Raw genomic sequence first — 71,476 nt, forward strand, 5'->3', positions numbered from 1 at the left:
TACTCGCGGAGCCACTCGCGTTCCCGCAGCCGCCGGTACCGGGAGAGGCACTCCGGCTCCACTCGGAGGTCCTACCGGTCCCGCAGCCGCTCCCGCGGCCGCTTGTATTACCGGAGTGCCTACGCCATCGCGCGAGGCCGCCGCTACTACGGCTTCGGCCGCACCGTCTACCCCGAGGAGCGCAGAAGCTGGAGGGGGCGATCCCGGAGCAGGTCGCGGAGCCCAACCCCCTTTCGCTTGAGCGAGAAAGGTGAGTCTTTGGAGAGGCCTTCGGGGAAAGAGGAAGGACCCCAGCGGGTTAATAGTTAAGACTCCGGTACGGTTGGCACCCAGTTTTAAAATGGATCGCTTTCTTTCCCCCTAGGGCTTAACACCGTGCGTTAAATGGCTCGGTGGAGGGCAGTTCTGGGTGGACCAGCTCTCAAAATGCTACTGATTTATTGACCAAGCTTTGATTATTGGTGGCTCAGACGGTAAAGCGTCTGTCTATAATGAGGGAGACCTGGGTTCGATCCCTGGGTCGGGAAGATCCCCTGGAGAAGGAAATGGCAATCCACTCCAGTACTATTGCCTGGAAAATCCCATGGACAGAGGAGCCTGGTAGGCTACAGTCCATGGGGTCGCAAAGAGTCAGACACGACTGAGCGACTTCACCTTTCCTTTCCTTTGATTATTGAGGGAAGCTTACTTTTCTAAACAAAAGAGGTAGAATTCTCTTTCCATAAATAGAAATATATTTTATACGTGGAGATACTGTTTAAATATCTTTATGTTACTAGTGTAAGAACACTTTGATTTTGAGTTTTTTTTGGAGAAATGATACCGGATAAACGAACATTTTGTGTTTCTTTTTGTAGATCGAATGGAGCTGTTAGAAATAGCCAAAGCCAATGCAGCAAAAGCATTAGGAACAGCCAACTTTGACTTGCCAGCTAGTCTCAGAAGTGTTCCTGTATCTAAAGAAAGAAACCAGGAAACAGCTGTACTGACTAATGGTGCAAAGTCTGAGGTAAGTATTTTGTTTATTTTAAAAATAATCTCAAAGTTCATCTCTAAACTTAAACTTAATATTAAAATAAAGAAGCTCTTCAGAAGACTACTACCAGAAAGAGCTGATTATCCATTTTTATTTCATTTACCCTAGACTGTTTCTTGGAATGGCTAGCTAATATAATTTAAATAACAGACCTGATAATATTAGATAGGGTCTTTCCCATGAAAGTGGGAGACTAATGACCTTTATTTTCAATTGCCATAATCCTGATTACTTCCGTAATTGTAGCTGGCACTTTGATGTCTTTGTAGTTACCAAGTTTTTCTAGCTAGTTTTTTATAGAGTATCTGTAATTCTCATTTGCAGGGTTATGTTCCCACAGATTCTGTACTCAACATACAGTATAGTTTATCTGCTTTATTTCTGTCTTATAGAAATCATGAATGTGGTCTCCAGACATTGATGAAGAAAGTCTGTTGGTAATTGATACATGCGCAAAAGCATCAGAGGTTAAACTAATTTGAAGTCTATGTTGACACTTGAAAGCTTAGTTTTTTGTTGGTAGATTCCGATGCATGCTAGAATTTGGGACAAGCACCATTTGGATAAGATACTAAAGACAATTTTTAAATGAAAGTGTACTTTGTAATGGCGGGGCATCTGATACAGATGTCCCTTTCATAATATATGCAATATATTCCAGATGTTTTGAGAGATTACAGAAGAAGAGGCCTGCTTCATTTGCAGATAAGTTTATTATAATTCTCCAGAAATGTGCAGCATAAAATGCATAGCTTTAAAAGTTTACAATAATGAGGAATTGATACACTCAGTTAACATAAGAACAATGGGTTATCTCCTATCATGCAGACTCAGATGTGGGTTTGCCTAAGCATTAGTGGTGGACAAATAAGAGTTGAGTTGATTTTTCAGGTGATTAGGTACCCAACTGGATGGGCAAATGCCTTAGTTCTTTTGCAACTAGGTATATTTTGGTATGATTTTATTTTCATAGTTACTTGAATTTAGATCAGAGGGATACATAACAGTACTGCTTTATGGAGAAAGGTGTCTTAAATCATTGAATCAATTTTATGGGAAAAACTTAACAAAAGTACTGTTATTTTAGGATGTTGATTGGTTAGATCAAACTTGATTTATGTCTCTACAAGTAAATTTATAATACAATTGGACAGCTTTTTATACCTACAAGGGTATCACTTCTCAAATTTACTTTCTTTTACCTGTCTAGCTATCAGACACGTTAACAGAAGATGGAACAAAAAATGCCAATGAAAAGTCTTATCAGCAAAAAAGCATCACTTTTAGCTCTAACGTAAGTATATCTAAGCATTGATCACTCAAAAACTAGACTTGGAATGTATTTCTGTCACTGCTGCGGCTGCTAAGTTGCTTCAGTCGTGTCCGAATCTGTGTGACCCCGTAGACGGCAGCCCACCAGGCTCCCCCATCCCTGGGATTCTCCAGGCAAGAACATATGAGGGCTACTAAGCCACTAAATAGAATTTTTAATACTTTTTTTTGTGTGTGGTCCTCACAAGTGACCAATAGGTTCCTACTCTAATATGCACATTCTCAGTTTCAGCGTTTTCCCCTTTTAACTGTTCCCTTTGTCCTTTTTGATTGTTGTAATATTTTAAAATCTCAGAATATCCTATGATTAGAATAATCAGCTAAAGGCTTAATAAAATTTCAAAACTATCTTAATATCTCCCTATTGCAGTATGCTTTGCACGTATCTGATTTCCCCTACTAGTGTCTTGGCTTAACAGTTTGATGGAATCAAGTTGCAAGTGAGGTCCATGGCTTTGCATTTGGTTGGTGTCTTTTATTTAATGTGATATTTTAAATATATAATATATGTGTTTGGGAAGCTGACTTAAGAATTTGTTTTCTTTCAGAATTCTGTAGCAAAGCCTATGCTTCAGAAATCAGCTAAAGCTATTGCTGAAGAGAATTCTTCAGGATACCCAAAAATAGATAAGAAGAAAAGTCCGTATGGACTATGGATACCTGTCTAAAAAAAGCCAACAGCTAAGGTTGCCTGAAATGCACTTTTTTTTTTGCAAGTTTGTGTTTCTAGCATTATTCCATTCTTGTGAACCATTTAGTGGTGGTTTTGCAATTACAAATGACAACACAAAAATATGTAAATACTTAATTTAAATAATGATTTAGATTTCTCTTACAGATGGGAGATAGCACAAATGGACCGCAGGTTACACACAGGTGGGATTCTTGTATATTTACACTTCTAGATGTTTTATATAATATGGATGTTATGTAGAAGTGAAATTTTTAAAAGCAAACAGTAATTGAACTGTTTGTGTTGTAAACATTTTGTTAATAAATTTGTTTTTATTATTTTAGTCTTTCTTGATTGTGTATATTTTACATAATGGGTTTTTATTTAATGAAGAAGAATGAGGTAGTATCTCCTTTAAAACCTTCCTGTTCCCAGATCCAAATCCATGGATTGATACCATAGGGCTCAGTGACCTCACCTGGGAGTTCGTGAGAAATGTTGAACCTCAAGTTTCTACCCCAGATCTGAATTAGAAATTGAATCACAACCGTGTTTCCCGTTGATGTAGATACTCATTAAAATCTGAAAAGTTTGGCCTTAAAGACTTAATATTAGCATAATGTTGTCCTGAACTGAGCATCAGGGCAGGAAACTCAGAGGTTGAAGTGGAGTTGCTCAGTGAGCTAGAAAACAGAGGCTTTAGTTGCATTTGTTTTTTTCTATCATGTTTTAATAAATATTCATTGATTTGAAATTCTTGAATGCTTCTTACTATAGCTGAGAAGGAACTTAACTAAGCATGTAAAAAAAATGAGTGTTACACTCAAGATCTGGACAGTTGGTTTAAACATTAGCTACAGACTTTTGTAATTTCTCCTGTTATTATAGTAGTGGATACCAGAACTAGAAAGATTTAAGCCATTTTTAGATGGTCTCTCCAAGCATTTGACTAATTGCATAAATGTTTGAATTTAAATTTAAATTAAAATTCAATTCAATTAAATTTAAATTTAAAAAGATAGTGGAGATCCTCAAGTGGGATGTAATACTGTATTAACTAAAGCTGTGCTATCCAGTATTTACGTGCACATCCCGTTAAGACAGCCACTAGCCCCGTGTGTGCTTTTGACTATTTTGGAAGTTGACTAGAATGACTGAGGAACTGAATTTTTTTGGTGATACAATGTATTAGGGAGTACTAGTTACATAATTACGGTAATAAAAGGTGTTTATCAGTTTCACAATCAATAGCCAGACAAAAAGTAAAAGATGATTACAATTGTAAGTCATAATGGGAACATGATGAACAATATAAAATAATTCATACAGTTTGAGGGAGTCAAAGTGATGAGATAAGTGAAAGTGCATACATGTGTTTTCATCCATCCGGCCAGTCTGGTTGGTTGATGTGTTTAATCCATTTACATTTAAGGTAATTATCGATATGTATGATCCAGTTACCAATTTCTTAATTGTTTTGGGTTTATTTTCTGTAGGTCTTTTTTATTTGTTTGTTTCCTGCCTAGAGAACTTCCTTTAGCATTTGTTATAAAGCTGTTTTAGTGGTTCTGAATTCTCTTTTGCTTGTCTGGAAAGCTGCTCCATCAAATCTGAATGAGAGTCTTGCCAGGTAGACGTATTCTTGGTTGTAGCTTCTACCCTTTCATCACTTGATAAATATATCTTGCCATTCCTTTTTGGCTTGTAGAGTGTCTGTAGAGAAATCAGCTGATAACCTGAGGAGTTCTCTTGTATGTTATTTGTTGTTTTTTGATACTTTATTAAAAACAATAAAGTTTTTAATACTTTATCTCTGTCATTAAGTTTTGTCCATTTGATTACTATGTCATGGTATTGGTATGCTCCTCCTCGGGTTTATCCTGCCTGGGACTGTTTGTGCTTCCTGGACTTGGTTGACTATTCCCTTTCCCTTGTTTGGGAAGTTTTCAGTTACTATATTTTTTTAGGTACTATCTCTCCTTCTGGGACCCCTATAATGCAAATGTTGGTGCATTTAATGTCCCAGAGGGTCTCTTAGGCTGTCTTCATTCTTTTTCATTCTTTTTTTCTATATTCTGTTCTGTGGCAGTGATTTCCACCATTCTGTCCTCCAGGTCATTTATCCGTTCTTCTGCCTCAGTTATTCTATTGATTCCTTCTAGCACATTATTCACTGTTTGTTCTTTAATTCTTTTTGGTCCTTGGTAAATGTTTTTGTTTTTTTTTTTTTTTGCATCTTCATTGTTTTCTCAAGATCCTGGGTCATTTTCAGTATCATTATTCTTTTTTTTTTTGGAAGGTTGCCTATCCACTTTATTTAATGGTTTTTCTTGGGTTTTATCTTGTCCCTTCCTCTGGGATATAACTGCTTTTTCATGCTGATTAACTTTGAATAATGTGGTTTTTGTTCTAGCTCTTGTGAAACTGTGGTTCTTCATGCTTCTGTCTGCCTGCTGAAGGAGGCTAAGAGGCTTGAGTAAGCTTCCTGATGAGAGGGACTGGCGTGGGAAAAAATGGTCTTAGTGTGGTGGGCAGGGCCTTCTTGCACAGTAAAGCTTTAATACAGTTATTGGTTGATGGGTGAGGTTGGACTTCCTCCCTGTTAGGGCTCTTTGGATTAATGGCGACCTCCAAGAGGGCTTATGCCAAGGGCTAACTTTCTGAACTGCTGCTGTCAGTACCCCTGTTCTTGTGGTGAGCCCCTGCTGACTCACATCTCTGCAGGACACCCTCCCAACCAAGGTGGTTTTGGTTCAGCTCTCCTTTTGGGTCACTGCTCCTTTTCTCTGGGTCTTGGTGCATGCAACATTTTGTTTGTGCCCTCCAAGATTGCAGTCTGTTTCCCAGTCCTGTGGAAATCCTGTAATCAAATCCCCTTCAAGGCCAGATTTCCTAGGGATTCCCAGTCCCTTTGTTGGATCCGCAGCCTGGAAAGTCTGAGGTGTGGTCCAGAACCTTCACAACAGTGGGAGAACTAATTCAGTATTACTGTTCTCCAGTTTGTGGGTCACCCACCTGGCAGGTATGGAGTTTATCGTGATTGCGCCCCTCCTACCATCTCGCTGTGGCTTCTTTGTCTTTGATATGGGGTATCTTTTTGGTGGGTACCACCATCCTCCTGTCAATGGTTGGTCAACAGCTAGTTGTGATTTTGATGCTCTTGCAGGAAGAGATGAGTGTACATCCTAGTCTGCCATCTTGAACTGGGAGCCTAGAACTGAATTTTAATTTATTGCAAAGTGCAGATAATAAATATTTCTGTGTAGAATATTGTATTGGATAAGAGCTGCTGTTAAATTTGACCCTATTAAAAATGTAAATGTGCAAAGACTTGGGTATATATGTCCCTGGACATCAAATTTGTTACTATCTTTTAGGTAGTCTTGGTCACATTCTCATCCTTTATGCCAGCAGCACTTGATGTGAACAAGGAATTTCCTGGGAGAAAGTTTTTCTGGGTGAAAAAAAATGTTTCTTTTCCACTTAGTTTAACAGTGGTTATTGGGAGGGTAATTTGCTTCTAATTCATGAGAGTTTAAATAGTAGGTTCATTTTTATTCTAAGGAGACCTGAGAATATCAATAGACTGGCGTAGTTACATCAAAGTACAAGAAAACAGGATTGGTTTTAGGGTTTGTAATTTTTTAAAAATGTGGATAACATGAACACCCAGTTAGTATAATTTGTTGGTATATCCTTAGCAAGGTTACAGAACTCCCCAAGGTATTCTTTGTAAGGGAAACTTTTGCAATGAACTGATGACAAAATGCTACGATACTTTTCACCTTCACTTAGCTGGTGACAGAAAGGCACCTGCTTTGATTGTGATTTGTGTTCAAATACAGCCTTTAATAGCTAAGTATACAAGTCATGTAACCTCTTTAACCAATCCTCCTATATAACAGATTAGCCAAATCTGTTACTATGGACGTGTGTCACTTCTGAGTTTCCTTCTGCAGTGATCTTACCTTTCAGCCTTGTTCAGTCGCTTAGTCTTGTCCGACCTTTTGCAACCCCGTGGGCTGCAGCATGCCAGGCTTCCCTGTCCTTCAGCATCTCCCAGAACTTGCTCAAACTCATGTTCATTGAGTCGGTGATGTCATCCAACCATCTGGTCCTCTGTTGTCCCCTTCTACCTTCAGTCTTTCCCAGCAGCAGGGTCTTTTCCAGTGAGTCAGTTCTTCACATTAGGTGGCCAGTATTGGAGCTTCAGCTTCAGCATCAGTGCTTCCAATGAATATTCAGAATTGATTTCCTGTAGGATTGACTGGTTTGATCTTGCAGTCCAAGAGACTCTGAAGTGTCCTCTCCAACACCACAGTTCAAAAGCATCAATTCTTCAGTGCTGAGCCTTTATGGTCCAACTCTCACATCCATACATGACTACTGGAAAAACCATAGCTTTGACTAGACAGACCTTTGTTGGCAAAGTAATGTCTCTGCTTTTTAGTATGCTGTCTAGGTTGGTCACAACTTTTCAAGGAGCAAGAGTCTTTTAATTAAATGGCTGCAGTCACCATCTGCAGTGATTTTGGAGCCTAGAAAAATAAAGTCAGCCACTGTTTCCATTGTTTCCCCACTTGTTTGCCATGAAGTGATGGGACTAGATGCCATGATCTTGTGCTGTGCTTAGTTGCTTCAGTCATGTCTTACTCTTTGTGACCTATGGACTGTAGCCCACCAGGCCCCTCTGTCCATGGGATTATTCAGGCAAGAATACTGGAGTGGGTTGCCATGCCCTTCTCCAGAGGATCTTCCCAACCCATGATCTTAGGTTTTTGAATGTTTTTTGAGTTTTAAGCCAGCTTTTTCACTCTTTCACCTTCATCAAGAGGCTCTTTAGTTCCTCTTTGCTGCCTAAGGATGGTGTCATTTGCATATCTGAGGTTACTGATATTTCTCCTGGAAATCTTGATTCCAACTTGTGCTTCATCCACCCTGGCATTTCACATGATGTACTATGCATATAAGTTAAACAGGGCAACAATATACAGCCTTGATGTAGTACTTGGCCAATTTTCAATCAGTCCATTGTTCCATGTTCAATTCTAACTGTTGATTCGTGACCTGCATACTGATTTCTCAGCAGGCAGGTAAGGTGGGAGTACCAGGGAATGGTATTGCCATCTCTTTAAGAATTTTCCACAGTTTGCTGTGATCCACACAGTCAAAGTCTTTGGCGTAGCCAATGAAACATAAATAGATCTTTGACTGGAATTCTTTTGCTGCTTCTATGATCCATTGGATGTTGGCCATTTGATCTCTGGTTCCTCTGCCTTTTCTAAATCCAGCTTGAACATCTCCAAGTTCACAGTTCACGTACTGATGAAGCCTAGCATGGAGAAAGATTCTAAGCGTTACTTTGCTAGCATGTGAAATGAGTGCAATTGTGTGGTAGTTTGAACAATCTTTGGCATTGCTTTTCTTTTGGTTTGGAATGAAAACTGACCTTTTCCAGTCCTGTGGCCACCGCTGAGTTTTCCAAATTTGCCGGCATATTGAGTACAGCACTTTTAACAGCATCATCTTTTAGGACCTGAAATAGCTGGAATTCCATCAGCTCCACTAGTTTTGTTCGTAGTGATGCTTCTTAAGGCCCACTTGCTTCACATTCCAGGATGTCTGGCTCTAGGTGAGTGATCACACCATCGTGGTTATCTGGGTCATGAAGATCTTTTTTATATAGTTCTGTGTATTCTGTGTATTGTTCACTTAGGAAGGCTTTCTTATCTCTCCTTGCTATTCTTTGGAACTCTGCATTCAGATGGATATATCTTTCCTTTTCTCCTTTGCCTTTAGGTTCTCTCTCTTCTCCACTATTTTTAAGGCCTCTTCAGACAACCATTTTGCCTTTTTACATTTCTTGGTGATGGTTTTGATCACCACCACCTGTACAATGTTATGAACCTCTGTCCCTAGTTCTTCAGGCACTCTATCAGATCTAATTTGTTAAATCTATTTGTCACTTCCACTATATAATCTAAGATTTGATTTAGGTCATACCTGAATGGTCTAGTGGTTTTTCCTACTTTCTTCAATTTAAGTCTGAATTTTGCAATAAAGAGTTCATGATCTGAGCTAAAGTCAGCTTTTGCAATAAAGAATTCATGATCTGAGCTAAAGTCAGCTCCTGGTCTTGTTTTTGCTGATTGTACAGAGCCTCTCCGTGTTTGACTGCAAAGAATATAATCAATCTGATTTCAGTATTGACCATCTGGTGGTATTCATGTGTACTTGTGTTGTTGGAGTAGTGTGTTTGCTATGACCAGTGTGTTCTCTTGGCAAAAACTCTGTTAGCCTTTGCCCTGCTTCATTTTGTACTCCAAGGCCAAACTTGCCTGTTAACTCCAGGTATCTCTTCCTACTTTTGCCTTCTAGTTCCCTATGATGAAAAGGACATCTTTTTTTGGTGTTAGTTCTAAAGGTCTTGTAGAAATTCTACTTCTTGTAGAAGGTCTTGTAGGTCTTCATAGAACTGTTCAGCTTCTTCGGCATTAGTGGTTGGGCCATAGACTTGGGTTACTGTGATATTGAATGGTTTGCTTTGGAAACGAACAAAGATCATTCTGTCGTTTTTGAGGTTGTACCCAAGTATTGCATTTTGGTCTCTTGTTGACTTTGAGGGCTACTCCATTTCTTTTAAGGGATTCTTGCCCACAGTAGTAGATACAGTGATCATCTGAATTAAATTTGCCCATTTCAGTCCATTTTAGTTCACGGATTGCTAAAATGTCAATATTCACTCTTGCCATTTCCTGTTTGACCGCTTCCAATTTACCTTGATTCATGGACTTAAAATTCCAGGTTCCTATGCAATATTGTTCTTTACAGCATCAGACTTGACTTCCACCACCAGACCCACCCACAACTGGGTATTGTTTTTGCTTTGGCTCAGCCTCCTCATTCCTCCTGGAGCTATTTCTCTGCTCTTCTCCAATAGCATATTGGGCACTTATGGACCTGGGGAGTTCATCTTTCAGTGTGATATCTTTTTACCTTTTCATACTGTTCATAGGGTTCTCAAGGCAAGAATACTGAAGTGGTTTGCCATTCCCTTCTCCAGTGGACCACATTTTGTCAGAACTCTCCACCATGACCCAAATATCTTGGCTTATTTTCTTTTTACTACCAAGTATGCTGAAAAGAGGGCTTTCCTGGTGGCTCAGATGATAAAGAATCTGCCTGTAATTCAGGAGACCTGGGTTGGATCCCTGGGTAGGGAAGATCCCCTGAAGAAGGATATGGCTAGCCACTCTAGTATTCTTGCCTGGAGAATTCTGTGGGCAAAAAAGCCTGGTGGGCTATAGTCCATGGGGTCAAGTCCAAGAGTTAGACACTACTGAGCGACTAATACTCCTAACTCCTAATGCTGAAAAGAATATACTTGCTCCATTTTTTCATAATCATCCCATGAAGTCCTGTCAGTCTTTAACTTGACCTTGTTTGGGTGTGGCCATGACTACCATGTTCAGTCTCTTCTAAGCTTTATAACAAAAGATAACTGCGTATTCCCAGACTGTCTTTATGTAAGTGGGATGCAGTTGCCTAGGTGTGATAAACCATGTCATGAACTGTGAACAAATAGCAAGCAGGTGCTGACAGTGAGAAATTGTACCAAGAGACTAGATTCAGTGCTGTCCAATATAAAGGAGAGCCTCAGTGAAAAAGATTAAAGAGGTCCATTCATTTTTTATCCCAGTATATTTAAAAATATTTCAACATTTAATGTAAAAAGAGGTGATTTCCTACCTTTTTTTGGTAAGGTGGTGTGATTCCGTGTGTATTTTACACTCAAAGCACACCTCAGTTTGCCCTAGCCACATTTCAACTGGTAGCTAGTCACATATGGTAGATGGCTACCGTGCTTATGAAAAGCACAGCCCTAGATGTTAGGTTCAGGTCTGTAATACTATTGTTTAGTCACTAAGTCACGTCCAACTCTTTTATGACCCCATGGACTGTATGTAGCCCACCAGGCTCCGTTGTCCATGGGATTTCCCAGGCAAGAATACTGGAGTAGGTTGCCATTTCCTTCTCCAGGGGATCTTGCCAACCCAGAGATGGAACCCATGTCACCTGCATTGGCAGGTGGGTTCTTGACCTCTGAGCCACGAGGAAAGCCCTCAGGTCTGTAATACTTTGCTTTTTTTTTTTTTCCCTAGAGAAGTCTAGCTTACTGAACTAACTACAGCATGCTGTCCTTTGGTTTTCTTTGCTGAAACATCAAGTTTACCTAGTGAAATAAAACTTGTTCTTATGAGGGCTCACTTTTCACTATTTCCTTATGGAGTCCTTTCTCAAATTTTTCTGTCATTCAGGCAGATTGCTATACATTTGTCTTTGACCTCTTCTATTGTCTGCAGTGGCTCTCTGTCCTTTGCTCACTGTTGGATTCTATCCTTGGCCTACTCCTTTAACCTCTGTTGCCAGTTTCCTCCATTCTGCCTTTAACTATCATCTACTAACAGGATTAGCAATTTTCTGAATTCCAGTTTGCAATGCTTGCCTCAGTACTTCAAAATGAACCTTTCCTATACTGAGCTTATTACAGTATTGCCTGTTTGAATTAGTGACTTTAATCATGCACCCAGTCACCTTCAAAGATCATACTGACATCTGATTTTTGGTTGGCTCTTAGGAGTGCTTTTCTCCTCTGTAGAAATCCTTTTTGTCTTTTAAACCCAGGTCAGTATCATGTCTATGAAACCTATTAATTTTTCCCTCACTTCCTTTTCCCTTAGTTGAAATGTATTAAATGTTTCTTTGAAAATACTGGAGAACAAAAAACTCATTTCATTACTATTGATAAGATTGGGCTGCATGGGTGTGCATTTGTGTCAAATTAAGTTAAAAAATTACTCTAAGTAAAATTACCACTCTGTTCCCATTCTCCAGAGGCAATCACTGTAAATAGTATGATATACATCCTAGATTTTTTTTTTATGCCTGGACAAACCCCTCTTTATATAGATAAGAGCATCTCTTCATTGTAGATCTATCTCATTCTTTAATTGTATGAATGTACCATAGTGTTACAATTTCCCTATTCACAGTACATTGAATATACCTTTATTAATAGCACTTATATAGCCATCTATATGTCCATCATTAGCTAAATCATATTTTCCTACTCGTTTATCTGTAAGCATTGCCCAATTTACTGATCTGAATCCTAGTTAATGTTTTTATTCACATGACATGGAATAAATAATCTTCACTTTCATGGGACACACAGTCTTCTGTCTTGTGTTTCCCGTGTGTGTATGTATAATTACTACTAAAATCAAATATCCTAAAACCAATTGGAATAAGGTTAGAATTCCAGTTAGCCTTAAAAAAATGGATTGTATTATATATATTGTAATAATTCTTTGACCAAGTATTTTAACTTACATTCTTCCAAGGAATATTTGCATTTTGAAGGATGGCATATTTACAAAATGCCATTGGAGAATCAGTCTCTTACTGTCCATACTTGCCCCATACATGTACCTGGGCCATGGAGTAGAATATGAGAGAGGCAAGAACTTGTTAACTGACTGCTCTGGGCGGATGAGGGGATGGGGAAAGTTAAGGTGAATTTCCAGTAGGAATTTCTATTGCCTTTCTTTCACTACCTACCATAGCTTACAAGAAGAATTAGTGCCAATTTAGCATCTGAAGTTCCCAAGTTGAACCCTGCTGCTGCTGCTAAGTCGCTTCAGTCATGTCCGACTCTGTGCGACCCCATGGACTGCAGCCTACCAGGCTCCTCTGTCCATGGGATTTTCCAGGCAAGAGTACTGGAGTGGGGTGCCATTGCCTTCTCCGAGTTGAACTCTAGGTCAAGTCAAACATGAGAAATTTCAAGTCATCATGATGATGATGACTTGGGTTTGTATCTAAGAATTTTAAGCCTAGCAGAGTACACACATTAAGTACACACCTAAAACAAATCCAAGACAAGATTTTTCTGAAACAAGTTAATAAATATGTAAGTATGAAAATACAGTCATTTGTAGGACACATCTTTACAAGTTATAAAAGGGTGTCCTGATTAACTGGTACAATTTGGCAGTCAAAACAGTTCCTGAAGGAGATTAGACAGCTGTTCCCTCTTTCTAAGTTAATTTCAGCTGTAGATTTCTCATAGAATCTTTCTGCCTTCTTGTTGAATTTAGCATTCCTTTCATTAATGTATAATGACATCTCCAGCTATATTTGTTTCATTTTTTAATTCTGTAGAAACCTATGCTAATGCTCAGTCACTTCAGTCGTGTCTGGCTCTGTGCGACCCCATAGATGGCAGCTCACCAGGGTCCCCCGTCCCTGGGATTCTCCAGGCAAGAACACTGGAGTAGGTTGCCATTTCCTTCTCCAATGCAGGAAAGTGAAAAGTGAAAGTGAAGTCGCTCAGTTGTGTCCGACTTTTAGCGACCCCATGGCCTGCACGCCTACCAGGCTCCTCTGTCCATGGGATTATCAAGGCGAAATCCAAAGCTGCTTGCTTTTTTGTTCTGAGTTAAGACTGAAAGCAATATATTTAGAAAAGTACCCTGCAAGGATATATGTCCAATGAGCATTGTTCTTGCAGTTTACTTTTTAAAGTTAACAGTACTATCAAATGTGAGAGAGGAGAGTAAAAAGTTGGCTAAAACCTCAACATTCAGAAAACTAAGATTATGGCATCTGGTCCCATCACTTCGCGGTAAATAGATGGGGAAACAGTGAAAACACTGGCAGACTTTATTTTTTTGGGCTCCAAAATCACTGCAGATGGTGACTGCAGCCATGAAATTAAAAGATGCTTACTCCTTGGAAGGAAATTTATGACCAACCTAGATAGCATATTAAAAAGCAGAGATGTTACTTTGCCAGCAAAGATCCGTTAGTCAAGGCTATGGTTTTTAGTAGTAGTCATGTATGGATGTGAGAGTTGGACTATAAGGAAAGCTGAGCGCCAAAGAATTGATGCTTTTGAACTGTGGTGTTGGAGAAGACTCTTGAGAGTCCCTTGGACTGCAAGGAGATCCAACCAGTTCATCCTAAAGGTGATCAGTCCTGAATATCATTGGAAGGACTGATGTTGAAGCTGAAACTCCAATACTTTGGCCACCTGATGCGAAGAACTGACTCATTGGGAAAGACCCTGATGCTGGGAAAGACTGAAGGCAAGAGAAGAAGGGGATGACAGAGGATGAGATGGTTGGATGGCATCATCGACTCAATGGACATGAGTTTGGTAAACTCCAGGTGTTGGTGATGGACAGGGAGGCCTGGCATGCTACAGTCCATGGGGGTCACAAAGAATCGGATATGACTGAGCGACTGAGCTAAACTGATGGTATAAAGAACAATATTGCACAGGAACCTGCAATTTTAGGTCCATGAATCACGGTAAATTGGAAGTGGTCAAACAGGAGATGGCAAGAGTGAACACTGACATTTTAGGAATCAGTGAACTAAAATGCACTGGAATGGCAAATTTAATTCAGATGACTATTGTATCTGCTATTGTGGGCAAGAATCCCTTAGAAGAAATGGAGTAGACCTCATAGTCAGCAAGAGTCTGAAATGCAGTACTTGAGTGCAATCTCAAAAATGACAGAATGATTTCTGTTTGTTTCCTAAACTAACCATTCAGTATCACAGTAATCCAAGTCTATGCCCCAATCAGTAATGCCAAAGAAGCTGAAGTTGAAGGATTCTATGAGGACCAAAAGACCTTCTAGAACTAACACCAAGAAAAGATGCCCTTTTCATCATCAGGGTTTCTCTGAGTTCAGTTGATAAAAAATTCTCCTGCAATGCAGGAGACTTGGATTTGATTCTTGGGTCATGAAGATCCACTGGAGAAGGGATAGGCTACCCACTCCAGTATTCTTGGGCTTCCCTGTGACTCAGCTCGTAAAGAAACTCCCTGCAAAGAGGTAGACCTGGGTTCGACCCCTGGTTTGGGAAGATCCCTTGGAGAAATGAAAGGCTACCCACCCCAGTATTCTGGCCTAGAGAATTCCATGGGTGCCATAGTCCATTGGGTTGCAAAGAGTCAGTCACGAATGAGGGACTTTCAACTTCACTTCAGCCCTCCCCACTTCAGGGAGCCAGGAAGTGTACCTGTTACTTGTCTTCACTTACCCCTTACGCAGCAAGATTTCCAATAATGCTTTGGTTGAATTCATCTGGCCTCTTACCACTTGCTATTGATTAAAAGAGTCCAAGAGCCCTGCCTGGTCTGTTACACTACCAGCCATATAGTAATTCATGTTTCTTCACAGGCTCACCAATAGTGTGTCATTGAACTTTGAGATTTTTGTCATATTTCCATCTCTAAAATAAAAACAGTCCACTGAGATTCTGATTAAATAACATTTACACTTTTTGGAGATACTTATTTGTGATAATACATTTTTCTTTTGTCTTCCAACCAGAAAATCCTTAATCACTTATTGAGATTTAAGTTTTTTAACTTAAAACTATTTTGTAGTTTTCCTCATGTTACTGTTTAAATCTTATACAGTATCTCTCTTTTAGCGGACTACTTTTTCATTTCCACATCTAATTAATGGTTGAAGAAAAAAAAATATTTTCATGCATTTCTCTTGTATCCAGCAACTTTGTTGTTGTTGTTGTGGCTAAGTCGTGTCCCCCTCTTTGCAAACCCATGGACTGCTGCACGCTAGGTTTCCCTGACCTCTTGTATCCAGCACCTTAGTGAAAGTGAAGTCGCTCAGTCGTGTCCGACTCTTCGCGACCCCATGGACTGCAGCCTACCAGGCTCCTCCGTCCATGGGATTTTCCAGGCAAGAGTAATGGAGTGCCATTTCCTTCTCCAGAACTTTAATCCAGCACTTTACTGAATTATATTAACTTTTTGGCACTATTATTAATTCTGGCGCAGTTTCCCCGTTGAGCATGTTGGAACGAACAGGATGGATGCGCCCTGCTCTCCTGCATCCCATCGATTTTCAACATCGTTGGGGGGAAACGAAAAATTAAACAGACTTGAAAAATCTCTTACATACATTGAAGAGAATGAAAATGGTGCCATACGACAGTACTAAGGGTCTACGCGAGACAAGGTAGTCAGGGGAAGACCTGCTTTGGAGGAAGTGACACAGTCTAAGGGCTGAAGGGAAAACACTTTCCGCTTAAGGGTGAGGTACACAGTTGAGGTAACTTTCCACAAGACTCCTCTAGCTTGGCTATGCTCCGCCACACGCCGGCTACCGAAACACTCCTGCCCCGCCGCGCCCCTGCCCCCGCCCCCTGCCCCCGCCCCCGCCCCGCCCCTCCCCTCCCCGCCCCGCCCCGCCCCCGCCCCCGCCCCCGCCCCCGCCCCCGCCCCGCCCCGCCCCGCCCCTTCCCCGCCCCGCCCCGCCCCGCCCCTTCCCCGCCCCGCCGCGCCCCTGCCCCCGCCCCGCCGCGCCCCTGCCTCCGCCCCGCCCCGCCGCGCCCCTGCCCCCGCTATGCCCCCTCCTCTACGGCCTTTTGCAGCTGCGCAATACTCTGCCCAATTGAAAATGTCTCACTGCCTAAAGGGGCAGGGATTGGCCCTAAATTCCTGAGGCTGACGGAAGAGGCGGGGTTTATAGTAGGCTATTATTATGTATTGACGCGACAGTCCAAAGGTCGGCGGAAGTGTTGGGTGTTGTTTCCGGAAGTGGGAAAGGAAAGCTTGAGATGGCGGCTGCGACTCTTACCGAGAAGGTACGTGCGGCTGGTTCTATCTAGGGTTCTTAGTTGGGGAGGGTTCTGAGGGCAGCAGGGGCGAGAAGTGGAGGAAGTGCTTGTGTGCCGGGTCAGGAAGGCGCAAATAATGTGGGGCCAGGATCGGCGATGAGCGCCTGGCCCAGCCCGCGGGGACTCACCTGGGCTGACCGGGAGAAGCCTAACCGGCCCTTACTCGGCCTCTCCTCCTCCGTATAGGTGCCGGTGGGTGGAGCAGAGGAGCAGCAGCCTCCCGCAGGAGCCGAGGAGCTGGCCTCCCAGAAGCGCGAACAGAGACTGCGCAAATTCCGGGAGCTGCACCTGAAGCGGGTGAGTTGTCTTGGAGGCCACCTGACACTTGTCACCTGGCCAGGCCCGTGCACATTTGTGGAGGGAAGAGGAAGGCTCACCTGTGCGTGTGACAGATCAGCAGAGCTGGATGAAAGTTCTGTCCCAGTGGTTCTCAACCTGGCAGCACATTGGAGTCACTTTTGGAAACGGACACACTTTCTCCAAACCTTTTTTCGAGTTTGGGGGGTCTCTCACTAACAGCCTCTCTGCAGTATGACCCCAGTAAGCTCTTCGAAACAGAGGGAACACATGCAAAGGAAAGGAATTCATATCAGGGATGAGTCCAGCAAACAGCTGGCTGCAGTTGGAGCCAAGAAACAAAAAAGCAGCTCTTGACTGTTTCAACTCAAAGGGTCCTGACTGATAGCTCGGCCATGGTTTCACAAAATCCTCACCCAGACTCAGACTACCACAGTGTGACAAATGCACAGCGATACAAACCACAGAAATGACCCCACAGCACCGTCTTCTGCTAAGACCAGTGGTAAATATAGCACTAGCCTCACTCCCTTACTCCTGCCTCCTGTATAAAAACTTAAGTATGTTCATAAAAACAATCAGAGTATGCCCTGACTTTCTGATCCTGCCTAAGCCAGAGCTTCCTGCAGTCACCCGATATAGACTCAAATTCTGTAAGTAGGTGTTAACCTTTTCACTGAAATGTCTCCAGTTCCCTGTGGTTTGCTGTTTCCTTCTGTGTAGCACATTCAGCTTTGACCACACGTGTGTTCTTGGTGTCTGGATGGCAGGAATGACAGGTTGAGAGAAGTCTGTTTCTTTACCCAGAAAAATTTGATACAGAATCAAACACACTTACCTATTTACTTGGAGGGAGTGTGTAAAGAACATGGGGTTGGATATTAAGAGACACATCTTCCTGGACTAACTGCCTCCAGCCTGTGACCCAACAAACATCTAACGTAAGGTGTCCCTGAGATAGTATACTTGTTTTGGTTTATGCAGTTAAATTTATTTTAAAACAGACTCTTCATACAGTAATTTAAATGGGGAGTGCCTTTCACTTGCCAGAAGGTAAACTGCTAAAATATCTAAAGAGCAGGAGTACTTGGGAGAGGTTAGAGATACTATCATAGGTTATTAAAGCGCAAGCCTCAAATTGAGGCTTCTTCCTTGAATTAGGATTAAAAGGGAATTGAAAGTAGAATATTTTTTTTTCATAATGTGAGACATTAACCTCCAGGCATCTGGAATAGCACACCAGTACAGCTCAACACATTTCTTGACTGTATACAAATGTAAGACCTTGCTTAAAATCCTTTGATGGTTCTCTTTCTTTTAGGATAAATGGAGTCCCTTGTTAATGTGTCTACTTGGCCTTGTTTAAAGTGGTGAAAATTTGTTTGGATTTATTTTTATGTTTCAGCCAACAACCTTTTTGTGTTTATGGTTTTAGAATGAAGCTCGTAAATTAAATCACCAGGAAGTTGTTGAAGAAGATAAAAGACTTAAGTTACCTGCAAATTGGGAAGCCAAAAAGGCTCGTTTGGAATGGGAACTACAGGAAGAAGAAAAGAAAAAGGTTAGGAACTGCTCTGCTGTCCTCATAAGTGGTCTGTTCTATCGTATTGAGATAGTAAAAAAAGCTCTTTATCAGCTGCAACACTTTGGGCAAGTAATTTAATCTCCCTGTGATTGTGTTTTCTCATCTGTAAAATGGGATCTGTAATAGTTACTTGAGTTAATTATGAATTAAATGAGTCAGTGCATTTGGAACATTTAAGAGAGGGTCTGACACTGGATAAATGTTGAATAATTATTATTTTGTAGATTGATGTACTCACTTCTTATATAGTAGCAGATAAGCAAATTTCTCCTTCACATAGTAATGGTTATTTTAAATGTATTGCTTTATATTCACTTAAAATAGTTCAAATAATTGCTTGTATCATAAGGGCAAGCATTAGCTTTTTTCCCTTTCATTTAGGAATGTGCAGCGAGAGGGGAAGACTATGAGAAAGTGAAGTTGCTAGAAATCAGTGCAGAAGATGCAGAAAGATGGGAGAGAAAAAAGAGGAGGAAAAACCCCGACCTGGGATTTTCGGGTAAGACTGAACTTTATTGAATAGGCCTCTGAGATAAGCATGCCTTCAGTGTTTCTGGTTTTAAGAAAGGATATGCCTCTTCATGGAATATTCTGTAATAGACTTATACTCCTAAGAAAAATACAAATACATCATATATGGCAGAAGTGAAAAAGGCTCTAGTTGAATCAGCTGGATTCCTTTATTCAGTGCTAAAATTAAAGCCTGTTGGTCAGGATCTTCAGGATACAGGCTATGCTAATAATTTTGATTTTTCTCTGAATAGTAATGAGCAAATAAGGTAATACATCGTTTCCAATTCTCATTTTACTTTTAGATTATGCTGCTGCTCAGCTTCGCCAGTATCATCGGCTGACCAAACAGATCAAACCAGACATGGAAACATATGAGAGACTGAGAGAAAAGCAGTAAGTTGACAGGATTAATGCAAGTCCTGTTTTCATCCTGAAGTGGTATTGATGTATTAAAACTTGTGTGTTTACATAAACATATATACATAAATACACACTGTAGTGCTTAGGTATGGATTAGCAATAGCTGGGTTTTGTTGTTGTTGTTGCTGTTTCTTGGCTGTGCTGGGTCTTTGTTGCATGTGGGCTTTCTCTAGTTACAGCAAGTGGGAGTTACTGTCCATTGAAGCTACTCTCCGTTGAGGTGTGTGGGCTTCTCGCTGCGGTGGCTTCTCCTGTGGATCGCAGGCTCTTGGTGCACCGGCTTCGTTAACTGCAGCACTCAGGCACAGCAGTTGCCCCACATGGGCCCTGGAGCATGTGGGCCTCAGCAGTTACGGGGCATGGGGTTAGTTGCTCTGTGGCATGTGGCATCTCCCTGGACCAGGGATCAAACCTGTGTCCCCTGCACTGGCAGGTAGATTTTTAACCACTGGGCCACCAGAGAAATGCTCAACAACTGTATAAGGATAGTTTCAGGTCTTGATGACACTGTTTACTGCTCGTCCACAGCAGTTAAGCTAACCACATGATTATCTTGCTAGCTGGGCATTCTGCAACTGGGTGTTGAGAGATTATCGTAGTTACTCATATTTTGCGACATAGAATGCTTTAGTGCCAGGATAGTTGAACTGCTGTAAAGGACCAGAGAGTGAATATTTTAGGCTTATAGGCTATCTGGGCTCTGTCACAACTACTCCACTCTGCCCTTGTCATGTGAAAGCAGCCATAGAGTAGTCCTAGACAGATGGGTGGACTGTGTCCCAGTAAAACTGTTTCTATAAACAAGAGGCTGGAATTTGCTGGCCTGCTGTAGTGGAAAGAGAACCTGAAGCTGGAAGCAAGTCCTTTAACCTCTGACCCTTGGCTCTTTCATCTGTAGAATGAAGGTGTTGAACTAAGTGATTTCTTAACTTTCATCCTTTACAATTCTGTATCCTCTTTTCTCTTTTTTTTTTAAAAAAGATGAGATAGGATCCCACAGTAAAGACATTTAGGTATTTTATCTCTCTTCATGAATGGTAGTTTAGCCTGAAAATGTGGAGCACTTGCAGTGTTACTCCAAGACCATGTTGCTGTCTTTTCAGTGGAGAAGAGTTTTTCCCAACGTCCAACAGTCTTCTTCATGGGACACATGTGCCTTCCACAGAGGAAATCGACAGGATGGTCCTAGACCTGGAAAAACAGTGAGTACTCCATACAGCAGCCATCTCATTAAATGTTTCGTGAAAAAATGGACATAACGTGCTTGGAATGAATTAAGATAGATGTTCTACTCGCTCATGTCTGACCTTGCATCTCTAGTGGTATTGGGGACAGAGAGCAAGTATGAATTGAATCCATTTGATTTGGAATGAAGATGTAAAATATTGATGGAATTGAGTTATTATAATTGAAAATTATAAATAAAATTATTCTCTTTAAAGAAATTATTCTTAATTCTACTTTAACAACCATGGCATTCTTTGATTTAAAGAAGTATAAATGTTCTAGTAAACTTATGTATTTGTGTTTCTTAATACTGATAGGGTTGTTTTTCCTGATATTGATCAGGCAGAGCAAAATGAATTTAATTTATAGGAGCTCATACACTTCAGTATTAAGATTAGTGTCTAGTACATACTATATACTCTGTTCATATTAGCTGTGGTTATTAATATAATTATATTTATTATAATTATTAATTAATAATATAATTACTGTTACAATCATTTCCTTTACTTCATGTATCCAGTTCCTGGCAGTGCATCATTGTTCTTTTAGAAGCATTCTGCAGATTTGTTTGTATTTACTGAATTTCATGGTTCATACCCAGGGATATGCTGTTAATTGGCAGTTTCAACTTCATCTTGATGAAAACTGGGCTTCCCCCTCCCCAAAGTGTGCTAGTTTAAGTGTACTGATTTTTTTTTTGTCATGTTTTATTAATACCAAAAAGGAAAGCAGTTGTGAAATTTATTTTCTTCTCCCAGAATTGAAAAACGAGACAAATACAGCCGGAGACGTCCTTATAATGATGATGCAGATATTGACTACATTAATGAAAGGAATGCTAAATTCAACAAGAAGGCAGAAAGATTCTATGGGAAATATACAGCTGAAATTAAGCAGAATTTGGAAAGAGGAACAGCCGTCTAATCCCATCAGGAACTGTTTAGAAGCTTGAGAATAGAGTGAAAATTTCTGCTAGCAAATTGAAGTTCTCTTCAGAGTTACACTGTAAACTAGAGCTCCGTTTGTGCCCTCCCACCCAGCATTTAAAAATAAATGTTTTTTCTTAAATGTATACTTCATGTATATTTCCACATTTTTTGTGCTTGGATATAAGATATATTTCTTGTAATGTACTTGTTTTGTAAAAATCTACTTTGTATAAATTCTATTATTTTTCTATGTATTTTAAGTGTGTATGACGAATCTTTGAAGCATTTTGGGTTTAAGGAATGCTGGTAGCGTATGTAAGTGTAGTCCTTGTTACTTTGAGTATTTCGATGAATTTGATAAAATCTAGAACTGGACTTGGGAACCATGCGGGGTTGTGGACTCCATAGCTAAGGATGGTGATGAGGAGACGACAGTGGCTGCTGGAGGGCAGGAGCAGCTGTCTCCATAGAGGGCTGCTTAGGACCAAGTTCAGGAAGTGGAATTGTCCTCCTGTAAACAGTGGCCAGATGTAGTTCCCTTTTGGAAAGGAGCTGTCTTGTGGATGAGAGTCCCTACTAAGCATTGTATCATTTAAAACACGTATCTGGGGACTTCCCTGGTGGTCCAGTGGTTAAGAGTCTGCCTTCCTGGGTTTAATCCCTGCTTGGGGAACTAAGATCCCACATTCTGAGTCACTTCAGTCATGTCTGACTCTTTGAGACCCTATGGACTGTAGCCTGTGAGTGTCCTACGTCCGTGGGATTTTCCAGGTGAAAACACTGGAGTGGGTTGCCCTTTCCTTTTCCAAGATCCCACAAGCCCATGCCCTGCAACTGGAGAAACCCATATGCCTCAGCAAAGACTCAGCACAGCCAATAAATAAAATGAGTATTTGTATTTATACATTTATATTTACGTAAATATACACACACGTGCTTCCATTGCAAACGTGGTCAGAATAGTACAATGAGTCCTACAATAATTCAGTGCCTGTCTTTAATAATTACCAACTTATGCCAATCTTTGTTTCATCTTCATTTCTATTCACTTTCTATAACTCTCATGTTATTTTGAAGCAAATACTAAATGTGTAATTTCATCTATAAATATTTCACTATCTGAAAGATTAAAAAAAGACTACAATGCTATTATCACAATAATAGTCCTATTTTAATAAAACTAAAGAGTAAAAGATCGGTATAATTTTTTCTGTGTGTTGATAAAAATGCTAAGTACCTAATTAGAACATTCCAAATTAAGAAAAACCTGAAACTCAAGAAAATTTCACAAAAACTTCAGCTTTAGTATTTATAATTAATAACCACTGATGCTTATTCCCTTTTAAAATTTATGTAGTACTTTCTATTTCTGCTCTTATTTTATCTTCTAGCGTTTAATCTCTGTGCAGTTAGGTCTGACCACAGCCTGGATGCTACCTCTGAAAATAAATATATGTATTTTTCTTAATATGTATATTTTTTATTGAAGTATAGTTGACTTATAATGTTTCAGATGCACAGCAAGATGATTGAGTTATACACATTTTTTGGAGATTATTTTCCAGTATAGGTTGGTTCAGTTCAGTCGCTCAGTTGTGTCCAACTCTTTGCAACCCCATGAATCACAGCATGCCAGGCCTCCCTGTCCGTCACCAACTCCCGGAGCTCACCCAAACTCATGTCCATCGAGTTGGTGATGCCATCCAGCCATCTCATCCTCTGTCCCCTTCTCCTCCTGCCCCCAACCCCGTTTTTCCAATGAATCAACTCTTTGCATGAGGTGGCCAAAGTATTGGAGTTTCAGCTTTAGCCATTAGTCCTTCCAAAGAACACCCAGGACTGATCTCCTTTAGAATGGACTGATTGGATCTCCTTGCAGGCCAAGGGACTCTCAAGAGTCTTCTCCAACACCACAGTTCAAAAGCATCAATTCTTCAGTGCTCGGCTTTCTTCACAGTCCAACTTTCACATCCATACATGACCACTGGAAACATTTTGGATTTTTGAGGCCCCCAAAATAAAGTCTGACACTGTTTCCACTGTTGCCCCATCTATTTCCCATGAAGTGATGGGACTGGATGCCATGATCTTCGTTTTCTGAATGTTGAGCTTTAAGCCAACTTTTTCATTCTCCTATTTCATCAAGAGGCTTTTTAGTTCCTCTTTGCTTTCTGCCATAAGGGTGGTCATCTGCATATCTGAGCTTATTTATATTTCTCCTGGCAATCTTGATTCCAGCTTGTGCTTCTTCCAGCCCAGCATTTCTCATGATGTACTCTGCACTTAAGTTAAATAAGCAGGGTGACAATATACAGCCTTGATGTACTCCTTTTCCTATTTGGAACCAGTCTGTTGTTCCATGTCCAGTTCTAACTGTTGCTTCCTAACCTGCATACAGATTTCTCAAGAGGCAGGTCAGGTGGTCTGGTATTCCCATCTCTTTCAGAATTTTCCACAGTTTATTGTGATCCACAGAGTCAAAGGCTTTGGCATAGTCAATAAAGCAGAAATAGATGTTTTTCTGGAACTCTCTTGCTTTTTCAATGATCCAGCGGATGTTGGCCATTTGATCTCTGGTTCCTCTGCCTTTTCTAAAACCAGCTTGAATCTCTGGAAGTTCACGGTTCATGGATTGCTGAAGCCTGGCTTGGAGAATTCTGAACATCAGTTTACCAGTGTGTGAGATGATAGGTTATTACAAGATACTATAATTCTTGTGCTAGACAGTAAACCTTTGTGATGTGTTGCCTATCTATTTTTTAAAATTACAAATCTAGCGTTCTATCCATACGAAGTCAAGTGGAATCAAAATGTCATAAATTTTTTAGGCAAAGATTGATAAATTTTCTAAGATACATATATTATTGATACGTATACAAAAGCTTTTCTACTGTGCTTGAGAAAGGCTTGAGAAAAAAACATCAAAAAAAAAAAAAAAAGATGGAGAAATTGGAAAACTAAATGAAATGGTAGCACTGAATATGAAATAGAAGAAACAAGCTAAAGTAAAAGATCATCACATAGTCCAGTTGTTTTTAAACATGACTGGTCATTAGAAACATCTGGAGCTCTGGAGGAAAAAGAAGCAATACCTGGGTATTTGTATTTTTCAAAAACAAATTTCAAGATAATTCTGATATGCACCTGGATTTTAAAAAGTGATTACAGGTTTTCCTATTAAATCATAGTTTTGGTGATACAGAGTTCTGTTTTTCTGTTGACCAATCATGATACAATGGTGTTAAACAGTTAATAGCTATATAATCACAATAGTGAAGAATTCCAGAAAAACATTTACCTCTGTTTCATCAACTACGCTAAAGCCTTTGACTGTGTGGATCATGACAAACTGTGGAAAGGTCTTGAAGAGATGGGAATACCAGACCATCTTACCTGTCTCCTGAGAAACCTGTATGCGGGTCAAGAAGCAACAGTTAGAACTGTTCTGTATGGAACAGCTGATTGGTTCACGATAGAGAAAGGAATATGGCAGGGCTGTCTGCTGTCACCCTGTTTGTTTAATCTGTACGCTGAGCACATCATGAGAAATGCCGGGCTGGATGAGTTACAAGCTGGACTCAAGATGGGGGAGAAACATCAACAATCTCAACATATGTGGATGATACCATTCTAATGGCAGAAAGTGAAGAGGAAGTGAAGAGCCTCTTGATGAGGGTGAAGCAGGAGAGTGAAAGAGCAGGCTTAAAACTCAATATTAAAAAATTAAGATCATGGCATCTGGCCCCATTACTTCATGGCAAATAGAAGGGGATAAGTTCAGAGTAGTGACAGATTTCCTCTTCTTGGGCTCTAAGATCACTGCAGATGGTGACTGCAGCCATGAAATCGGAAGATGATTGCCTCTTGGCAGGAAAGTGATGACAAATCTAGACAGTGTATTGAAAAGCTCAGACGTTACCCTGCTGACAAAGGTCCGTATAGTCAAGGCTGTGCTTTTCCCAGGGGTCATTTACGGTTGTGAGAGCTGGACCGTAAAGAAGGCAGAGTGCCGAAGAATTGAACTGTGGTGTTGGAGAAGACACCTGAAAGTCCCTTGGACAGCAAGGAGATCAAACCAATCAATCTCAAGGGAGATCAACCTTGAATACTCATTGGAAGGACTGATGCTGAAACTCCAGTATCTTGTTCATTTGAAAAGTCGACCCATTGGAAAAGTCCCTAATGCTGGGAAAGACCGAGGGCAGAAGGAGAAGAGGGCGTCAGAGGATGAGATGGCTGGATGGCATCACTGATGCAATGAACATGAACATGGGCAAACTTTGGGAGATGGTGAGGGACAGGGAGGCCTGGCATGCTGCAGTCCCTGGGGTCACAAAGTGTCTGACACGACTGGGTGACTGAGCAGCAACAACATGTCCCTTCATCTGGGACTCTGGGCCATAACTTTATGCTTTTTCATCATCACGTAATATGGTTTTGCTTTAGCTGCTGTGGGACTCTGGTTCTTGCTCTGTCTGCCCTCTGATGGAGGAGGCTAAGAGGCTTGAGTAAGCTTCCTGACGGGAGGGGCTGGTGATGGGAAAAACTGGGTGGGCAGGGCCTTGCTCAGTAACACTTTAATCCAATTATCTGCTGATGGGTGGGTTGCACTTCCTGGTAGTTTTTGTCCTGAGATGACCCAGCCCTGGGGACTACATGCTCTATGGTCGGGTTAATGGCGACCTCCAAGAGGGTTTACGCCAAGGCGGACCTTCCCAGCCCGATGCTGCCAGTGCCCCCATCCCTGTGGTGAGCCCCTGCCCACCCACGCCTCCACAGGAGACCCTCCAACACCAGCAGCTAGTTTTGGTTCAGTCTTCTGTTGGGTCGCTGCTCCTTTCCTCTGGGTCTTAGTGCATGCAAGGTTTTGCTCGTGCCTTCCAAGTCTGGAGTCTCTGTTTCCCCCAGGCCTGTGGAATTCCTGTAATCAAATCCCGCTGACCTTCCAGGCCAGATTCCCTGGGGATTCCCAGTCCCTTTGTCAGATCCCCAGGCTGGGAAGCCTTAGGTGTGGTCCAGAACCTTCACGACAGTGGAGAGCTTCTTTGGAATTATCGTTCTCCAGTTTGTGGGTCGCCTAACTGGCGGGTATGGGATTTGACTTTATGCTGATTGTGCCCCTCTTTGTCTTTGGATGTGGGGTGTCTTTTTTTGGTGGGTTCCAGCATCCTCCTGTTGATGGTGGTTCAACAGTTAGTTGTGATTTTGGTTCTCTGGCAGGAGATGAGTGCACATCCTTTTACTCCACTATCTTGAACAGGAAGCTCCTGAAAATAAATATATTTCATTTCCCATTTCCACTGCCTTAGTTCAGGTCTTTAATCCTGAGTATTGCAATAGCCTTAAACAAAAACACACATCAAAACACACTGTCACATGGAATCTGGCAAGGTGTTTACAAGAATATATGGGCCAGCAGGGTTTATTCTAAGAATGCAAGAGTAGCTTGAAGGCCTGTAAATTGCCTGTCCAATATCAATTCTCTTCATAACCAACCAAACCCTGATTTTTTGGGGTGAATTTGTGGTAAAATTTCCAGCTAAACATTTGTTTTCCCCTGACTGACCTGCTATTCCAGGTTGCTATAGCTCTGGCTAAGATGACACAATCTAATCTGAGAAATCTTTTGCTTTCCTCGTAAGGGAGCCACTCCCTGCTTCCCCCGTTCTTCTTCCTGCTTGGATCATACATGAGAGGGCTGGAGTTGTAACAGCAGCCTTTTTGTGCCATGAAGTAGCAAGCATGAGGACAGACTTAATGTGCCAAGGAGAGTGGAGCTTGCATTCCTGTTTGCAACACTGAGCAGCGGCGCCAGCCCTAGACACCTGCCTCTCATCTTCCTGTTACCTGCTGCTGAAGAAATGTGTGAACAATGCATGGTTCAATTTCAGGACAGATGTGAAATATACAAAAATCAGTAGTTTTTCTCCCCTCTAGAAATAAATACCTAGAAATGGAGTTGGGAGGAAATAGGTTACAATAGCAATAGCTATTAGTATCTGTATATACATATACATATATATTTATATATATTGGCCAAGCCTGAGGCATGGGATATTAATTCCCCGACCAGGAGTGAATCCATGCCCCCTGAATTGGGAACAAAGAGTCTTAACCATCAGACTACCAGGGAAGTCTAGCATATATTTGTTGTGGAGTCTGCTCCTGTGGGTGGGGTTGGACCAGCGGCTTGTGCGGGTTTCCTGGCTGGGGGAACTTGAGTCTGTGTTCTGGTGGATGGAGCTGGATCCTCTCTGGAGGGCAGTGCAGTGTCCAGAGGTGAGTTCTGGGTGTCCATGGGCTTTCCAGGTGACATGAGCGGTAAAGAGCCCACCTGCCAATGCAGGAGGCATAAGAGATGCAGGTGCAGTCCCTGGGTTGAGAGGATCCCCTGGAGAAGGGACTGGAAGCTCACTCCAGTATTCTTGCTTGGAGAATCCCATGGACAGAGGAGCCTGGTGGGCTGTGGTCCATAGGATTGCACAGAGTCGGACATGACTGAAGCGACTTAGCACACACGCACAGGTGGAAAAGCACACATATGGTGCTTTTCTACAAACAAAGAAAGCTTATGTGAAACTTATGGCTTCGAGCAGCCTGTCTTTTAATGTTCAGGGTTGTGTTCCTGTTTTGCTGGAGGATTAGCATGGAGTGTCTTGCACTGGAGCTTGCTGGCTCTTGGGTGGAGTTTGGTCTCAGTGTAGGTATAGATGTCCGTCAGCAGATGAGTGGATAAGGAAGTGTGCTACATATACATGATGGAATATTACTCAGATATAAAAAGGAATGTATTTGAGTCAGTTCTAATGAGGTGGATGAACCTGAAGCCTATTACACAGAGTGAAGTAAGTCGGAAAGAGACAAATACTGTATATTAATGCATATATATATATGTGTGTGTGTGTGTGTGGAATTTAGAAAGATGATACCGATGATCCTATATATAGGGCAGCAAAGGAAACACAGATGTAAAGAGCAGACCTTTGGACTCAATGGGAGAAGGCGAGGGTGGGAGGATTTGAAAGAATAGCACTGAAACATGTATGAAGTGAAGTGAAGTCGTTCAGTCATGTCCAACTCTTTGCGACCCCATGGAGTATAGCTTACAAGGCTCCTCTGTCCACAGAATTTTCCAGGCAAGAGTACTGGAGTGGGTTGCCATTTCCTTCTCCAGGGGATCTTCCCGACCCAGGGATCAAACCCAGGTCTCCTGTGTTTCAGGCAGACACTTTACCGTCTGAGCCACCAGGGAAGCCTTGAAACATGTATACTACTGTATAAAAATAGATGACCAGTGCAAGTTCGATGCATGAAGCAGGGCACCCAAAGATGGTGCTCTGGGACAACCCAGAGGGATGGGGTGGGGAGGGAGGTTCAGAATGAGGGGGATACATCTATACCTGTGGCTGATTCATGTTGATATATGGCAAAAGCCATCACAATATTGTAAAGTAATTATGCTCCAATCAAAATAAATTAATTAATTAAAAAAAAGAATGTATTTGTTGTTGTTTAGTTGTTAAGTTGTGTCTGACTCTGGCAACCCCATGGACTGTAGCCCGCCAGGCTCTTCTGTCCATGGGATTTCCCAGGCAAGAATACTGGAGTGGGTTGCCATTTCCTTCTCCAGAGGATCTTCCCGACCCAGGAATCAAACCCGTGTCTCATGCACTGGGAGGTGGATTCTTAAGACACTGAGCCACTTAACACTGAGCCTGGATTAAACGAGAAGGCACAGGACATATGTGAAGAAAATTATAAAATCTAATTGAAAGAGTTAACATGAGACTTCAACTTTCAGTCAAGATGGAGGGATGGGAGATGGATTTCTCTTGCTGCTTGAAACAAAAACACAAGAAGCTTATGCGAATGGCAGTTTTCTCTCTTTCACCACGTTGGGTCTCAGTTGCAGCACGCGGAACCTTCTCTGTGTCACGTGGTATGTTTCAGAGGGTGGGGTCTCTTTCTGTGGCGCCCTGGCTCAGTAGCTGTGGGCTTAGTTTCCCTGCAGCACATGGGATCTTAGTTCCTGGACGAGGGATCAAACACACATCCCCTGCATTACAAGGCGGATTCTTAACCACCAGACCACCAGGGAAGTCCCAGCAGTTTTCAAGATACTGGAAATAAAACAAGGAGGCCCAGTGGTTCCTAAGAGAGGAAACAAGGGTAGCCCTATGATCAACTGAGCTCACTGGGTTTAAAGAATGTCCAGGCTATGGCGCATGGTGGGAGAAGCCAGGCAGAGCCCAGAGGTGCCCAGAGTGCTGGAGAGAAGGGAGCTGCACGCAGAACTGGGAAAGTCCACAGAGGTCTCAACAAGCATAAGGCAGAATATGTGTGTGAGGAAATGACTGGAAGCTGAGGGAAGAGTCGAAAAAGCAAGAGAGTTCCAGAAAGACATCTATTTCTGCTTTATTGACTATGCCAAAGCCTTTGACTATGTGGACCACAATAAACTGTGGAAAATTTTGAAAGAGATGGGACTACCAGACCACCTGACCTGCCTCTTGAGAAACCTGTATGCAAGTCAGGAAGCAACAGTTAGAACTAGACATGGAACAACAGACTGGTTCCAAATAGGAAAAGGAGTACGTCAAGGCTGTATATTGTCACCCTGCTTATTTATCTTATATGCAGAGTACATCATGAGAAACACTCGGCTGGAGGAAGTACAAGCTGGAATCAAGATTGCCGGGAGAAATATCAATAACGTCAGATATGCAGATAACACCACCCTTATGGCAGAAAGTGAAGAGGAACTAAAAAGCCTCTTGATGAAAGTGAAAGAGGAGAGTGAAAAAGTTGGCTTAAAGCTCAGCATTCAGAAAACTAACATCATGGCATCCGGTCCCATCACTTCACGGCAAATAGATGGGGAAACAGTGGAAACAGTGGCTGACTTTATTTTTCTGGGCTCCAAAATCACTGCAGATTGCAGCCATGAAATTAAAAGAGGCTTACTCCTTGGAAGGAAATTTATGACCAACCTAGATAGCATATTCAAAAGCAGAGACATTGTCAACAAAGGTCCATCTAGTCAAGGCTATGGTTTTTCCAGTAGTCATGTATGGATGTGAGAGTTGGACTATAAAGAAAGCTGAGTGCCGAAAAATTGATGTTTTTGAACTGTGGTGTTGGAGAAGACTCTTGAGAGTCCCTTGGACTGCAAGGAGATTCAACCAGTCCATCCTAAAGGAGATTAGTCCTGGGTGTTCATTGGAAGGACTGATGTTGAAGCTGAAACTCACTTTGGCCACCGGATGTGAAGAGCTGACTCATTTGAAAAGACCCTGATTCTGAGAAAGATTGAGGGCGGGAGGAGAAGGGGACGACAGAGGATGAGATGGTTGGATGGCATCACCAACTCGATGGACATGGGTTTGGGTGGACTCCGGGAATTGGTGATGGACAGGGAGGCCTGGTGTGCTGCGGTTCATGGAGTTGGACTCGACTGAGCGACTGAACTGCACTGAGGGGAGAATAGCGCCTGGCACTCGCGCATGGCCAGGAAGAGTGTTTCCCACGAGCTGAGCCGGAAAACTTCGTAATTCATGTCTGAGGTTTTGCCTCAGTAGTGGAGATTAATTAGCCCTAGACTAACCACTGCTTGGGTTTTGCCTAAAAATCTTAAAAGTTCAGACGTAAAAGAATCAAACGATTTCCCTCGGACACACAGAGCAGACTTGTGGACACAGTGGGGGAAAGGGAGGGTGGCATGAATTGAGAGAATAGCATGGAAACATATGTCAAACAGATAGGAAACATATGTCAAACAGATAGCAAACATAGAGAATTTGCTCTATGACTCAGGAGGCTCAAACTGGTGTTCTGTGACAGCATAGAGCGGTGGGATAGGGTGGGAGGTGGGAATGAGGTTCAAGAGGGAGGGGACACATGTATACCTATGGCTGAATCATGTTAACATATGGCAGAAACCAACACAATATTGTAAAGCAATTATCCCCCAATTAAAAACAAATTAATTTTAAAAAACTAAAAAAAGAATCACACTGTTTCCAAATAGTTTAACTATATCCTAGAACAAAGATTAAGAATCATTATAATAAACACAGAAATATCCAGTACCTAAAAAATCAAGTTCACAGTGTCAGGCATCTTCAGAGAAACAGGAAAATAGGACTCATAATGAAAAAAAAAACTAAATCAACCTACACTTACCAAGAAGTGACACAGACATTTGAAGCAAGAGACAAGTCAGTTACTATAACTGTACTTCACATGTTCAAAAAGTTAAGAAGAGACATGAAAAGGCCTCCATTGAACTTCCTGACATGAAAATTACATGTCTAAGAAGAAAAATATGCTGAATGGGCTTAACTGTAGATTAGACGTCACAGAAGAAAGTAGTGGACTTGAAGACATAGCAACAGAAACCCTCCAAAAGGCAAGATAGAAAGTAAAAGAAATAATACGCAGGGCATCAGTGAATTAGGGGACCCTGTATGTGTAATTTGGAATTTCCAGGAGGTAGGAGGGAAGACACTGCTGCCCATAAAAGGTGCTGAATCTGAAGTCTAGTCGTTCTCTGTCGAAGAACGAGAAAATATGAGAAATGTCATGAAAGACATATTAGCACCAAGCTGAGGTCTTTTCCTTGACTTTAGCCGCAAAGTTCAAAAGGGACCACCTGTCTCAGGCGTGCTTACCTTCAAGACACATCTTGTCCTTTGGAAAATGCTGTGAGGGAGAATGGAGATGATCTATGTCAGTCTCTCTGAACCCATCCACGGTTCTGATGAAACTGAGTGCCTAGAAGAGGGAGTGAGGTCTGTTTGGGGGGATATAGAGGATGTGGCTGGAAACAGAGGCAATGTTAGCGAGCCCCCTTTGACACCAACCTGACTGCTGCTGAGGCCCCATTGCTGGTGGTTTAGTCACCAAGTCGTGTCTGACTCTTTGCAACCCCATGGACTGCAGCCCACCAGGCTGCTCTGTCTATGGGATTTCCCAGGCAAGAATACTGGAGTGGGTTGTCATTTCCTTCTCCAGGGGATCTTCCGGACCCAGGGATCAAACCTGGGTCTCCTCCATTGCAGGAGGATTCTTTATGACTTAGCCACCAGGGAAGCCTGTTAGCCATGACTTATTCTAAGAGGGAGGTGGCAGAGGTCCTTTTTAATTCCCCCTACACCCCATCCACAGCAGTCTTGTCTGAGTAATCCCCTCTAAGAGCATTCCTTCCTACCTACCCTGCCCACCAGGGCAGGGCTGCTCCCCACTGACCCTTTTCTTCCACACTGTAACATCTCAGTGGGGACACTTTCCTCACTGGCTCATTGATTTCAGAGGCCTTCCCAGAGAAATGGAGGCTTAATTCTTACATGACCCAACTATGTTCTCCCATTTGGAAGGCCTGGTTGAACATGCGGTGAAGCTGCCCATAACAAAATGATCTCTAATTGTTACAACTAGTTGTATTTAGCACATTGTTCCCAGCTGGTCTGGGGTGACTTTGCCCCTTTTGGGTTCTTCTTAAGGCCTTAGTGAAATGGGGCGGGGGAGGGGGGGTGGCAGTGGCTACTAGCAGTAACCTCACAGGATGGTTGCTGGTATTAAAAGGATAATCCATGCAAAGCTCTTAGTGCCATGGGCTTTGTTGATGCTGTTGTTGTTGAGTTGCTAAGTTATGTCTAACTCTTTGCAACCCCATGGACTATAGTACTCCAGGCTCCCCTGTCTAACACTATGTCCTGGAGTTGGCTCAGATTCATGTCCATTGAATTGGTAATGCTATCTCATCCTCTGCTTTCCCCTTTCTCTGTTTGCCTTCAGTCTTCCCCAGCATCAGGGTCTTTTCCAAGGCCACCATCAGGTGGCCCAAGTATTGGAGCTTCAGCTTCAGCATCCGTCCTTCCAATGAATATTCACAGTTGATTTCCTTTAGGATTGACTGGTTTGATTTCCTTATAGTCCAAGGGACTCTCAAGAGTCCTCTCTAGCACCACAATTTGAAAGCATCAATTCTTTGGTGCTCAACCCTCTTTATGGTCCAGCTCTCACATCTGTACACAACTACTAGAAAAACCATAGCTTTGACTAGATGGACATTTGTTGGCAAGATGATATTTCTGCTTTTTAATATGCTGTCTAGATTTGTCATAGCTCTTCTTCCAAGGAGCAAGCATCTTTTAATGTCATGGTGGCAGTCACTGTCCACATAGATTTTGGAGCCCAAGAAAACAAAATTTGTTATGCTTCCACTTTACCCCTTCTACTTGCCATAAAGTTTGCAGAGTACGTGCTCCTGCATCTTGGCAATTCCTGTTGTCACCCTCATGTTCCTGAACAGGACTCTCCTCTCTCCTTTCTCATGGCAAGAGACCCTGTGCACTAGCCATTAAAAGCATGGATTCAGGGGAGTTTCCTGGTGGTCTAGTGTGGATTTGGTGCTTCACTGCTGGTGCCTGGGTTCAATCCCTGGTCAGGGAACTGAGACCCTGTAAGCCACGTGGTGTGGCCAGGAAAAAAAGAAAGCACAGTCTCAGGTGTCAAACAATTTAGATTCAAATCTCAGTTCTTCCATTTCTCAGGCAAAAATTCTTAGGCAAGTCACCTGTACTGTTCACTCAGTTCAGTTCAGTTCAGTCACTCAGTCGTGTCCTACTCTTTGCGACCCCATGGACTGCAGCACGCCAGGCCTCCCTGTCCGTCACCAACTTCCAGAGTTTACTCAAACTCGTGTCCATGGAGTCAGTGATGCCATCCAACCATCTCATCCTCTGTCGTCCCCTTCTCCTCCCACCCTCAATCTTTCCCAGAGTCAGGGTCTTTTCAAATGAGTCAGTTCTTCGTATCAGGTGGCCAAAAATTGGAGTTTCAGCTTCAACATCAGTCCTTCCAATGAATGTTCAGGACTGAGCTTCCCTAACAGAGTGCTGTAGACTAGGTGGCTTAAACTGTACAAATTTCCTTGTTCACAGTTCTGGAGGCTGGAAGTCCAGGCTTAAGGTGCCAGCAGGGTTGGTCTCTGACAAGGGTCCACTCCTTGGTTGCAGATGGCTACCTTCTTGCTGTGCTAACATGGCCTTTTCTCTGTGCATGTGTATTCCTGGTATCTCTTCCTCTTATAGGGACACTGATTCTATTGGATTAGGGCCCCACCCTTATGACGTCTTTTAACCTTAATGACCACTGTAAAGGCCCCATCTCCAAATCTAGTCATATGGGGGGGTTAGGGCTTCAGCATATGAATTTGGGGTGACATGATTCAGTCCATAACATGTCAGCTACTTTGTGCTTCAGTTTCTCCAGCTCTAAAACATGTTAATCATGCCTACCTCTGAGGACTGTTGGGAGGATTTAATGAGTGTAATGCACTTAGACATGTCTGGTTTATAGCAGGTACCATATGAGTTATAATAGTAATAACAAAATGAATAAGTACTGTCCCTATAGAGATTTCCTATACTCTTCCTAATCAAGATAATACCAACTTATTATTATTATTTGGCTATATTACATGGCATGTGGGATCTTAGTTCTCAGACCAGAGATTGAAATTGCACCCCCTGTATTGCAAGCACAGAATCTTAACCACTGAACCACTGGAGAAGTCCCAACAATTCCAAATTGAATGTTCAAAAATCTTCAAGGGAGGTAGAATTTCTGTGTGATTTGCTCCCTGCCCCCAAAAGTCTGGCTTTCTTTTTTTTTTTTTTAGGACCAGCAGAGACTCTTGAGAGTCCTTTGGACTGCAAGGAGATCCAACCAGTCCATTCTGAAGGAGATCAGCCCTGGGATTTCTTTGGAGGGAATGATGCTGAAGCTGAAACTCCAGTACTTTGGCCACCTCATGCGAAGAGTTGACTCATTGGAAAAGACTCTGATGCTGGGAGGGATTGGGGGCACGAGGAGAAGGGGATGATGAAGGATGAGATGGCTGGATGGCATCACTGACTCAATGGACGTGAGTCTGAGTGAACTCCAGGAGTTGGTGATGGACAGGGAGGCCTGGTGTGCTGCGATTCATGGGGTCGCAAAGAGTCAGACACAACTGAGCAACTGAACTGAACTGAGAGACCTCCTCTTCCTGCTGATCTGAAGCTTTGAAGAGATAGGAAACCCAGGAGCTTTGATGTCCCCCTTCCCCAGACTCCTTCCCCTCAGCACAGATTGGTGCTGTCGCAGCTGCCTTCCTCCTTCAGCAAAGCTCTCTTCAGAGCTCACTGCTTATCCAGGATTAGCCTCATGCTCCCGGGGGCTGCTTCTCCAATCCAAGACAGTTAGACTCAAAGTCCGGTTTCTGACAAATGACAACCACTTGCAGAGCCCAGGAATCTGAGAACCAGAGGTCTCACCTGGGTTTTTGCTGCGGTTAGAACCAGCATATGCTAAGTCACTTAAGTCATGTCCGACTCTTTGCGACCCCGTGGACTGTAGCCCACCAGGCTCCTCTGTCCATGGGATCCTCCAGGCAAGAAGACTGGAGTGGGTTGCCATGCCCTCCTCCTCCAGGGGATCTTTGCAACCCAGGGATGGAACCCACATCTCTTATGTCTCCTGCATTGGCAGCAGGTTCTTTACCACTTGTGCCACCTGGGAAGCCCCGGTGGAACCAGCACTCAAGATCGAATCATTAAAATAAAAACAAAAAAAAAATTCCTTATCTATAAAATGTTCATGTTTTGAATGAATAGTCTAGCTTTGGATCCAGTCCTGTTTCTGTGGATGAGATTGACGGATTTTCGTTTGGACACCTCCAGCTTGTTGGGAGCTCAACAGGCTGGAGGGACCATGAGAAGCTGAGAGATACTGACAACATCTCAGATGGCTGAGGCCTGTGTGTGTTCATGCTAGTGCGTGGTGTGTATGTGCATGGTGTGTGCTGGGAGGGGCAGGTGTGTGTTTCTTTGGTTGGAAGTGACCCTTTGGGGAAAGATGCAGAAAATAACTGACAATCTCAGAAATGCTCTACAATGTGTGGAGTGTTCTAGAATGTCACTCACCACATGTATGCAAAATGTAAACACCTAAATTATACCACCATTTTTACAAAATCCTGCTTTGGCATTTCTCATTCTTATTAATATAATAGAAGCCCTCAAATAAGGAGCGGTCTAGCTCTCAGCTGTTGCTTAGGGGCCTGTGTGGGGCCTTAAGGGACAGAGCCTGACAACACGAAGTGGTGGGGAAGGAAAGCAGGGACCCTTAAACGGCCTTTTGGAGAGATCATAGCCACTGTTTAGCGCCCTCTTGTGGGACTTGAGGAACATAGCTTCAAAATCAGTTGTATTTTGGCAATGGCACCCCACTCCAGTACTCTTGCCTGGAAAATCCCCTGGACGGAGGAGCCTGGTAGGCTGCAGTCCATGGGGTCGCTAAGAGTAGGACACAACTGAGCAACTTCACTTAACTTTTCACTTTTGTGCATTGGAGGAGGAAATGTCAACCCACTCCAGTGTTCTTGCCTGGAGAATCCCAGGGACAGGGGAGCCTGGTGGGCTGAAGTCTATGGGGTCGCACAGAGTCAAACACGACTGAAGCGACTTAGCAGCAGCAAGAAAAACATTCAGCCTTTCCCTAGATAGAACATTAATCCACAGTAATTTAGAAAATTAAATTCTTCCATTCTTCCAATTGGAAGGTTCAGAGGGAAGGTGTCCGACCCTCAGCAACCCCATGGACTGCAGCCCACCAGGCTCCTCCATCCATGGGATTTTCCAGGCAAGAGTACTGGCTGTGTGCAGGGCTGGCTTAAACTTTAAATCCCCTTCCAACTCTGAGATTGTCTAATTCTACAAGGGAAGAAAACAACTTGAGAGAGATCTTTTTAAAATATTGATTTATTTGGCTGTGTCGGATCTTGGTTGCGGCATGTGGTATCTTTGATGCACCACGCCAGGCCTTCTGTTGCTGCACACGGGCTCTCTAGTTGCGGCTCACCAGCTTAGTTGCTCTACAGCATGTGAGATCTCAGTTTCCCCGATCAGGGACCGAACCCACATCCCTTGCATTGGGAGGGAGATTCTTAACCACTGGCCCACCAGGGAAGTCCCTTAAGCAAGGAGATCTTTGATGGTGTTTTAGAGCTGATGGTTTCAGGCTCTTCGGAGAATGGGGATGACTTTGAAAGGAGAAGATGTCCGTGAGCTGTTCCCCCACTGCATGTGGCCCCTGGGGGCGGGTAGATAACTGGTCTCTTTAATTGATGACTCTTCAGATCCAGAAGAGCTGTGCTCCTTGACTATACTCCAGAAGCCTTGGTTCCTTCTGAATCTGATTTAGATGATCAGATCCTGGACTTTAAGCTGGTGCTGTAATGGGATGAGGTTTGGTGGTTTGCAGGAGGGGACCAGTACATTTTGCATGTGGGAGGGAGGTGAATTTTTGTTGGTGAGGGGTTGGGCTGTGGCAGGTTGCAATTTCCAAAGATGGGCACACCCTAACTACCCCTTCTGCATGCTCTTTCTACAATTTGACATTGATGATCCTCCATAATGATGTGGAGGTTAGTTTTCTAGCTCTGCTCTGATAAAGTACAGTTGCCCTTGGGTATCTGCAGGGGATTGATTCTAGGAGCCTCCATGACACCAAAATTTGAGGATATTCTCAAGTCCCAGACTTGGCCCTCCACATCTGTGCATTCTGCATCCGAGGATATGGGCTGACAGTACCACAAACCAGGTGACTTGAACCACAGACCCTATGGTCTCTCAGTTGTGGAGGCTGGATGTCTGAGATCCAGGGATTGGCAGTCTTGTTGCCATCTGAGGTCTGTGAAGGAGAATCTCCTCCCTGCCTCTTTGCCAGCTCTGACGGGTTGTCTGGCACTCTTTGGCATGTCTTGGCATGTAGCAACATCGCTCTGATTTCTTTATCTTCATGTGGTGTTCTCCTGGTGTGAGTTAACTGTCTTCAAATTTCCCCATTTTATAATGACACCACTCGTTTGAAAAAGGGCCCACCTTAATGACTTCATTTTAACTTGATTAGCTCTGTAAAGACCCCATTTCCAAATAAGGTCACAGGCTGAGGCATGGGGATTAAGACTTTCACACATGAATTTTGTTGGGGTATATGTATTAGAGAAACAGAACCAACATGTATATGTAGTTTTATGCACATGTATACAATCTCTATATAAATTTCTCCATATAGATGGATGTATTATGAGAAACTGGCTCACATGATTTTGGAGGCTGAGAAGTCCCATGATCTTCCATCTGCAAGCTGGAGAACAAGGAAGGTCAGTGGTAAAATTCAGTCTGAGTCTGAAGGCCTGGGAACCAGGGGAGCCGAAGGTGTGAGTTCTAGTCCAAGGGCAAGAAGAGACTGATGTCCCAGCTCAACAGGCAGGATGGAAGAGGATGGATCCTCCCTTCCTCCTCTTTTTGTTCTATTCAGGCCTCCAGTAGATTGCAGCTTGCATGATCCTACCCAAACGGAGGAGAGCAATCTACTTTTCTGAGTCCATTGATTCAAACATGAATCTCATCTGGAAACATCCTCACAGACACACTCAGAAAGAAAGTGGACCAGTCCAACTGACACATGAAAGAAAGCGTCATGGTTGAATACTGTAATCCATAACTGGGAGGGACGGTGTTTCTTCTCCTTGAACTTGGGTGGACATTTGTAACTGTGATGGAAATGATGCTGAGTGACTTCGGAGGTTCAGTCACAGAGGCAATATGGCTTCCACCTGGTTCTCTCTCAGGAATCCAGCCACCATGCCTAGAAGAACATGCATAGGCCTTGTGAAGGTCTTAATCAACAGCCTGCATCAATTGCCAGACATTTGAGTGATATTTGCTATTTCAATCCCCAGCCTTTGAGTCTTCCCATTGAGGCCCAGATGTTGTATAGCAGAGTCAAGCCATCCTGCCCATGTCTGATCCACAGAAACTGTGAGAGATAATTAATTGTGGATGACTAATTTAATTTAATCAATTTAATTAAATTAATTAAATTAATTTACGCCACTCACTAAGGGCAGGCAGCTGCGACTGGCACACTAAGCTCGGCTATGAGGAGCTACCCCACGTCCGAGGTTGGGGCAGAAGCCGGGAGGACCCCATGCCTGAAGGGCAGTGGCCAAGAGGAGTTACCCCACGTCCGAGGTCAGGGGCAGCGGCCGAGAGTACCAGACTGCGACGGCGCAGGAACGGCCGAGAGGAGCTACCCCGCATCCGAGGTCAGGGGCGGCGGCCGGGAGGAGCTACCCAATGTCCAGGGAGCCGTGGCTGCGTGGGCACAGGAGGGCCTAGAGGAGCTATCCCACGTTGAAGGTCAGGAAGGGCGGTGGTGAGGAGATACCCCTCGTCCAAGGTAAGGAGCAGCGGCTGCGCTTTGCTGGAGCAACCGTGAAGAGATACCCCACGCCCAAGGTAAGAGAAACCCAAGTAAGACGGTAGGTGTTGCCAGAGGGCATCAGAGGGCAGACACACTGAAACCATACTCACAGAAAAATAGTCAGTCTAATCACACTAGGACCACAGCCTTGTCTAACTCAATGAAACTAAGCCATACCCGTGGGGCAACCCAAGATGGGCGGGTCATGGTGGAGAGATCTGACAGAATGTGGTCCACTGGAGAAGGGAATGGCAAAACACTTCAGTATTCTTGCCTTGAGAACCCCATGAACAGTATGAAAAGGCAAAATGATAGGATACTGAAAGAGGAACTCCCCAGGTCAGTAGGTGCCCAATATGCTACTGGAGATCAGTGGAGAAATAACTCTAGAAAGAATGAAGGGATGGAGCCAAAGCAAAAAGAATACCCAGCTGTGGATGTGACTGGTGATAGAAGCAAGATCCAATGCTGTAAAGAGCAATAATGCATAGGAACCTGGAATGTCAGGTCCATGAATCAAGGCAAATTGGAAGTGGTCAAACAAGAGATGGCAAGAGTGAACATTGACATTCTAGGAATCAGCAAACTAAAATGAACTGGAGTGGGTGAATTTAACTCAGATGACCATTATATCTACTACTGTGGCAGGAATCCCTCAGAAGAAATGGAGTAGCCATCATGGTCAACAAAAGAGTCTGAAATGCAGTACTTGGATGCAATCTCAAAAACGACAGAATGATCTCTGTTCGTTTCCAAGGCAAACCATTCAATATCACAGTAATCCAAGTCTATGCCCCAACCAGTAACGCTGAAGAAGCTGAAGTTGAACGGTTCTATGAAGACCTACAAGACCTTTTAGAACTAACACCCCCAAAAGATGTCCTTTTCATTATAGGGGACTGGAATGCAAAAGTAGGAAGTCAAGAAACACCTGGAGTAACAGGCAAATTTGGCCTTGGAATACGGAATGAAGCAGGGCAAAGACTAATAGAGTTTTGCCAAGAAAATGCACTGGTCATAACAAACACCCTCTTCCAACAACACAAGAGAAGACTCTACACATGGACATCACCAGATGGTCAACACTGAAATCAGATTGATTATAATTCTTTGCAGCCAAAGATGGAGAAGCTCTATACAGTCAGAAAAAACAAGACCAGGAGCTGACTGTGGCTCAGATCATGAACTCCTTATTGCCAAAATCAGACTTAAATTGAAGAAAGTAGGGAAAACCACTAGACCATTCAGGTATGACCTAAATAAAATCCCTTATGATTATACAGTGGAAGTGAGAAATAGATTTAAGGGGCTAGATCTGATAGATAGAGTGCCTGATGAACTATGGAATGAGGTTTGTGACATTGTACAGGAGACAGGGATCAAGACCATCCCCATGGAAAAGAAATGCAAAAAGGCAAAATGGCTGTCTGAAGAGGCCTTACAAATAGCTGTGAAAAGAAGAGAAGTGAAAAGCAAAGGAGAAAAGGAAAGATATAAGCATCTGAATGCAGAGTTCCAAAGAACAGCAAGAAGAGATAAGACAGCCTTCCTCAGCGATCAATGCAAAGAAATAGAGGAAAACAACAGAATGGGAAAGACTAGAGATCTCTTCAGGAAAATTAGAGATACCAAGGGAACATTTCATGTGAAGATGGGCTCGATAAAGGACAGAAATGGTTTCTGTTACTACATGTAATTGAAAGAAGAAAAGGGAATTTTAAAAGTCATTTTGAATTTAAACATTTCACTAATTCTGATTGTAATTTTGTTCTACTAGACTGACTTTCTCTCTCCCTCTCTCTTTTTGCCAGACATACTAAGAGATGGGACTTTAGTGGCTGAGAAAAGAATGATCTTTTCATTTGTTGTAGATACAGGTATTCTAAATCAATGGCATGTGAGTTGATCAGTTTTTCCTAATATTTTGTTTATTATTAGGGAAAAAAGAATTTTGGTTCCATAATCCAGGCTTACAAAAATTTTCAGCAAAATTTTTACACACTGAGCCACAAGGGAAGCCCAAGAATACTGGAGTCGGTAGCCTATCCCTTCTCCAGTGGATCTTTCTGACCCAGGAATTGAACCAGGGTCTCTAGTCTTGCAGGTAGATTCTTTACGAACTGAGCTATCAGGGAAGACCCCGAGCAAAATTAGCCTATATAAATAAGACCAAATTTATATCTGTACATTTTTCTAAAGGGGCTGTACAAATGGCCAGTAAACACACAGAAAAGATGCTCAACACCATTAGCCCTCAGGGAAATGCAAAGTAAACTACAATGAAATATACTTCACATTCACTAGCTATAATCAGAAAGACAGATAATAACAAGTGTTGGTGAGCACATGGAGAAATTGGAACTCTCCATACATTACATACTGGCAGGAATATAAAATGGGGCAGCTGCTTTGGGAAACAGTCTGGAAGTTCCTCAAAAGGTTAAACAGGGAGCTACCACATGACCCAACAATTCTTACCCCTGAGTATGTACCCAAAAGAAATGAAGATATCTTGCCACACAAAAACTTGTAAGCAAATGTTTGTAGCGGCATTCTTTATAATAGCCTCAAAGCGGAAGCAGTCAGATGATGAATGCATAAAGACTGTGTGGCTTGTCCACACAATGGAATACTATTCAGCAATGCAAAGCATGAGGGGCTTCCCTGGTGGCTCAGTGGTAAAGAACTGACCTGTGAATCAGGAGACACAGGTTTGATCCCTGATCTGGGAAGATCCCACATGCCACAGAGCAACTAAGCCCATGTGCCAGAACCTCTGAAGCCCAAGCACCCTAGAACCCATGCTCCACAAGAGAAGCCAGTGCAATGAGAAGCCCGTGTACTAAAGAGTAGCCTGCGCAGCCAGACCCAGCACAGTCAAAAATAATATTAATAAATAAAAATTTAAAAAAGGAATGAAATACTGATACCAGCTGCAACATGGATGAATCTTGAAAACATTTGCCAACGGACACAGTTCAGACACAAAAGACCGTACACGTTATGTGACCCCATTTATATGACATGTCCAGAACAGGCAAATCCATAAAGCCAGAAAGTGGGTTAGTGGTTTTGCCAGGAGCTGGGTGGATGGGAGAAGGAGTGATGGGGCATGACTGCTGATGGTTATGAGTCTCCTTTTAGGATGATGAAATGTTCTAAAATTATATTATGGTTGATGGTTGCACAATCCTGTGAGGAAGCCAAAACCCACTAAATTGTGCCCTTTAAAAAGTGAACTTTATGGCATGAGAATTATATCTCAACTAGGCTAGTATCATTTCTGATTGTAATCATATCATGACAAGACTTCCATTGAGTTTGGATGGATTGTTTAATGTGCAGGCTTCACAAAATTCACTTTTGGTGTGAATTTCCAGGAGGCCTCTTGAGAAAACAAAGTAGTCAAATCAGACTCTTGGATTCCCAAGAGACACATGTGATGGCCCATCCAGAGAAATATCAACAACTCAGTTAGAAATTTCATTTAAAAAGCTATATTGAGCACCTATTATACGTTAGGGAGTGTTCTAGAAACTTGACTATGTCAACAAATACAATTTAAGGACTGATTTTAGCTACGCTGCTTCTCGCAAGCATTTGTGTATGCTAAGTCACTGCAGTCCTGTCCGACTCCATGCGATCCTATGGACTGTAGCCCACCAGTTTCCTCTGTCCATGAGATTGTCCCGGCGAGAACGCTGGGGTGGGTTGCCATTTCTTTCGCCAGGGGATCTTTCTGGCCCAGGGATTGAACCCATGTCTCTTGTGTCTCCTGCATTGGTAGGCAGGTTCTTTACCACTGGCGCCACCTGGGAAGCACAGGGTGCTTCTAATCACTCCAGGAAAAGTAGCTGCAGGTATTGATTGATATCAGCAAGGATTTGTGACTTCCCTCCTGCTATTTTTTGGAGAGATTTGACCCACTTCAAGAAAAAAGGAGACCTGAAGATACAGCTTTTGAAACAGCTTTTTTTTTTTAGCCCATACTTAAGAGAGTCAATAGCAGTTAAGAATGGCTTTGGCTGTAAATAATAGAAATCCCAACAGTGCTGGCTTGAATAAAGAGGATATTGTTTTTCTAAAAAAAATGGAGAGGTGGGGAGTTGTTCAGTGACTTGTAAGATCACCAAGAACCTGGGAGCCGTCCCTTTTGTCCCACTTTGGCTTCTCAGTGTATCGGCCTTTTGTCTTTGTCTTTGTGACCTGTGGCCACCAGATGGTGCCCAGCACTCGGTACCGTGTCCTCTTACCAGTGCCCAGCGAGGAAGAGAGGGCTAAAGTCCCCCAATTTTTCTCCTCTGGAGGCTCAATGTATTCTGGAAACCTTTCCCAGTATCATCGGCTGGAACATGATCGTGAGCTGTATCAGTGCATGATGTACATAGCCAGTGGGGTGGCCATGGTTCGCTGATTAAGGCTGGGTGCAGTTGGCACTGGCTCTGGGTTTTAGTCCAAACTGGGTTGGCACCATGAATCTCCTTCTGGGACCCATGAGGACAAGAGGGTACACCAATCGCACATTTCAAGCCCCAGCCCGAACCACGTGGTAAAACATCACCTTGGCTGAAGCAAGTCACAGGGCTAAGCCCAAAGTCAGGGGACAGGGAAAGCCCCTCAGTCCACTATGAGGTCATGGCGGGGAGTGAGGTGTAATCCTGCTTCAGGGGAGTGCAGGCCACATCTGCCTTTCCCTAGGCCAGTCAGCAGGGCTTGGATTGCCATGGACGGCTTAGACCAAACCCGACTCATAAAGGTGTAGTGGTGAAGAGCGTGGTCTGTCCTTTGTCCATGGCATTCTCTAGGCAGGAATACTGGACTGGGTAGCCAGCCATTCCCTCCTCCAGGGAATCTTCCCGACCCAGGAGTTCAACCTGGGTCTCCTGCATTGCAGGCAGATTCTTTACTGTCTGAGCCACCAGGGAAGCATGGAGAAGGACATAGGGGATCAAATTCCAGCTTCCCTCCCTACCAGCTGTGTGATCTGAGGAGATCAGTGTCATGACTCAGAGTCCTCATCTGTAAAATGAGGGTAATAATAGCACCCGTTGTGAAGACTACAACTGCTTCTAAAAGTGCTTAGCACACAGTGTTGTTGTTTAGTCTCTAAGTCGTGTCTGACTCTTTTGCGACTCCTATAGCCCGCCAGGCTCCTCTGTCCAGGGGATTTTCCAGGGGAGAATACTGGAGTGGGTTGCCATTTCCTCCTCCAGAGGATCTTACCGACCCAGAGATCGAACCCACATCTCCTGCATTGGCAGGCAGATTCTTTACCACTGAGCCACGGGGGAAGCCCCTATTGGCACACAGTAGGGCTGTGTAAATGTAGCTCTGATTCTCTGGGGCCAGCGGAAGGGAAGATCTTGCTGCTCCAGCTGTCCCCGAAACTGTAGCTCTGCGCGTCTTTCTCATTCCTCCCAAACAGCTCACCAGCTAATGCTCTGCAGTTGCTTTTTCATTAGTTGTCACAGAATTCCCATCCAGTAGCTCCTGACCACTGAGGTTTGCAGTTAATGGTGGCCTCACACTCGGAAACATGAAACGGAATGATCTACTCCAGCTTTGTTAGGCTGGAATTGGCCACTTGAATAAAAAGACAGCTGCTGCATTACCTGCTCTCGGGCCAAGCTGGAGACAGAAAGACTGTCTTCACCAGATGGTCCACGTGCTGGGGCTCCAGACTCCTCAGGGATTCCAAGGGTGTTCATTCCAGAGAATTCTCAATCAAAGAGCAACCCCAGGCAGACACATTTTCACACTAGCATATCCACAGCATGTGTGGGGGGAAAAAAAAAGCGAAGATCTGGGTAGATCTAAGTGAAACTAATTAGCTGTCAGCTGTATTGCATCTGGAGATCAAATATAAACTGTTGGCATCAAAAACTGTTCTGGTCCCTGTCATTTCCGTTCTCCTGGTACCACGCCATCCTTTGTTGCACGGGCTCAATGTGTTTCTCCACGCTGACAGCGATCCAGCAGCCCGCCAAGCGTGGAATCCCAAGTCATCTGCTATCGGCAATTGTAGCGTCCCTTCATTTCGTGCCAGGTGGGGTTAGATAGAGCTAACTGGGATGAGTTGGAGAAGGAAATGGCAACCCACTCCAGTGTTCTTGCCTGGAGAACCCCAGGGATGGGGGAGCCTGGTGGGCTGCCGTCTATGGGGTCACACAGAGTCGGACACGACTGAAGCGACTTAGCTGCAGCAGCAGCAGCAACTGGGATGAGTCGGTGGGAGTGGGTAATCGCACTGTCAGTATGTCAGTTACCCATTCACAGGGTCCTTTATCAGGGATGAGTCGATGGGAGTGGGTAATCGCACTGTCAGTATGTCAGTTACCTATTCACAGGGCCCTTTATCACTTCTACTGTTCTGTGTGTGCAAAGGTCACAAAGCTCAGGGTCTGAAACAGGCTCGTTTTGGCCAGTCTCCTGCTGAATTTTGTCAATGACACCAGGTTGAAGTGGTTTATCAATAGTGGGTTGAAGAGCTGGGGGTGGTGGGGGGGTGTGGATTTTTCCTTTCAGGAGAGATATATGCATCTCGTGATGGGAGAGTGGCCAGAGAACAGAGCCAGCCGTGGTTTTTATTCTATTTAGGTATTTAAAGTGTTTTTCCCCTGGTGGAAAATAATCTGTTTTTGGTTTAAGTTGATTTAAAATTGCAGCCATGTTATCATAAATAATGTGACACCTCACTCTTTAAAGAAGCTTTGAATATGGTTGTGTGTTCCCAAGGATACAAATGACAAATTTGCTTTGTGAATTTGATTCTTTTCCATGGCAAAAGATGTGTAATTTTCAGTACATTTTAAAAACCAAAGAATAGTTGGCATAGGGTACCACTAAGAACTGTCCACTAGGTGGCAGTATACCTTTAGGTTTTTAACGCGTATCACCGTGGGTCTCAGACCATGGTCCCTGAACAGCAGCATCTGCTTTGGCTGGGAATTTGTTAGAAATGTGAATCCCTTGGCTCCACCTCAGACCTACTGAATCAGACGGTCTTGGAGTGGAGCCCAGTAATCTGTGCTTTAACAGGCCCTCTGGGTGATTTTGTCGTACTCTCAAACTCAAGAGCCACTGATCTAATTCAGCTTAGGTCTTTCTGTGATCTGAAAATGCCAACAATTACAGGCGACGAAGTCGGGTGGGCTTTAGCCACAGGTGCTGTGATTCAGAGAAGCCACACGTGTCTTTTATCCTGGACTTTTCCCAGTGTCTAAAATGTCCCCCATTGATCATGATTCAGGATTAAAGTATAGAAAGTTCCAGAAGGAAGTGAGCCTCTAGATACAATGTATTAACCATTATAATCCCCTAATACCAAAGAACTATTTAGATTCTTGGGCCAAAGAATTGTTCTGGGGCCCAACAATTGTTTTTGCAAATTAAGTTTTCTTGGAACAGAGCCATACTCATTGGCATCTTGTCTATAGCTGCTTTTAAGGTGCAGAGGCAAGAGTTGAGGAATTGTGACAGAGACTGTGTAGTCTTCAAAGTCTGAAATAGTTACTATCTGGTCCTTTACAGAAAAAGGTTTAGGTTTAGATAAAGAGTTATCCAGAGCTTCCCTGGTGGTCCAGTGGTTAAGAGTCTGCCTTGCAATGTAGGGTATATGGGTTTGATCTGTGGTCCGGGAAGATTCCACCTGCCATGGGGCAACTAAGCCTGTGTGCCACAACCACTGAGCCTGTGTGCCCTGGAGCCCATGCTTGGCAACAGGCCGAGCCCCACAATGAGAGACCCGTGCCCTGCAACTAGAGAAAGCCCGAGTGCAGCAACAAAGACCAGCAGAGCCAAATAAACAGAAAACATTGTCTGAAAAAGTTACCTAAGCAAAATCTCGAGGGATTGGATCACCAGACACAGGGCAGTTGAGGGGCCCAAAGTGGGAGACCTTGAGCAGTGGTTTGGGCAAGAATGTGGGGGTGAGGAGAGACTGTATCGGGGAGATGAGAGGCCTGGGTGAAGGTTGACAGGACACCGACATGCTACGTGTCCGACTCTTTGCGACCCCATGGACTACATACAGTCCATGGAATTCTCCAGGCCAGAATACTGGAGTGGGTAGCTGTTTCCTTCTCCAGCAGATCTTCCCAACCCAGGGATCGAACCCAGGTGTCCCGCATTGCAGGCGGATTCTTTCCTAGTGGAGCCTCAAGGGAAGCCCGACCTGCTACTGGTGCTCCAAATCTACATACCAACCAGCAAGTCGACTAACTAGAATCACCTTGACTCATCTGCAAATAAAAACTATTTAGTCATCTATAATCAGCTAAGATGTTTCTTACAGGAACTTTTCACCCACTTACTTTCAAAGGACTTGGAGTGGGCATGCAGGTTCACAGTACAGAGAAAAATAAGATGTTTGCAGATAAAACACGACGGACCACGTTCGTCAGGCTTCTTTCCACTTATTTCCATTCCTAGTATCAGCTATTAGGCTGGATTTCTTGAGCATTTTCTATGTGTTTTAAGCCTGTTTCCTGAGCAGTTTTCAGACATAGCATCTATTGGATTTCTACGACAGCACTGAAAAATACACCTCTATTCTTCCATTTATCAAGCGAAGAAACCACTCAGAGAAGGCAGGTAACTCTTAGATGGAATAGGCAGACCTTGGACTTGAAACCCCTGGACCTAAGTGTGCTCTTAATCAGAACTGGGTGGACTGTTCCTCATTCCGTCCATCTGGAAGGTCTTTCTAATTGTGCTATTCTTGGTGTTCTTTTTATAAACTGGCAGCTAGGCCTTGCAGTCTTATTTAAGTTATTATATTTTTACCCTTCCTAGGAAGACTCTAATTAATTAATCATATAGAAATCATTCTCTGTTTGGTCCATTTAGTTAAACTGAGGTCTTTAGAGAGAGGAGTTAGAAGCCTTGTGAGAAGAGGGCAGTCTCAGGGATGGCTTTGATTAAACATTTCAGAGTCTCAGGCCAGAGGCATCAAGGCAAGAGGCTGATATTCAGAACAGAGGCACCAGCCCCTGGCCACCGTTGGGCACGGAGAGGGGATGGGACAAAACCAAACTCCTTGGGCCAGGATCATTTGTTAGACCCAGTTCTAGGTATTGGCCTGTGGAAGACCAAATTACCTGAGGCTGGCAAAGGCCCCTGATCTCCATCCTCAGACTGACGTGGGTAGCTGGTACAGGCCCTCTTAGTGAGCAGAAAATCCTATAAGGGCCTCTGGAAACACTAAGAGACGTGCCGGGGTGCACCTAGCTCCTTTATTCCTTGGTGTTTTATTTGTTGTCTGGGGAAGTATTGACAGGTGTACAAATCAGAAATAAGTGTGGGTGCCCTTGGAGAAATGCTTGCTCTGAAGGGCTCGGTCTCCTCCACCCTTACTTTTAAAAATTAATTAATTTATTTTAAATTAACTTATTATTTTAAATTTTTATTTATTTTTGGCTGCATCAGGCCTTATTGTGGCATGTGGGGTTCTCTAGTTGCAATGTGTGGGCTTCGTTGCCCCTTGGCACGTGGGATCTTAGTTCCTTGACCAGGGATCGAACCTGAGTCTCCTGCACTGGAAGGCAGGGTTTTAACCACTGAAGCACCAAGAAAGCCCCCTTCACCCTTACTCTTTGCAGGAGGTGCTGAAGGTGGAGTAAGGTCTTGGCTTATGTGGCATACGATATTGGTAGCTGGATGCTTTCACGGCCTAAACCCTCCCCCTTCCTTCCCAGTCTGGCCACATGTGGGAGGACATGGGTGGTGACATGGACTTTACAGTCACATCCCCTGGAGGGAGGCAGCCTTGAGGACACGCTCCCCGGAGATTTATTTACCTGTGAAACTGACCTCTTGGTAGACTCCAGAGAACTTGTCCTCAACAGGCGACCTCCAACCCGCAGGGGTGAGAGGTGAACACGGAAGCGGATGACCTGGAGGGACTGAGGGGTTGCAGAGGTTGTCTGCTCGCTGGGCAGGTCCAGGGGGACAGAGTGAGTTGCAAGAGAGCAGCAAACAGGGATACAGCTGTAACAGAGGATGGACTGACGAGGGTAGGAAGATCACGACATTTTCAAAAAATGCAGAGGGACTTCCCTCGTGGTCCAGTGGCTCAAACTCTGCATTCCCAATGTAGGGGGCCCGGGTTCAATCCCTGGTTGGGGAACTAGATCCTGTATGTCGCCATCAAGAGTTTGTGCACTGCAATTAAAAGAACCTCACACTCAACGAAGATCAAGGACCCTGTGTGCTGCAGCTAAGACCCAGTGCAGCCATGAAGATAGATAAAATAAATTGATATTAAAAAAAGATGGAGGGTATCAGAAGGGGCCTAAAGATCCATTCCACATCAAGGAAACATCCCACACAGTAGCCGACTTAGCGTGTGTGAAGCCCCCCCAAATGGGTGGTGTGCTTAAGGGCTGAACCGCCAGCCACACATCTTGACACTTTGACTTGTGTGCTGAGGCTCCCCACAGAGGCCCAGGCTCCATCTTCCTTCTCCCCGAGTTCCTGCCATCTGTCCTGAGTTCCTACCCATCAGAACTTGGGTGCCACATGGTACTGACCTTCTGATGGGCATGACTTCGCCTGGATGAGCCCCACCTGGGGAGGAGGCGAACTCTGACTTGCTGCGTCCCACGTGCCTGCCGCCCCCTTGGCACTGCCCTGGATGCCTCTGGAGCATGCAGAGAGCCGGCCAGGGTCTTCTGGGGGCCGGGACTGGAACGGGGGCCTCCACATTCCTGCCGCTTTCCAGGGCCGTCTCCAAATGCCTGTCAGCTGGTGAAGGCGGGAGTTGTGTGCGCCAGCTGCAGGAATCAGGCTGAGTCAGAAGACCTCAGCTTTCAGATAGGAGAAAATCACTTTGGAAAGAAACAGGCTGCAAATAACCTATAATGACCAGAGCCAGGCCCTGGCCGCTTTGCTCTGGCTTTAGTGCAATGTCCCAAGATATTTTTGCAAAGCCTGAATCTGGCCAGACCTGAAACTTCCTATGCCAAATGCTTTCTTCGCCTTAATTTTGCAAGTTGGGAGTCTTTTGAAGGCCACCTCCTCTGCAGTTTCAGGTTCACTTACCCTTGACACATCACGAGGCTGTCTGGTGAGTGAGAGCTGTTCACGGGAGCAGATTTTAGGGATCAGCGGCCAAAGCAGGAAAGATTTGGTCCACCATAATAATACATGTTCCTCCAGCGATTCATATATATTCTTCCACATGGAGAGAAAATTCTGGAGACAAGTGACAGGTTTGGGATCCCTGATGGAGGTGGGGGGGGGGGCCTCTTCAGACACCCTTGGGGCACCACAGGGACCCGAAGGACACTTTCTGCTGCCCTAAATCCTCCTTACTTCACTCTTCTCTTGGATTCTAGAAATGCTCCAGTACCCAAACCACAGACTCCCAGAGGCCTGCCACATGTGAGCAGCTGGGCCTTGTTTTCACATTGATCGGCCTCTTCTATCCCCACCCCTCCTTCCCCATTTCTTCCCAGTCTCCTGGCCCCCCGGCCTTTGATGGGGGTGGGGTAAGGGCCCTATGATTGGCTTCAGTGGAACTGACCCTGGAGTCTGAGCTCTGGAATCAGGCCCAGAGCTCCAGGCCCTGCAAGGACACAGAAATAGAATCCCACAGCCTTTGATCCTCTGTGTCCAGCGGTCCCCTGGGGTGTAGCCTTGCTTTCCTCCCGGCTCTGAATCCTCGGTGAAACGAGCAAACCAGGTGTCATCTGGCCACTCTGCTCAGGGCAATCGCTTGGAGTTGAACCTGGGATCAAAACCCTGGGTTTGCTCCTCTGCAGCAGTGTGGGGCTGGAGACGACAGGGAGCAGTATTTCACACACACACACACATACACACACAACCTCTTTATTTTGGCTTCGTGTTGCAACAATGCCTTCTGAGTCAATTCCACTGGGGCTCTGGTGACAAACCACTCTGAATGTGTCTGGTGGTTTACAGTGTCAGCAGAGCCCTGTGATGGGATTAGAGCTGTTGCAATGTGCTGTCGCTGGCTCCCCCTCTGTCTCTCCCGGCCTCTGGGCCTCTGCGTCTCTTGCCCTCTCAACACGGCACCAGCTGGAACCAAATCTGAGTGTGGGCTTGGGCAGCCTCTGTCCTGAGTGCCCATGTGTCGGCGTGTCTTGGCACAAGTGCCCTGGCAGAGCCAAGCAGATGAATGGGTAATTAAATAGAGTGTGTCTTTACTGGGGCTCATTTCCCTGTTTCCAAATTTATTACTTAATTAAAGAGCATTCACAGCCAGCCAGAGATGCTGTGTCTTCTGCCAAAGGATAAGTTCATATAATACCCTCTTTTGCCTTTTATTTTTTCCCCTTCTCTCTCTCTCTCTCTCTCTCTCTCACGCACACACACACACACACACACACACACACAGGGTTTTAGATCAAATAAACGCATTGGCTTTTGGTAATTTGAGGTCACTCACTGGATAAGACCTGGATACTTTTTGCCCCAGCATAAGACAGGAGACCTAGTACCAGCTTCTCCTTTCAGTGGCCACTTAATGGGCTTGCGGCTGAGTCCAGGGAGAGACGAGGCATCCAGGGGAGGTGGCTCAGACCAGGCTGGGGCTGGCAGGGCCGAGGGGGGCCTCCAGATCCTCATTGCCCCATGGCCTGCTCTCTGCCGCTGCTGCCTTGGACGCCCTGCACCCAACCCCCACAACCCGGCCCCCACAGCAACGCCCCCCACCATTCCTCCTGCTGGCCCATGCAAGATGAGCCTGTGTGCTCTGGAACACAGCAGACTATTGTTCCAAAGACAATAAAAAAAGATTGGGAAATGCAGTGGCTGTCACTCTCCAGTGCTCCCAAGTCAGAATTCGATGTGTGTGTTCGAAACGTTGGGGCCATCTCGTAGGGGCAAGGTAGGACAGGAGGGGAAAAAGCCAAAGGGCTGCGATCAGGCACCCCCAACAAGAAGATGAAAAGGGACAGCCCCTCCCTCAACCCCCTGTGACAGATTTAAAGCTTCAGTAGTGGCCCTCGCGGAGTTCCCAAACAGCGCCTGCCTCATCATCGTGGCCATTAAGCTGAGCGCAAATGACCCGGGAGGGCCCTCAACCCGTCAGGCCCGCTGTCACCAGCATGGTTTATGGCTTCTGAGCACCAGGTCCCCCGTGGGCAACACGATCCCTTTTTCCCTCGCCAGTGAATCTGGACTTGTGAGCTCGTAAATCCAGCGGGGTTTCCCAGGGGCCGGTTGACATCTAAGCGGTGTGGGGGTGAGGATTTACGGCTGAGTTACCGGGAGCCACAGGTGACCGACGGAGACGTCAAGGATGCTGACTCACCCACCTAAGGCAGCAGAAAAAGGTGCCCGACGCTGGTGGCTCCAATAGAGAGACGCTTTGTTGGCGTGATGCATTAACGGCCCCAGAGGCCGCTGATGGTTACGTGGGCACTCTTGTTTTCCTGCCCTTGGCACTTCAGGCAGGAGGCCGAGCCGGGATTCCACCTCAGTCCAACCCCAGGCCTGCTTCTCCCCAGCAAGGTGGGCGGATCCTCACCACTCACAGGGGTCCTGTCCCGCTTCACCTTCTGGACTGCCTTCCCTCCGCCTTGGGCTGGCTTTGTCCGTTTAGAACCACCGGGGCTGGTTGTATCAACACAGATATGGATATTTAGGGTTGCTGACAGGCAGGTCACGGGCAAGGGCAGGGCTTTGCCTCCTCTCCACCCACCCAGAGCCCTCCTGCCCTGTGCAAACATCCCCGGTGCCCCCTGACTGGTCCCCATCTCCAGTCCTCTGAATCTACAGAGCTTTCACTGTAGGGTTGTTGGGAGGATAACAAATAATCTCAGGACTTCCCTGGTGGTCCAGTGGTTACGACTTTGCCTTCCAATGCAGGGAGTGTGGGTTCGATCCCTGTTTGGGAAGCTAAGATTCCATGCCTCCCCCAGGTCAAAAAACAAAACAAAACAAAACCTTAAAACAGAAGCATTGTTGTAACAAATTCAATAAGACTTAAAAAATAGTCTACATCGGATAATGTTAAAAAAAGAAAAGCTAATCCCTGCATAGGCTTGACCCGCAGTTGATGTCTGATGCATGTATGCATGCTAAGTTGCTTCAGTCGTGTATGACTCTGTGCGACCCCATGGACTGTAGCCCACCAGGCTTCTTTGTCCATGTGATTCTCCAGGCATGAATACTTGAGTGGGTTGCCATTTCCTTCTCCAATGCATGAAAGTGAAAAGTGAAAGGGAAGTCGCTCAGGCGTGTCCGACTCTTGGTGACCCCATGGACTACAGCCCACCAGGCTGCTCCGTCCATGGGATTTTTCAGGCAAGAGTACTGGAGTGGGGTGCCATTGCCTTCTCCATGATGGTGGATAAGTGTTAGTTTTTACGGATTTTCTCATCCCAAACTCATCCAACACACCTGCCGGGTCCGGTGGTGAGACGGAGAGACTACCCGCCTCGTGGCACTTCAAGTGTGTGTGTCTCATCCCTGGAAGCCCCTCGCAGACTAGGTCGCATCTCTGTGGCCCTAGGCAGGTGCCCCCACCCCTGGGTATCGGAGGAACCACAGACAACCCTCCACAGCCGACTGACCCGGGCGGGGCTGGGTCCCCGAGTCTTGTATTTGGGGAGTTTGTTGATACCGGCTTCTCGGGGGACTTGAGGCCACCTAGGAAACCTCTGTCCTGATAGTGTTTCCAGGGCCATTTATAGGGGGAGGGCACGGTGACCTGAAAGGCCTCTCTCCAGACTGTCCTGGGTGCTCTGGGCCTCTGGAGCTGGCCTCCTGGGTTGTCACGCTGCCCGCTCCCACCTCCGTGACTGCACCATCCAGACCCCGTGTGCACCTGCCCTTCCCGCGTCCTCCTCCTCCCAAGCAGGGCTTGCCTGCGTGGCCCGGAGCTGTGCCAGTTCCCCCAGAGGGGTGGGAGGGCCGCCTGGGCTTCCTGCCGCGTCTCAACACGCATTGTTGGTGCAGACAAAGGCAATGGATTTTTGGTCCAAGGTGTGACCCAGCCCGGCACATCCATCAGGGCCTGCTGTCGCCCCGTTTCTTTCTTTCCCCTTCTCATTTCCGCTTTGGGCTGCGGAGGGGAAACAGCAATTGTGAAAGGACCACTTGTTAAGATAAAAATCGCAGCTCTTGACAATGCCACCACTCCAGCCCCCCTGGCAGCCCAGCCGTGTGCCAGGGGCAGTGCTCGGGGTCGCCGCCCAGGGCGGAGGCGAAGCTGCCCTGCCTGGCTCTAAATCTTTGCCTCCTGATGGCTTCGTGCCTGTTTCCTCATCTGTCTAATGGGGATAACAACAATTCCGATCACAGGACTGGAAGGGAGCATTCATTCAATGAGTCCATTCATTGTCAAGTCCCTGGAACTGTGCCTGGCCGAGAGTAAGCTCTCCGTTTGTGTGTGTGTGTGTGTGTGTGTGTGTGTGTGTGTGCTCAGTTGTGTCTGACTCTTTGCAGCTCCATGGACTGTAACCAGCCAGGCTCCTCTGTCCTGGAATTTCCCAGGCGGGAATACTGGAGCAGGTTGCCATTTCCCACTCCAGGATATCTTCCTGACCCAGGGATTGAACCCACATCTCCTGCATTGGCAGGCGGATTCTTTACCACTGGTGCCACCAGGGAAGCCCAAGCTCTCCATGCACAATGCTATTTTATCAGGAAGCATGAAAGGGACACAATTTGTGGAAAAGTCCAGAATCCCCTAGGAGTTTGGGTGGGAGCATTTGTATCTGAGATGGACGCTTCCAAACCTAGTTGTTCATCAGTCTCTCCCAGGGAACTTTAAAAAATCTATCACACCAGAGGTGTCTACTATTTCATTCATGGCATGGTGTTTAGAAGCTCAGGCTTGGAGGCAGCTGGCCTGGGTTCCACTTTGGGTTTCTGCCACTCACAGGCTGCTCACTGGACAAGTAATCTGACGGCACAGAGACTCAGTTTGCTCATCTGCAAAACGGGTATCCTTGCGGCTGCAGCCAGGATCCAGTGGGGTTGAGGTAGCTAATTCTGTGGTAGCTTAGTTCTTCATTCGGTTCCTGAGTAAGAGGTTGGGCTGCAGCCAGGAAGGAATGAGCCCTCAGCCCCCGAGGAGAGCAGACAGAATGGAGGCCAGCATGGCGGTGTTTCTTGAGAGCCCTAGCCACATGTTTAAATTCTCCCACGGAGGCCGGCATTTGTTTTGAGATGTTATGACCTGAAGACCCCAAAGAAACAGAGGCCTTGACGCTTCCCCCGTGGCCCTTTGTCTGTCACGCGTGGGAGGAGCCGCCCTGACCCGTGGTGCTCCCGAGCCCTGCAGCCCCCTCCACTCCGCCCCCCTCCTCGAGACCAGACAGTGGGAATGAGCACACAGACAGATCCTCCTAGCAGGGTCTGCACCTGAGGAACTGAAGGCCGGCTCCCCAGTCCAGATTAGATCGGGGCTGGGTGCAGGCCCTGTGCCTGGGGGTGCTCAAAGACAGACCCCGGGACCACCTCAGGTGTGGGGCCATGTGAGAGGGTGGGTGTGTGTGAGAGGGTGTGAGTGTGTGAGAAGGTGTGACTTGCTTTACGGAGTGTGTGAGCATCCTTTAGTGAGTGCGTTGGTGTTAGTGTATAAGAGTATAGCTCTGTGTTTGTGCGCTGGTCAAGAATCCGCCTGCAATGCGGGAGACCCCGGTTCAATTCCTGGGTCGGGAAGACCCGCTGGAGAAGGGATAGGCTACCCACTCCAGTATTCTTGGACTTCCCCTGGTGGCTTAGCTGGTAAAGAATCTGCCTGCAATGCAGGAGACCCCAGTTCAATTCCTGGGTTGGGAAGACCCGCTGGAGAAGGGATAGGCTACCCACTCCAGTATTCTTGGACTTCCCCTGGTGGCTTAGCTGGTAAAGAATCTGCCTGCAATGCAGGAGACCCCAGTTCAATTCCTGGGTTGGGAAGATCCCCTGGAGAAGGGAAAGGCTACCCACTGCAGTGTTCTGGCCTGGAGAATTCCATGGACTGTATGGTCCATGGGGTCGCAAAGAGTCGGACACGACTCAGCGACTTTCACTCACTCACTCACTCACTAGGTTTGTGCAATGAGGTGTGTGATAAAGTATGTGAGTGTGTGTGAGCGTGCGTGTGTGAGGGTGTGAGAGGGAGGAGGGCTTTGGTCAGAGCCCTCAGTTGGGAGCTGGGGCCAGAGAGGCCCTCTCTCGGGTTTCATCCGTGGTTTCCTGTGGGTCCCCAGAGTCACCTCCTCTCCCGGCAGTGGTGCTTCCTTCGTCCCCTCCTCCTGACCCAAGTGTTCGTGCCAGCTCTAGGGACTGTCCCTTCTGCCTGCTCTAGGGATGAAGGGTTGCGTCTGTTCCTCCCTCTGCCCCACACAGGGGCTCCTTACAGCCAGCTGTCACCCCTGATCTCAGAGCCCGCTAGGGAGTGGGTGAGGCCATCAGATTTTTTGGCAAGTGGGTCAGGCTGGGGGCGGGTGGCTGTCTCTGGAATGCATCGGGGGCTACCTCCAAGCAGACGTGGGAGAGACAGGCATCTTCCGTGAGGCCGTCCCACCAGGCTGGGCTGAGGGAGCCCAGGGACAGCAGGACGCAGGGGTCTTGCAGGGCTGTCTGGCTGAAAGGGGGCAGCCGAGCCCCCCAGTCTTTGGGTCCTGAGAACTAGTAAAGTGCACCTCTCTCGGTCTTGGAGCCACTAGGGGTGACAAGTTCTTCTTTTTTTTTTGCCAGTTGAAGGTGTTAAAACTGTGGCCAAAAGTAGACCACTGCTATCGTATCACAAAAAGAAGGACATTTGAAAAAAGGGAAGTGACACGTCTCAGGTTAAAGAGCAGTATTTTCCAAGAAAGGACAGTTAGTGACTTTCCTAGAACATGGTTAACCTTGGACCAGTAAGAGGGCAGGAGAGCAGAGAGTGGGCGGAGGCAGCGCTCTGGGGTCCAGGGGTTGAAACCACGGATGGGGTGAGCACAGCAACGTGGAGAGACCACCAGCCCTGCCCCTTCCACTCTGGGTGCCGGGACCTGTGTGTAGCAGGGAGTCCAGCTCTGCAGCTGTGGGAAGTAGCGGGTGGGGGAACCAAGGGGTGCAATATCTGAAACCACCTCCAGGGGCAGGGGTGTCCAGCTTGTGCGTGTGCTGAACCACCCCGTTCAAATGCTGGTGCCAGGACTTACTCGCTGTGTGACTTTGAGAAGTAACTCAGCCTCTCTGGGGCTCCACTTTTTTTTTATGTGCTTAACAAAAGTGCCCATCTCCCATGGTTGTTGAAAGGATTCAATGAATTAATACACAAAGAGCCTCAGATAGTCCCTGAGGCACAGAATTCAGTTGCTGTTATTTATTTATTATTTTTTTAAAAGTATCCATTTATTATATTTTTGACAGCACTGGGTCTTCAGTGCTGCGTGTGGGCTTCCTCTAGTTGTGGCCAGCGGGGGCTTCTATCTAGTTGCGGTGCTCGGGCTTCTCATTGCAGTGGCTTCTCTTGTTGCCGAGCAGATTCCAGGGCTCCAGGGCTCAGTAGCTGTGGTACACGGGCTTAGTTGCCCTGCGGCATGTGGAATCTTTCCGGACCAGGGATTGAACCAGTGTCCCCTGCATTGGTAGGCAGATTCTTAACCACTGAGCCAACAGGGAAATCCTAGTTATTATTCTTCTCTTTTGGGGGCTCCTTCCACTTTTTCAGAGTCATCCCATGAGCAGAAGGATCCAGACATTCCCTGTGTGGCTCTGGGGGACAAAGCCCACATGCATACCTGCTGTGAGCCAGGTTCTATATCAGACAATTCTGTACCTAATCTTGAAGGGGGCTCTCAGTCCCATTTTACTGGGTGAGGAATCCGAGTCTTGGAGGGTGAAAATTTCCCAAGGTCACAAAGCTAGGATGATGCAGAGCTGGGGGAGGCTCAGGTTAGTCTGACTCCAAAGCCTCCCATGTCATTTTGTAATGAGTTGGTAGAGCAGACTTTAAGCGTCACCTTATCAGGGATCATGGCTGTCCTGTTCAGCGCTGTGTGGTCAGCACCTTCCACAGGGCCCAGCACAGAGCCATGCTTGGTCAGTCTTTGATGAATGAGTGATGGGAAGTATTGAGTTTCCTGATGGCGAAAGTCTTCAAGGAAAGAGCTATCAAAGACGCCATACACATACTAGGGACCCACTGGGCTTCCAGCCCTGGATTCTATGGGTCTGTGGTCAGACCCTCAGGGCATGAGGGCATTTTTGAAGTGTGTGCACAGCCGGAAGCCCCTTTTACTTAATATTCAGAGATGCTGATCGGTCCCTCCAAAGCCTCCAGGGAGCAGCAGACAAGTTCTTTGTTAGGGATCCCCGCCTTAGCACCCCCTGCCTTGCCACCTGTATCGGTGACTGATAGATGGCTCCATTCACCCTCTGGTGGGGGCCTCTGGTCCCACATCCAACCATGGGGCCTTGGGTCACGTGGGGACTTTGTCTTCAGGGGCTCCACTTCTGCCTAATGGTGTGCTACAGCTGGTGGATACTAGATCGAGATCCACGCCTTAAACCATCAGGAATTTTTATGAGCCAGTCATCATTATAAATTGCATTATGTAAGCTTACAATTAAATTATATTAAAAACAAGGACTAGAAGTATTCAAAACCCACCACTTCCTAATTATTTCCCTACATTTCACTATTGTCTATGGTCTTGGGGTTATTTACAGCCATTGCATCTGTAGTGGAAGCAATATATAATGCTACAAAGACTTCACAATAGTAGTTTGACGTTGGCTGTGGTGGGAATACTTACATCCCAGAAATTGGGGAATTCTGCAGTCAGGAGGACCCCACCCCAGGAGCCAGTTGTTAATTACTTGGCAGCACACCGCTGCCTCTGCCTGTTGCTGTTGTTGTTGTTCAGTCGCTCAGTCGTGTCCGACTCTTTGCGACCCCATGGACTGTAGCCCACCAGGCTCCTCTGTCTATGGGATTTCCCAGGCAAGAATACTGGAGTGGGTTGCCATTTCTTCTTCAGGGGATCTTCCTGACCCAGGGATGGAGCCCACGTCTCCTGCATTGGCAAGTGGATTCTTTAGCCCTGAGTCACAAGGGAAGCCCGCTTCTGCCTGTACAAACAGAGACTTAGGCTTTCGGAATCTTATTGACAGTGGGGGTGGATGACTAGGCTCTAGAGAAGGGCTCAGTATTCAGAACCTGTTGGGTTTTACCCAGACATTTTCATTTCTAGCTTCCTGGACGCTATTTTATTGTACTAAAATCATTTCCCCCTCTTTTCTTTCATTATTGGAAAACTTAGAAATAAATTTGAATTGGTCCTGTAGCAGACAGCATGCCTTATATTTCGCACACTGATTTCATTTCTAGCATTTTGTATTTTCCTACCCGTATTTCACTTTTACTTTGTCTCCTCTTTTCCTGTTTTACATGTAAATTAGAGAAATATGTATCTATCTATCTGGCTGCACTGGGTCTTAGTTTTGGCACACGGCCTTTCATTGTGGCATGTAAACTCTTAGTTGTGGCATCTAGGATCTAGTTCCCTGACCAGGATCATACCCAGGCCCTCTGCATTGAGAGAACTGAGTTTTAGCCTCTGGACCCTCAGGGAAGTCCCATATATGTAAAGTTTTTTTCTGCAGTTTTGTTGCAGTATAATTGACATAGAGTAAGCCACACATATTTCAAGTGTGCAGTTTGAGTTTTAATAGATGAATGCATCTGTCAAAGCATCACTACCATCGAGATACTGATCATATTCACCTCTGAAATTTCCCTCATGCCCTTGGGAATCCGTCCCTCCCATTCTCCAGATTACCCCTGACTTGCTTTCTATTGCTGCTGGTTGTTTCAGAATTTTGAAAACACGGAATCTATAACATATACTTTTCTTCCCTCCGAGTCTGGCTTCTTTCGCTTAGAATAATGTTTTTTGAGGTTCATCTACATTGCTCAGGCACCAGTAGTCTGCTGCTCTTTACTGCCGAGTGATATTCCATTTAGGGATATGCCTCTCTTGGTTTGTGCATTTACCTGTGGATGGACATTTGAGTTGTTTCCACTTTGGCACTGTTATGAATAAAGTCACTGTAAATATTTGGTTAAAAATCTTTACGTGTCCGTACGCTTTCATTTTTCTTGGGTAAATATCTAGAAGTAGAACGGCAGGGTTATATGTTAAATCTCTGCTGAACTTTAAAAAAAATATACTTTACCAACTGTCTTTTTTTATCATTTATTTTAGTTTTATTTATTTGTTTTTGGCTGCACTGGGTTTTCATTGCTGCATGTGGGCTTTCTCTAGTCGCAGTGAGCGGGGGCTGCTCCCTAGTGATGGCGCTCGGGCTTCTCGTTGCGGTGGCTTCTCTTGTTGCAGGGCATAGGTCCTAGGTGTGCAGGCTCAGTAGTTGCGGGGCTTAGCTGCCCAGTGGCATGTGGAATCTTCCTGAACCAGGGGTCGAACCCACGTCCCCTGCATTGGCAGGCAGGTTCTTAACCACTGGCCCTCCAGGGAAGTCCTGCTTAACTTTTAAGAAACTGCCAATTTCAGTCTGTTTGTCATGCTCTGTGCCCTTGGGCAGGTGACTTAACCTCTCTGGGCTTCGACTTTGTCATGGAACTCGATGATGTAGTTCCTGTTCATTTCTACCTTCACACAGCTCTTTAGGATAGACAAAACTGTCTTGGTGAAAATGCTTAGGGCTCTCAGGAAGAAAATTGAGCCTGAGAGAGCCAGAGTCTTATTATTTCCACCATCATCACACTCTCAGAGCTCTTTAGTTAGGTTGCTCATCTCCCCTGTGGACCTGAAGGGGATGCTGGGTTGGGATGCGGGACACTTTAGGTTCCTACCAAATTCGACACTGCCCAGCCCTTTCCCTAGCCTCTCGGCAGTGCTGATGCTGTCAGAGATGACAAGCCTGGGAGCTGCCCGCTGAGAAGGCCTTGGTCAAGGTGCTGGGATCCTCCTGTGACGTGAAGTACCCTAATCAGTTCTATAGCTCACGAGCCAGCTGGGGAACCTTGTCCTCTGATCAAAGGCAACATTAAATGATGAAGCATGCCCACACCCAGCCTAACAAACTCTTAACATCCAGACGACTTGGTTAGCAGGGACACTTGCAGAGGGCTTGAAAGGATGCTGCAGGTTTGTGGCTTTGTTCTGAGGCCTTGTAGGGCTGACACTTCTGTGCCGTGTGTGATGGTGAGATTGTGTGTGTGTGTGTGTGCGTGTTGCGGGAGTGGGACTGTCAAGGGGACTTTCTTATTTGGTGTGACCGAATGGGCTTCCCGGGTGGTGCTAGTGGTAAAGAACCCACCTGCCAATGCAGGAGACTTAAGAGACATGGGTTTGATCCCTGGGTTGGGAAGATCCCCTGGAGAGGGAAATGGCAACCCAGTATTCTTGCCTGGAGAATACTATGGACAGAGGAGGCTGGTGGGCTATAGTCCACAAGGTTGTAAAAAGTCAGACATGACTGAAGCGACTTAGCATGCACAAATACATCTGACTGGGACTAACGTGGTTAGGTTTCAGGAGAACGGGTCTGGAGGGGGTGGGGAGATGGGGAGGATTCCGTGGGCAGGCTGGTTGAAGGAACTCCCCCACGTAATTCCAGACCCCCGGGGCCCATGTAGGGGCTACAGATTTTCCAGCTTGGCTGAACCGCTGCTATGCACGGCCTCTCTGGGCGCCTATGGGTGCCTAGCAAACACACCAGGGCCCGTGAATGCCCCCTCCTCCCTTTGACGTGCGGCAACAGATGCATCTTCTTGAGGACTTGCAGATTCAGAAGGAAGCTGATGTTCAAGATGCGTCAGTTTGTCCAATCTCCCTGCCTCTGCAACTGCAGTTTCTCATTTACGTGCTGGAGACTGCGGCAGAGGTGGGAGGTGAGGGAGAGTGCTGGGGAGGAAGGAATAATGGTGGGGGGGGGGAGATTTGTGTCAGCAAATGAAAGAGCCAAAGTTTTCATGTGTTTCTGGGGAAATAGAACTTTGCAGGGCTTATGCTTGACAGTAAATCAAGGCGGCTGCTTTGGGCAGCTGTTGGCTCTGTGTTTGCTCCGGGGGTTGGGATGTGGGTGGGATACAGGGCCAGGCAGAGCACTTCCTGGCTGCAGACGTGAAAATGGTCCCAGGTATGGGGTCTAAGAGAGAACAGAAGCTGGCTAATGAAGGTCAGGTGGGGGACAGCGGAGGGCTAGGGGCAAGGACATCTGCTAAGCCAAGGCTGTTCCCTGCTTGTTGCCTCTCACACCATGTCCAAACCCAAGTTCAGGTTCTTTGCTGTGGGCAGCACATGTTTTAGACTTCCTGTTGCCAGGTGACGTGGGAAGAGGTTGGAGAGATCCTAGGGGATGGAATGAAAAGGGGAGCAGTTGTTCAGAGTGTGGATGCAGCCAGGGGAAAGTTCGAAAGCAAAGCTGGACTTCTGCAGGGCTAATGAGTTTGGAAAATGTTTTCGCAGAGCTATTTCAGCTCAGAAGGCTCTCCGAGGACTAGGCAGCATCGTGCTTAGCTTTGCAATTTGAGGAAATATTTTGTAATGTAGAACTGATGGAGCACTCAGCTCCCTCCTACCTGGAGAACCTCTTCTTGCTTGATCCAAACCCTGACCTGTCTATCCCTCAGAGGGCGCCCCTGAAACCCCATCTCCAGGATGTTTGGTGTCTATGTCACAGCCTGTTTATTGATATTTCAGTTAGACTTTCTTAACTGAGTTGGAAATGCTCTGTCAGGAGCCTGCCTCCCTAACTTGTTAAGCAGACTCAACAGAACTCATTGATTACATATGTGCTGTGTCCACAAGCTGAGGTGCACCTTCTGTGTGTGTGTGTGTGTGTGTGTGTGTGTGTGTGTGTGTGTGTGTGTGTGTGTATGTGTGGGGCAAGGGGTTACCTGTCTACCACCTGGGGAGCTTGGGACACCTTGGGACCCCTGAGACCTCTGGCAGAATTGGTGAAGGGATTGACTTTGGAAGTGCAAGCAGGTCAGGCCCCCAGAATGATGGAAATGAGATTTTCAAAGGAAGTTGGTCGGTGGCAGTATGCACTGGTACCAGATTTCTGGAGGGTCATTGGCAAGATGCCTTAGAAGCCTTCGTTTTGTCTGCCCGTCAGCCCAGCCTTTCCACGTCTTCCAAGATTGTATCTAAGGAGGCAATCATAGATACGTGTAAAAGTTTACTCAATCTCTTGGGGCCTCAGTTCCTTGATCTGTCCAGTGGGGATGCTCGGTTCTCAGCCTCCCTCTGCAGAGGGCTGCCAGAAGGATAATGTGCGTGGTGCCCAGGCAGCTGTTGGTTGTCACTAAGCCTGAGGACGGCGAGGCTGAGTGCCTTGCTCCAGGGCACGGAGCGAGGCAGCCACCGGGCTGGGACAGGCAGGCAGTCCACAGCACCCAGGAAGTGGAGGATGGGCGCGAGGAGGCATCGAGAGTGCTGGGTGTGGGACAGAGGCCAGGATGTCCGTCTACACACCTTCCCCCAGTTTCTCTGATTGCTCAGTGAAGACAGCGGTCCATCCCCCTCCTCTGTCTGCTCAGGTGGGAAGGCAGAGGCTTTCAGTTTTGGGGTCTCTCAGGTGACCCTGGACCCTTCCAGAAGCAGTAAGTTATGGCAGGAGCCCCTGCCCATCCCCACAGTATCCCTCAGCTCAATTCATCTGGGGACACACAGCACCAGGAGGCCTTGGAAACGCACGCACACACACCCTCCTCCCTACACTCCTCCCCACACACTCCCATGTATCCACACACACTCACATACTTACACACGCTCACATACTCACACCTACACACACACACACTCCCATGTACTCATACACACTCGCATACTTCCACACGCTCACATACACACACGCTCGTTTCCCGTCTTCCCGGTCTCCATGAAACGCAATTCTAACAGCGCTGTCAGCTGAGGTGAGTGGTTCCGTTCTGGGGTCTGCCTCCGTAAATGAACCTGACAGGTGAGGGAACGTGGCTGAGAAACCCTCAGAGGCTGGTCAAGAGTGAAAAGCTTTTTATTTGCTGGTTCATTCTGAAATGCTGGCAGCAGGTTGGCAGGGGCGGTAATCAGTAACTGGGTTACAGGAGAGAAGAGGTTCAGCAGAGCCTCCATCCACGGGCAGAGACACAGAGCCCAGCCTGGGCTAGAGCAGGAGGCTTTGGGACCAGGCAGTGGCTCTGGCTGGGGGAGCCCTGCTCACACGAAGACCCCTCGTGGTGGTGGTGGGGAGACTCTGGCCTGGAAGTTGCCACCAAGAGAGCTGCTTTTGTGACCCTTAGGGGCCTACCAGGCTTTGAGGCTCTGTGACTGTGGCCAAAGCCATCTCACCTGACTGGGCCTCAGTTTCCTCTTCTGCAAAATGGGAAAATAAAATCCCTACTTCATTCGGTGTCGTAATGCTTTAATGAAAGAGTGAAGGCCAAGGCTTCTGCGGTACCTTGGAATGGGTGAATTCACTACAAATAAGTCCAGTGTGTGGACCCTTCACCATGAGCCAAGAACCCCCACCAAGAACCCTGAACCTGGGTAATCACTTTGAGTTCTCACAACAGCCCAGGACGACGAATATGATTATCATCATCTGCGTTTTACACTCGAGGAAACTGAGGCGCAGGAAGCTGGCCCAGGGAGCCTGCTTAGTCACTGTGCTTCTGTCTCCCGGGTAAGTGGAGAGGATGAAAAAGACTTTTTTTTTTTTTTTTTTTAGGAAAGCAGGAGGTGGAGAATCAGCTGGAATCGGCTCTTTGGCTTCTGTTGCGGTTTACCCATCTTTCTCATATCCCATTTTCATGAGATGGCACAGTCTACCATGTTCTGGAAACTCAGTGAGGGCCTGAGTCCTGCCTCCTCTGCCAGTGAGCTCAGCTTGCAGAAGGAAGGGTGGGCAGCCAGCCCTATTTTACACCATGAGATGGAGGGTTGATCTCAGCCGTGTTTAAAATTTTATACTGTTCCCACCCAGACCTTTCCATGCATGGCACATCCTTCAACAGACACTCCACTGTGGCTCATAAAAACGACTCATCCTTATATCCTGCTCTCATGCTGCAGACTGGGAAAAACAAATCTGTTCTAGAACTTCCCAAGACCAGGAGGGAAGCTGCCCCAGCGGAATGCTGTGGTAGGTCCAGATGCAAGCAAAAGAGCATCCGAGTCCCTGCAGATGACGCAGTCGCCAGAAACGAAGCTCTTGCCTGGGACCAACTGTGTATCTGATTTGGAGAGCTCCTGGCCCCACAGGTATTAGTCATCTGTCACCCGCCTTTTTCCTGCACAATTACCAACGAACAGGAGTGACGTTATGACGCATTTCTTTGCTCAAATGACTTTTGTGGCCAAGTGGGGCCCCCAAATGATTAGGTATTATATTGTAAATATAATTTAGAAAACTATAGTTTCTAAATATTTCTAAATTTTATTTCTAATGTTTCTAAATATTCCAGGCTCAGAAAGACTATCCTAGGATGAACAGGACTGACTCTCTTCTTGATGTTGAAGCGTTCAGTTGAATCCTGATTTGAAAGGAGAGGACCAGGTACAGCCGGCTAGATCTTATATTACGCCAGTGATTTACCCTAGCAGTTGCTTTTATACAGCAAGTGACAGGTAACTGCTGCTTTTTGGCCAGTTGCATCCCTGAACCAAAGGAAAACCTGCTTTTCTTGGGTGTTTGATCACCTTCATGAGAATCTTTTGTTTTTTTCCTCTTGGAAACTTCTGATTTTCCTGACTTTCAGAAAGTCACTATTCTCTGGACATCTCCAGCCCCACGAACCCTTCCATCTTCCCTGTCCGCCACAAGCCATCTGTCCATCTTGCCTTCTTTATACTTTTTGAAGGGTGGGTTCAAGATGGAGAAAGTGGATCATCGTGCTCCTGGTTCTTAGCTGCAATGCTCACTGGACAACCTCTAAGCAGATGCAAAGCCAGGCCACAGTTTCCCCACATTCTGGACAATTTTCAACTCTCAGTCGAATTTAGAGGTGAAAAATAGCATCTTGCAGTTCTCTTGTAAAGACTGGAGATAATGCCCACTTGGCACCTAATAATGGTACTATCGATATTATTTTTTTTCCAGGCAAACCAGAAGTTCATAACAGCATTTCCCCCCCCTTTTCAGCTTGATTGAGGTGTAATTAGCATATACCCCTGTACACATTTAAAGTGCACAGCATAATAACTTGAATGACTTGACTTACATATAATGTGAAATAACGACCATGATAAATTTAGTTAACATATATCATCTTATATAAACACTCATAATAGCATGTATATGTATATATTAATGGACTTGAAAGTCCTATACAGGATTGCGTGACAGATCAATTTCTCTTGAAAGAGCAAAAGGCTTTGTAAGAAAGGTTTCTATTATGAGATAATTATAGATTCACATGCAGTCATAGGAAATAAGGATCCCATAGACTCCTCACCCCGTTTCCTCCAAGTGTCAGTGAAAATCAAAGTCACTCAGTCGTGTCTGACTCTGTGACCCCGTGGACTATACAGTCCATGGAATTCTCCAGGCTAGAATACTGGAGTGGGTAGCATTTCCCTTCTGGCAGGGCATCTTACTAACCCAGGGACCAAACCTAGGTCTCCCATCTTGCAGGCAGATTTTTTACCAGCTGAGCCACCAGGGAAGCCTGCATAACTATAGTACAATATCACACCTAGGAAATTAAAACTGATACAATCCATTGAAAATTAATACAAATACAATTCATCGACCTTATTCAGACGTCACTAGTATTACCTGCACTCATTTGTGTTGTTGGTGTTTAATTTGATTAGCATTTTATATTATAAACAATGTCAAGATCTTATTGGTCAAGGAAGTGCTCTTCCATTTTCTAAAAAATGACTGGGTTGTGACGGTTTATTGGTGTGTTTCTCCGAATAGCCAACAGATTCTTTTGGGGAAAGCCTGTGTCCTCTGCATCTTTATGTTCCCATAGCTCAGCAAGGGCCTGCCTCAGATAGATAACAATATAACAAACACTTACTGAGCACCTATCACTTTGCAGACAAAGGTCCATATAGTCAAAGCTGTGGTTATTCCAGTAGTCATGTATGGATATGAGAGTTGGACCACAGAGAAGGCTGAGTGCCAAAGAACTGATGCTTTTGAACCTATGGTGCTTGCAAGAAGACTCTTGCAAGTCCCTTGGACACCAAGAAGATCAAACCAGTCAATCCTAAAGGAAATCAACCCTGAATATTCACTGGAAGGACTGATGCTGAAGCTGAGACTCTTAATACCTTGGCCACCAGATGTGAAGAGCCGACTCATTGGAAAGACCCTCATAATGGAAAAGATTGAAGGCAGGAGAAGGGGGTGGCAGAGGATGAGATGGTTGGCTGGCATCACCGACTCAATGGGCATGAGTTTGAGCAAACTCCAGGAGATAGTGAAGGACAGAGAAGCCTGGTGTGCTGCAGTCCATGGGGTCGCAAAGAGTCAGGTGCTACTGAGTAAGAGGACTGAACTGAACTGATGTATGAAACTGTGTTCTGAGTGCCTATCCCACAAGACACATTCTATTACTATTGTTTCCACTTTACAGATGAGGAAACAAAGCCCTAAGATGCTCAGGAAACATTGCCTGAGTGAGTGAGAGTCTGTGAGGGATCTGGCAGCATTAATCATTGAGGATGGCCCTTTTTCTCATGGTGAATCCCAAGCTCCATAGTATCAGAGAACAAATGCTGCTCATTAATTCCTTAAATACCTCTCTCTTCTGGAAGCATCATGTATCATGTAGGAGTTAAGGGCAGTTTCCAGAGTCAAGTTTTATGAGTCCAAAACTACCTCTGCCACTTAGCTGTGTGGCTTTAGGCTAGTTACTAAAATTCTTTGGACCTCACTCTTCTCATATGTTAAATGGGATAGTAGTAGTACCTGCTGCAGAGGGTTGTTGAGAGGATTAAATAATAAGCATCAAGTGGTTAGAGTAAGACCTGGCAGTTTTCAGAGTAATGCATATCAGGGACGATACTTCCTGTGCTTTTAACACCACCATTGCTACTGGACTCCAGAAAGCCGACACATGGAGCGATATGGCATCCATTTGTGGATCATTCCCCCATTATAATTAAAGTTCCTACCTTCTTATGCTTGCAGGCACTGGACTGGAAGACTCTGGGCTAGGACTGAAGGTTTCCTTGGTGATAATAACATTTATCTTGGGAGGACTGTTCTGGAAAATGCTAGTGGCTCCTTCCTCCTTCCCCTCTTCATCCTCCTTTTTAATTCCTCCCATAAATAATTGTTATGAGCTTGTTAGCTCCTATATCAAGCAGATGGGGACATAACAATAAGCAGAACCTGGCTTGATCCCTGCCCAGATGAAGCTTACATTCCAGTGAGGGTTGGGGAGCTGTTGCCTAGATAATGACACAAGGGCAGTGACATCACAGATACAGCTAGCGCTGTGGCAAAGGACAGGTGTGGGGACAGGTGAGAGATGCCCCACCTTGTTCTCTGCTCACCAGAGGGGCGAGGCGCACAGTGTGGCAGTCAGAAGCAGCAGCCGCTGATCAGCCAGGCTGATCTTGAAGCTAAGCCGGGGAGAAGGTCCTGGTTTACAAAGTAACCATCAGAGCTGGCACTTGCTGTGTGCCCAGGTGCTTTCCATGTAGTAACTCAGGCCAACCTTACATCAAAGCTACCGTCCCATTTTACAGATGAAAAAACTGAGGCTTAGATTCAGGAACTTGCGCAAGTGGAAGATGCTCAATCAGCAATGTACGCATGGCTGAACTTCTTTTATTTTTGCCTGCCCTGGGTCTTTGCTGCTGCACACAGTTTCTCTCTAGCTGCGGGGATCAGGGGCTACTCTCTGGTTGCGGTGTGCGGGCTTCTCACTGTGGTGGCTTCTCTTGTCGCAGAGCACAGGCTTTAGGCGTCTGGGCTTCAGTAGTTGCGACACACAGGTTTAGTTGCCCTGAGACAAGTGGGATCTTCCTGGGCCAGAGTTTGAACCAGTGTCCCCTGCATCGTAAGGCAGACTCTTAACCACTGGACCACCAGGGAAAGCCCAATGCATGGCTGAATTTTAATTGTTTCCCACGAACAATGGACATTTGTAGGCATCTCATGTACTGAACATCCAGAGGGCAGGTAGTGACTATAAAAGGTCAATCATATCCCTCTTAAATCTTTCCTCTTCTAGGAGACCTAACCAACTAAAGAGAACTAACAGATTATAAATGAAGCCTGCTTTCATTTCCAACAGTATGCTGGGCCTTGCACTAGGAAATGTACACCATTATCTCATATAACAACATATACATGAGCTTTTCCAGTTCCAACAGAAGCGTGGTAACTTCCTTCAGCAAAATAAAAAGAAAGATCAGATCAGTTGCTCAGTCGTGTCCGACTCTTTGTGACCCCATGAATTGCAATAAAAAGAAAAAACCAACCCAAATTCAACTAAGATAGCAGCCTTCGTTACAAGTGGTAGATTTCAACCTCCCTCATTCTCTCTTTTTAAATGACTTTGTGTGACATAATGTACATTCCATAAAATCTACCCATTTTAAGTGTACAGTTCAATGCTTTTTAGTAAAATTACTGAGTCAGGCATCCATCACCACAATCAAGCTTTAGACATTTTTGCCTCCTCAATATGATCCCTAGTGCCCATTCATAGTTAATCCTTGCTCTATCTCTGAGCTCCGGGCAACCACCAACCTAATTTCTGTCTCTACAGATTTGCCTTTTTGGGACCTTTCATTAAGTGTGTTAATGTATGTTAATCATACATTCTGTGGTCTCTTACGTCTACTTTCTTTCACTTGGTATAATGATTTTGTGGCTTATCCATGCCGTAGCAGGTATTCGTTCTTCATTCCTTTTCATGGCTGAATAAGACTCCACCGTGTGGACAGACCACGCTCTGTCAATCCGTTCATCTGCGGTGGGTGTCGGGTCGTTCCCAGCTTTGCGGTGTTAGGAATGACGCTGCTGTGAGCCTTTGTGCACGAGTCTTGGTGTGGATGCCTGTTCATTTCTCTTGGGTCAATACCTAGGCATGACCTTGGTGGGGTCGTATGGTAAGAGCACATTTAACTTTTGAAGAGACTGCCAAACTGCTTCCACAGGGGCTGGGCCGCTTCACATTCCCGTCAGCAGGGAGGAGGGCTCCGATTTCCCCCCCATCCTCACCATCCTCTTTCCCCCTCTCTTCTTAAAGGAAATGACTGCGCTTGAGCTGATGGAAGGCTCCCCGTGCACCAGGCATGGGGCAGGCTGCAGCTCCCCAGGCTTTGTCCCCACGACCCTACGAGCAGGTGTCCTCGTACAGCCCAGACTGAGGGCCTGGGTGCGTTGACATGTGAGGCGAGCTGCTCAGGCCACGGCTGCAGTGATCTCCTAGCAGGACGGGTGGACATGGGAGTCGGGCGCAAAGACAGCGCAGTGAGAGGTGCTGGGAGTGGCTGCTGGGGTCCGAGGTGGGAGGACCAGGCCTGTCTCGCTGAGGCCTGCGGCCCAGAAGAGAC

The 71,476-nt window shown here is 45.5% G+C and overlaps 2 protein-coding genes across 7 annotated transcripts in view; both read left to right on the top strand.

Moving 5' to 3' along the window:
• Positions 1–3,379, top strand: part of RSRP1 (arginine and serine rich protein 1) — a 4,237-nt gene extending 858 nt beyond the window's left edge. For 2 of the 6 annotated variants that reach the window (XM_019981124.2, XM_019981115.2), the window contains exons 2-5: positions 1–250; positions 858–1,009; positions 2,247–2,330; positions 2,917–3,379. The exon at positions 1–250 is cut by the window's left edge and continues 289 nt beyond it. In XM_019981124.2, the coding sequence (XP_019836683.2) occupies positions 1–250; positions 858–1,009; positions 2,247–2,330; positions 2,917–3,036 (606 nt within the window). In that variant the 3' untranslated portion in view covers positions 3,037–3,379. Of the gene's footprint in view, positions 251–857; positions 1,010–1,428; positions 2,331–2,916 lie in introns of all 6 variants that reach the window. The other 4 variants (XR_011562983.1, XR_011562985.1, XR_011562981.1 and 1 more) reach the window with 4 other exon arrangements.
• A 13,196-nt stretch (positions 3,380–16,575) lies between these two features.
• SYF2 (SYF2 pre-mRNA splicing factor) lies at positions 16,576–21,880 on the top strand. The gene is made up of 7 exons (XM_070776342.1): positions 16,576–16,730; positions 16,950–17,060; positions 18,496–18,621; positions 19,027–19,144; positions 19,461–19,551; positions 20,682–20,780; positions 21,567–21,880. Exons 1-7 carry the CDS (start codon positions 16,704–16,706, stop codon positions 21,730–21,732), a joined length of 738 nt encoding a protein of 245 aa, XP_070632443.1. The 5' UTR covers positions 16,576–16,703; the 3' UTR covers positions 21,733–21,880.
• Positions 21,881–71,476: the final 49,596 nt, after the last annotated feature.

Source organism: Bos indicus, chromosome 2 (genome assembly GCF_029378745.1).
Source record: "Bos indicus isolate NIAB-ARS_2022 breed Sahiwal x Tharparkar chromosome 2, NIAB-ARS_B.indTharparkar_mat_pri_1.0, whole genome shotgun sequence".
NCBI lineage: Eukaryota > Metazoa > Chordata > Mammalia > Artiodactyla > Bovidae > Bos > Bos indicus.

Excerpts from the sequence above, each read along its gene's own strand:
- SYF2 (XM_070776342.1), top strand. The coding sequence starts at position 16,704 with ATGGCGGCTGCGACTCTTACCGAGAAG. Across the intron at positions 16,731-16,949 it reads CTGCGACTCTTACCGAGAAG|GTGCCGGTGGGTGGAGCAGA; the intron begins GTACGTGCGGCT and ends TCCTCCGTATAG. Across the intron at positions 17,061-18,495 it reads GGGAGCTGCACCTGAAGCGG|AATGAAGCTCGTAAATTAAA; the intron begins GTGAGTTGTCTT and ends TTATGGTTTTAG.